Source organism: Salvia miltiorrhiza, chromosome 2, assembly GCF_028751815.1.
Source record: "Salvia miltiorrhiza cultivar Shanhuang (shh) chromosome 2, IMPLAD_Smil_shh, whole genome shotgun sequence".
NCBI lineage: Eukaryota > Viridiplantae > Streptophyta > Magnoliopsida > Lamiales > Lamiaceae > Salvia > Salvia miltiorrhiza.
The window spans coordinates 40983428-41055516 of NC_080388.1; the positions used below are offsets into that span (position 1 = coordinate 40983428).

The window sequence follows — 72089 nt, forward strand, 5'->3', positions numbered from 1 at the left end:
AGATTGATTTAATAATAATAATAATAATAATAATAATAATAATAATAATAATAATAATAATAATAATAATAATAATAATAATAATAATAAATATTTTTTTCGACATAAAAATAAGAACGGTCAACATTACCGATGGCGGTGGCGCCGCCGATAATTGGCGGCGGTGTTTACCGCCGGTAATTCTCCGCCTTTTAACGGCAACATTACCGACGGCGCCGGTGATTGCCGACGGCGTATGCTCACTGACGGTACGAGAACGTTACCGGGGGCAAGTCGCCGTCAGTAATGCCTCCAGTAATGTCTTTACCGGCTGCCGTGTCCCTATTACCGATGCAAAATGCCGCCGATAATAGGCCTTTTTTTTGCAGTGATTCAATATCCCTCATAGTCATATATAGTAAAATCTTATATATGTTCTTTTTAGTTTGATCATCATTGGTGCGCATGGTGATGCAGTGTACTATATTGTGAATACATATATTAGATGGTGTACGAATGACGGAATTAAAATAAAACCTAAGCGTAATTATCTACTGAAAATTTCAATAAAATCTTATGTTCCTTTACTAAAAATGTGGTTGCATTGATGGTACGCAATATTGCCAAATATATATATACAAATTACAAGAACAAGACCACAAATAACGTGTATAAATCACTACTACACTAGTATAGTATATTTTATAAAGTGCACATCTTTTGACAACACAAAAAAAGAAAAACAAACTGAAAAAGTGGCTGTCACGTAGATACTGCACCTAGCGAAATACATTAAAGTTTAATTAACAAACTAAAATTCTTATACCATGTGCAGCATCTACGAGACCGAGAAGAGGAGAGACGATGATCCAAGATTACAAACACAAAGAAACTATATTAAAAGCTACTAAATCATTGAAGAGACTGATGAAGAAGGATCAAACCAAACAGCAACGTCGTTCGAATTCCATAAAAGGGAAGAAGAACTAATCTGCTCAATCTGGTTCCCAATTTGCCCACTTCCGACCACCACTTGCATTTCTTCGCACGGCATTTGCTGAGCAAAATTCGAAGATCCGAAGCCGATGAAATCGGCGCGATCTTCAATATTTTGGTCGAATCCGTTCCGAAAATAAGGCGAAAACCCTGACTTGGGAGCATGGGTGTGATCGAATCTAGGAGTATCCGAGGAAACCCTAGTTTCGAGAAATGGAAAATTGAGGTGGAGTGGGGGCATATGCATGGTATGAAAGGGGTTGGGGGCGGGGGGCGGCTGGGGGCGCTTGAACTTCTTGGTCTTGCGGTAGCCACCGCCGATGGGGACGTTTCTTAGGGTTCCGCCTCTGGTCCAGTAACGCTTGCAGGCTCGGCAGAAGTGGCGTGGCTGGGATAGACTGTAGTTGTTGTAGTAGCAGAATTTGGTGTTGGAGGAATTGCAGCGAGGGCACGGGAGAGGATCGGCCTCAGATCTTTGCATCACTGAGTTTGCTGACAATGAAGCCATCGAGAGAGAGAAGAGGGGAATTGTGTGTGTTTTAGGGTAGAAGGTTAACACGACAAGACAGGAGATTCCGTGACAAATGCTAGGCAACAAAAAAAACATATGGGGTCATGTTTTTTGTCTAATGAGAGAGAGAGAGGTGTGCAGTGTGGCCATAGATTAGTATATGAGGAAGTGGAAGTCGACATCGTCTCACAGCTTCCAACCATTTTCCAAGTAATTTCAGAGCACCAAAAGAACCAACGAGTGTGCAGACAAAGAGCAGGTGATCATGGCCGTGAAGCATCGGGTACACGCCTTGGACCGCAACCAACACGCCGGATGCAACATAAAAAATATAAAATAAAATCAATGTTTTCTAAATTAATTATACTTCATCCATCCCATTACAAATATCTCATTACTTTTGGACACGAAAATTAAGAAATATGTAATTAATAGATAAAATGAATTTATAAAAATTATTTAAATATTAAATATACAGAGAGAATATGTTGTCAAAAAAATGAAACATTTCTAATGAGACGGAGGGAGAAGTTTTCAAACAATTGGGTGGAGCGATCATATGTTCTGCATAACTAGGAGCGTAACACGTGGCAGATGTCTTTCAAAGTCTTCCATGAAAAAATACATCAGAGGTAAGATATGAATAAAAATTGTGGAAATAAAAAAATGATCTAATTTTTTTTTTCCCACGGACATCGTCAAAATTATGTATATAATTGAACGCAAATATGCATATAGGTAAATACAAATATGTATAACGTTTGATAGAAATATGCATGGAAAGTATGATTCGTCAAGTGCGGCAAGAGCCATCTGACGGTGTCGCATCATACTATGCATGTAGTTAAATACGAATATGCATAAAGATAAACACAAGTATGCATAACGTTACACACAAATATGCATAGCAATATTCGACCCGTCAAGTGACCATCGACGAGAGACACGTGATGGGTTGAACTCGGACCGATCGAGACTGACCCGCCGGGACCGAAGACCCAAAATATTTTAAAAAGTGGATTAATCCGGATCGAAATGTAAGGGAGGACCGATCTTGAACCGGACCAAACTCGATAATCGGGTCCGATTCGATCCGGGTCCGACCCGTCAAAATTTCAAATTTTTACTTTCCCTGTTTTACACTTAATTTCATATACAATAAAAAATCTGATCAGCATATATATATATATATATATAGGGAGAGGTTCAGGAAAGAACCATAAATAAAAAAAGAACGGAGAACCATTTTCAGCCATTCGATCATCAAGATCTACGGTGGATGCATCTTCTTGTTGGATGAATGCAGATCCTGGGTTCGAATCCTGAAGGGAGCAATTTTTTTTATTTTTTTGAGTGCATTAATTTTAACAACGAATGCATTAATTTTTACAGTGAATGCATTAGATTTGATGGTTCTCCCGTTCTCACAAATAATGTAGTTCTCTCTAGAACCACACCCTATATATATATATATATATATATATATATATATATATATATATAAGTTAATTTGATTAATTTATACGTTCAGCAATCCACACACACCAAATAGATTCGACAAGATATTTGCGGTTGAAAATATGTTCCCACGCCATCGAACACATGATATTTCAGTTTAACATGTCTCCATGAGTAAACTAGAAAATGGAATCACCCATATAAATTCATTTGCAATTAATCTTACAAATAATGGGAAGGGTTTGAACACACCAAAATATTCTTATACATGCGAAGCATATATGAACAAAATGAAAGTTTATATGCTTTTTCCATAATCTGATTGGTCAACAAATTGTGTACGTTAGGATAGAATCTTAGATATTAAATAAAATATAATTTATTATTATAAGAATATAAATTAAATAAATATTTTATAATAGATACGCGCGGGTCGATCCAAGTTCAGTGGGTTCGAGCGGGTTCATACCCGAACCGACCCCAAAATTAATCGGTCCCAAAAATCTTACCTGAATCATACCTTATGTGTCTATTAGGTCGGTCCGGTCCGAATCTGTTCTACTGGTCCAGTTTGGATTTGTTCATCCCTAATAACTATGGCGGCGACGAGCAGCAGCGAGAGGCACCAAAGGGATCGCATAATGATATTTTCTCATGCAATTTCTATCCAACGTTATGCATATTTGTGTTCAATTACATGCATAATTTTGATGGCGACCGTGAGAAAACAAAATGAATTTTGGTTAAATAATTTTTTTTTAATTTCTAAAGTTTTTATTCTTATTTTACCCTACGTGTATTTTGCCTTGGAAGTCCTTAGAATGCATTTGCCACATGTCACACTCCCTATTGTGTGGTCCATATTTTGAATATAGTGTATAAGGGGGTGAATCTATATGATTCACTCCCTATATATATATATATATATATATATATATATATATATATATATGGTCAAGTTAAACAAAGAATGACCCTATGTATAGAGAATAAAGAATAAATCATAACCCCACATTTAATGGAGATTAACAGTTTTGATTCATTCCTAATTTCAATTTCTTAAATTCTAACTATTCATTATATATGAGTTTTAATTAATGAAAGGGCAAATCTATAATTTTCCAATCCCCCATATCTACCAAATCCCCCATTTATGTACTATTCAAAATCTCATATCACAATCTCTCTCTCTCTCTCTCACCATAATCGAAAGTTTGCACCTTCTTGTCAAGAAATCTGTTGCGCCATTGCGACTCTGAAAATCCAGCGACGTCGTGTCTTTCTCTGGAATCGACATCCCTCACCAATCATCGTCACACACCGAGGTCTTCGCTTTCAAATGATCGCCTCTGCTTTTAGGATTTTCGGCGAGGCTAGTTGGCGTCGCCGACCGAATTCGGCGTGCAACCGACCAAGAAGTACGACAAGACGATGATTGTTGAGATCTACAAATTGATTGTTGATATTTTTTGTTTTAATTAACTATAATTCATATTTTAATTGATTTGTGATTTTGGTCTGCAGCTTTGCGTCTGCACTGCTATTTTTGTTTTTTGTCAAATTGATTGAGCAATTTTGGAATTTTGGGGATATTCATGCGTCAAGTAAATCTGAATATATCTGTTCATTTAGATATTATATTCTGTTCATTTATAAATTATGCTCTGTTCATTTATGTCTCAATGACCGGCGACCACTGCCCGATTTTGAGAAGGAGGCTGTGTTCAACCATGACTTTGAGAAGATGGAGGGCATGGAACGACGACCAATCGCCGGTCTTCTAGAGGCGGCGATTGGACTGGCTGTGGACGGAGTTCTCGATCGAACTGGCTGTGGACGGAGTTTTCGTCAAATTGAATGATCAATTTTAGAATTTAGGGGATATTCATGCGTACAGTAAATCTGAATATATCTGTTCATTTAGATATTGTGTCCTGTTCATTTATAAATTATTTTATGTTCATTTATGTTCACGGCGAATAGCTTTTATTTCCGTTTCTGCTATGAAATCTGAGTTTTTTTTGTTTTTTTAACATACTAAAACATTTTGAACATGCTTTAAACAATTACGACCATCTAAATAAACTATTTGAATTTCTCTTAATAACATAAAATATTTAACATAAAGCATTTCGAACAAGCGTAAAAAAATTACGAACGCCTAAATAAACTATTTGAATGTTTCTTACTAACATAAAATATTTAACATAAAGTATTTCGAACAGGCGTAAAAAATTTACGAACAACTAAATAAAAATATTAAAAATTTTATGATGCTGGAGACGTTAATGGAGTTTATGTTTCTGGATATTTCAGAGACGTGAATGGAATATACATTTTTCTGGAGTTCTGAAAAATTAATGTGATAAATGAATGAAAAGATATATAATATTGAAAGATATGGAAAAATCAAATCTTACTAAAATAAAGAAAGATAATTAAAGATACACACATCTTAATTAACGCATTATAAGATTAGTGAATGACATGATTATCCTTTTTGGCTATTAATATGGAAAAAGTCTACAAAAATTCGGTACATTAGATTAGTTTAATTGGAGAGTCTAGATTAATTCTCTTTTCTCTAAATACTTATCATTCTCTGTTTAACCTTTCTCTCTCTCTCTCTCTCTCTCTATATATATATATATATATATATATATGTGTGTGTGTGTGTGTGTGTGTGTGTGTGTGTGTGTGTGGTTATGTTCTATTGAGAATTTGATTTTTTGTGAGAAATGAATATAATGCACAAAATCAATTAATTATACAAACAAACCAATATAACTAAAGAACAAACGTATCTCTTTAATATGTTGAAAATCTTACCCCCTTCAGGATTCAAATCCTAGACCAAAATGCTTGTTCATAAAAATAATTGATTTTTTCATCAAAATGAAATGATTTGTTCGTGATTGTTCATAAGAATTCTCAATTCTCACACTACTTGTGCATTCTCAATTGATCAATTCTCTCTCTCTCTCTCTCTATATATATATATATATATATATATATGTGTGTGTGTGTGTGTGTGTGTGTGTGTGTGGAATGGTTCCAATGAGAATGGACAAATGTGGTGAGAAATGGGAATGAATTTGAAACGTTAGAAATTTAAATCTTATGTCTAATATTTACTTGGACGGGGTGAAATTTTAGCTGGGTTCGAATCCCGAAGGGAGCGAATTTTTTTTTAACTAAGTATTGTTATTCAATACTTTATAATGGCTTATTCAACACAATATATTGGCTTATTCATTATTCTCGTTTCTCACAAAAAATAACATTCTCACTAGAACCTAACCCTATATATATATATATATATATATATATATATATATATATATATATATATATATATATACCGCATATTTCTAGTGAGATCTTAGACACGATCTCGTGCGTTTATTTTATCATCCTATGGCTGATATTGTACCTAGAGGGCGAATTTTTTTCTCAGGGTTCAAATCCTGGAGGGAGTGAAATATTTTAAATTTCGTTATTCATCAGTATATATGATCACTATTTTATTAGCGACAAAACTGCAACTAGAATAGTGTAATTGTAGCAACAAATAGCAAGTAGAGTATCGTATCCACGAGGACTGGTATATCAAATCACTCTAAATAATCTTAAGAAAACTCTAGTAATATTCAGGCGAAGCAAACAGATAAAATGTTTTAATAAAAAAATACTCCATCCGTCCTTGAAATAAATTCATCTTTTTTCTTTTTGGGACGTCCCTCAAATAAGTTCCTCTTTCTTTCTTTCCATTTTTGGACAACTACCCCACCACTAATAATACTTTATTTATTCTTACTTTTCACTTTTTCACCACTCCCAATACTAATTATAACACTTTTTCACATTTTCACCACTCTCAATACTAATTATAACATATTTTTCTCCACTATCAATATACTTTACCACTTTTTCTTAAAACCCGTGCCGTCCCCAAAGATGAACTTATTTTGGGGACGGAGGGAGTATAATCTTAAAACACAGCAAATAAAATTCAGGTATAAAAATCAAATGATAAAACGACTGATCCTAGGGAAGTAAATTCATTAACCAAATTCACACAATCATTCTATTAATCATATTTACCAGTTTAATCCATCTATGATGAGAGATCACTCATTTAATCAATTATTCTCGCTAGAGCAGCAATGACAATAGATTAGTAAATTATCTATCTCCGTTAGATTTCAAAAAAATCTACTAACTCCCAAAAGTTCTTAGGAATAGCTCCCTATATGATCCACCTACCTCCGTTAGGTCTCAAAGTTAAAATCATATCATACATTCCTGAATCCGCTAAACAGTTGTCTCCATTAGGTCTCAAACCGAATAGCTACACATGCAAATTATTGATCAAGTAATTCACAAGAATTCAAGCACCAAAAATTATGAATCATAAACTGAAAGGCAAAAAAATATTAACAAATTAATCACATGAATTCAATTTAACTATTTACAAACCCTAGAATCAGATAAAGAACTTAGCCAAACATAGTAAAAGAAAACATAAACATAATTAATAAGAAAGCAATGATAAAAACTGAATTATATAAAACCCGCAACGAATGTTGAATGACAGCTGAAATCTTGCAGGAAAAATAAAGCTAATATATGAAAGCAATGAAAGTTTAAAGCTATGAAACTAAGAAATAAAGTCTAGACCCCTAAATAGGTCAATAATGAGCTCTATTTATAGTCCCAGGGAAAAACTTAGTACAAAAAATAAAAATAACTGATAAAAACGTAAAATACTGAAAAACACAGACGAAACGGCGACCCGATCGGCAACCGCTGATCAGGTCGCCGATTTACACCTTCAAAAACATCAAAATCGGCGACCGCCGAAAATTAGCTTCCAAGCACAAAATTCGTCCAAAGATTTCGGCGGGCACCGTTTTGACTGCCGTTTTTCTTCACCAAAATGCCCAAAATCGGACTATTGTGCGCGACGTTTTTGTTTTGGTCATATCTTCCACGTTCGAACTCTGATTTGCAATTTGTTTGCACTCACGAATTCCTCTTGAGACGAACTACAACTTCTATTTCATAATATTTTTCGAAATTCGATCTCAAGATTCCTGTAAAATCCATCAATTCGATCAAGTATCATATTAAACAGGATAAAACAATATAAGCACAAATCATCAACTATCCAACACTCAAATCCCTATAAAATTGACATCATATGAACACTAAAAACTATGGAAATATGAGTGTTATCAATATACTACATTGTTCATCAGTATATACTACCTTATTCATCAATATATATGTTTTATTCTGTTAGGTCCGGAGGGTCTCGAATAGGTGTATGGGAGGGGGATACACCTATAGGCTATTTTTAAAATCAGAAGGATCTCAAGATAGAGATCAAAGCAAAACTTTACACACAAACTCTGACACCTGTTTATTGAAAAGAGTTTTGACCAAAACAGGGTTGACGACTGATACTGAAAGACTCTTCAGTAATGAGTTATCAGTTAAGTCACAAAAACTTAACTGATGCACGTAAGGCTTCAGTCGAGTTTGTTAAAACAGAGATGCTATAAATCTTCCTGACTATCAGAGGATAGATCAGTCAGACTGATAACATATGCAGCGGAAATACTTTTGTTTCGCAATAGCCTTTGTTGAGCACATTGTTAGTCTTAAGTTTCTCTTTACAATTAATCAGTATTCAGTTTATCAAAGGTAAGAACACAAGTAGGAAAGTAAAACTGAAAGTTGTAAATAATACAAAGATTTTTACGTGATTCGGAAAACACTTCCTACATCCACGGTCGATTGATCAGAACAACAACTTCACTCTGCAAGTGCTTACGGGTGCACTGCAAACCTATCCGTGTGCTTTCCGGGTGCACACAACCGAATCAACTGAAGATGCAATCTTCAGTACCAACACACCTTGTTGGATTTCTCACTCCTAGCACGAACTGGCACTAGGATCTCACGGAGACAGAGTACCTTCCTGAACTCCTTTTCAACTCAAACACTCTATTCTATCGGTCGAAGGGAGGTTTGAAATCTTGCCAACTAAACTTCAAAGAACAAGTTCTTTGGAGTTAGTTTTGACCTAGGCTCTGGGTAAACAGAGGTTTGCCTAAGGTCTAAGAGAATATATGTAATCAGCAGTGACTGATTTTTGGCTTTGGGATTCTCTTCTTCGATTCAAGCTTTGGAGAGGTTAAGCTTTGGCTGAGAAACAATTTTGGCAGAGTTTCAGCTTATGTTGTTGAATCGGTGAAGATTGAAGTGATCCTCGAGCGCTATTTATTGGAGAGGTCTTGAATAGATCCGTTGGCGGAGAAGGTCTTCAAGATTTCTTCCGTTAGAGAGCAATTTGAATTTGGACTGAGGCTTCAATCTTCGAGGTTCCTTATTTGGTGAGAACGACTATGTTGAAGAGCAGGAGATGCGACGTCTCTGATAAAGTAGTCACCAAATAGGAATGACCTCTGCAGAGAAAGGATGATCCTGGAATCTCTACATTTAATGCGGCTGTACTTTTGGAGTACGTGGCTTCCTTTGAACGTTTGGAGGTTCAATCCGAGGAAGAATGTTTAACTGATACTTGACTTTAGTATTAGTCTGCTGATTCCACGTGGCACGCATTAAGTAATTAGTTCAGGACTGATTCTTCAACTGATACTTCAGTTAGCAACTTCAGTCTTCAGTCCTTCGTCTTTCAGTCTTCAGTCTTCAGAACAGCAACTAAACTAGAAAAGAACTCTAACACTTGAGTTCGAACAGTTCTAGTCTATTACAAACAAAGCATATGGATTTTGGTATCATCAAAACAAAGGATTAGGATATTCCATTAAGTTCTCAACATATTCATTACCAATTTTTTAAATTTCATTATTCATCAATATATACTGCCTTGTTCATTAGTATATATGTCTTATTCATTGAAAAATAAGGGTCCCAGTGTCTCACAAAAAATAAGGGTCTCATTGGAACGTACCCCTATATATATATATATATATATATATATATATATATATATAATTGATACAAACTCAATTATCATAATCATAAATATAATAAAAATATAATTTCAACTTAATATATTTGAACTGAATAGACAAAAATAAAAACTAGAACTCACAATAATGAAAATTTGTTATTATGAAAATGCAAAAACATTAGGAAAATAATACTATAAGTTAAAACAAAAAATAAAATAAAAAATAATTAAAAATAAATTTATTCAAAAGAAGATGAGAGAGAAGATAGCTTTGTGAAAAAAAAATTGATCGTGAAATTTTCAATGAAATAAAAAAATTACTTCATTCGTCCCTCAAATATCTTTCTAAGGGAGGGTGACAAAGGTTTTAATAAAAAATAGCTATGTATTTGATGAGTGGAGAATGAGTCCCATAAAAAGTGAATATTGTAGGAATAATAGTTAGTGGAAATGTTTCCAAAAATAAGTTAAGAAGATGTTATTGGAAGGGACCAAAATAGAAAGAAATGAAGATGTTTGAGGGACGAAGGAAGTAATATATAATATTTACAGACTAATTAATTAATTTTTATATAAATTAAAAATAGTTGTCAAGTTAATTTATCCCAAAGAGGAAAGAAAATGAAAACTATTAAGTTCACAATAATAAATATGAAACTTAAATTAATTGTAAATAAATATTGAGTTAGTTAAAAGTGGGTGAAATATATTGTCCATAAAAATGTCAACAAAAACTTGAGTTTGATGGAGGTGTTGTTAGAGGTGAAAATACGAAGAGCAGAATATAAACGATGAAGCGTAATATCTTGGTAAGACGTTTCTCCTCCAACTAATAGGTCGGGAGTTCGAGTCACCTAGAAGACTAGAGTGTGAGTATGTTTTTCTGTTATTTGAGTGTAACAATTTTTTATTTAAAAAAAAAAAAAACAGAAGAAGAGGAGAATATAATGTTGTGTTATGGAGATGGAAAGGTATCACTGGACATGCTCTTATACTCCCTCAGTTGTGAAAAAATAGTCTTAACTTTCATTTTCTAAGCGTCCCATATTTTCATTTATGGACACTACCCCATAGTATATAGGGGTGTAATCGAATCGAGCCGAACCGAATAGTGATGTGCTCAAGTTTGGTTTGTTTAGTATCGAATCGAATCTCAAACTTTACGTACCGAATACTTTGAGGCTCACGAGCCTAATCGAACCTATACGAACTTTCTAAATTTATATTTTTATTCAAAATATTGATTATTTTATTTTAAAAATAAATTATTTTATTCAAAATAATAAATATATTAATTATTTTCTTATAACAAATAAAATTAATTAGAGATTTAATACAATTATTATTAATTTTAGTGGATAAATAAAATTTGTATCTACTAATAATTTATATTTTTCAAGCTGAATCACTTGACAAACATGTTCACAAGCTAACGAGCCGAATACTACTAAGCTCAAGCTTGGTTTGTTTATTTATCGAGCTTCTCTAAACGAACTTGAACAAACTTTTTTCGAGCCGAGCTCCGAATGGTTTGCGAACGGCTTGGTTTGTTTACAGCCCTAATAGTATATGAATTATGATCATCAATATATCAACTTATTTATTTATTTTATCATATAGTGGTCAATGGATCATTTTTTCACGTATAATATAATTAATTATCATTACTAATACTACTCTTAATGTGAAATCATTTCTTCACTCACAATATACTCAATTATTTTCATTAAAATTTGTGTTATTTTATCCTAAAATTAATCTTTCAAGACGGAGGGAGTGTTAAAAGAAATCTCACCTCAGTTTACTGACAAACATTAAAAGTGTCAAATCATCGGCCAAGCCAACTCGAAAATCGATCAGGATCAATATTTGGACCTTAACCGCGTAGCATGCATATATATTTTTTGTCATCAGTGGGCCCACATGCCCCACATAATTGGCCTGGGCCGTCTATATTTTTTGGTCCTATAAAATCATGCCCCAGTTCTACCAAAAATCAAACTGGGTAGCATGTTTAATATTTGTAAGGCACATTTATTTTGCATGATTTAGTATTTTTATCTTTATGAGTAAAATTTATTTAATCTCATCTGTTTTTTTTTTTTAAAAAAAACTTTTGCCCTTTAAATGATATATAAATCAAGTAAAATTATTTCAAATAATTGAAATAATTAAGGGTCTTGAAATATATTCCAAAATTCCTATTCATCTATGTAAATAAGGAATTAATCTTACTATATTTAATTATCAAGGCTATTTTTCCAACATAATAAATGGCTCTAAAAATCTCTTATTATTTCTAGAATAGGCGGGGAACATTGACTCTGTGTGTATTAGCCCAGGCAATTTTTATTCCCAATAACATGACATGTACGTCTAAAGCCCATGTATAAAAAGCAAGAAGAATTTAAGTGATCTATGGGCCCAGATTTTGAAGACCAGTCCCAAGTTGAGAAAAGCCCACAACCAAATTAGAAAGTTGAATTGAATTAGTTATTCCAATTCAAATTTAGTTATTTCATAAAATTTTGAATATTATTTTTTGGTTTGGTTTGTTATGGATCAAAGTTTAACTGTGGTGGGAGCAAACATGAGCTAAATCTAATTATAACCCTTTTTCCTTTATTTTCCTTTATATATATATATGGGGTGCGGTTCTAGAGAGAACTATATTATTTGTGAGAACGTGAGAACCATAAAATCTAATGCATGCACGGTAAAAACTAATGCATTCGCTGTTAAAATTAATGCACTCAAAAAAATAAAAAAATAAAAATTGCTCCCTTCAAGATTTGAACCCAGGATCTGCATTCATCCAACAAGATGATGCATCCACCGTAAATCTTGATGATCGAATGGATGAAAATGGTTCTCCGTTCTTTTATTTAGTGATTCGTTATTAAACCTCACCCTATATATATATATAGGGTTACGCTAAAATAAAAACTAATCTTATCCTATATATATATATATATATATATATATATATATATATATATAGGGTTGCGCTAAAATAAAACTCAAGCTTGGCCTATAAAATAAGACTAAATATAGACGCTTGATTTGTTTGTAATGGACGACCAGATTTTATTGAGATGTAATATATGCCATAATTGTGGATTTGGAGTAGAGGATAAGAAAGTAATTACCATTTTTCTTTAACTATCATCTCCATAAATAAAGGGATCACGTTTCCATCATTATCTCATTCCATAATCTATGAAAATGGAATCATCTCTATATGTATAATTTTCTTGTTTTGATGATTTCGAATTTAGCACACCATGATATATACAGTTCATGAACCAAATGGAATCAGAAAAAGTAATTCCATAATTCATACAAAATAATTCGTCCAGAAAAAAGATTCCATAATTCAAACAAAATAATTCATACATAAACTATTAATAATTCATGCAATTAGATTATCCCAAAACGTAAAATTTTCATAAATAAACCAAAAATAATTCATGTAACAGGAAAAAAATTCATGCATAAACTAAAAATAATTCATGCAACAGACACTGAATGATTCACACACGATTGCATCATATTCATGTCGAGTTATAAAGATTATACATGGAGCTTTTTCTATAATTAAATTCATGCTCAAACAACGAATGATTCACACAAGATTGCATTATATTCATGTCGAGCTATAAAGATTATACATGGAGCTTTTTCAAATTTCATATCGGGATGAATTATATTTACTTAATTTTGATTTTGTCCATTTACTCCAGTCACGAAATCGAGATGCAATCATTACAAATCTATAAATCCCTATTTAATTGGGACTAGTAATCGGAAGGTATAGGAAAAGATATGGAAGGTCAACCTGTTATGTCCAAACTACCCTTTCGAAAATAAGCAGAATGAATATTATGCTAAAATTAATGAATTATGAAATCTATCCAAAATATAATCATATCCGTTGATTAGGCTTTAATCAACGTTCAAAATATAGTCTTATATTATAGTCTAAGGGCAGTTTATTGAATAGCGCTACCCTATATATATATATATATATATATATATATATATATATATATATATATCAAGTTTAGCTTAGTTAAACTTGTTCGGAGAACTCTTTAGGCAAACATCAGTAATCTAATGTAATTTTAAACATATCTTTTATGACATTTTTAAGAGGAAATTTATAAAAAAATACCACCTTTTAAAAGTGATATGTTTTTTAGGCCCTCTTTAAAAACAACTCTTTTATATACCAAAATAAATTAAAAGACTAAAATACCCTTTACGGTTCCCACCACTTTAATTTTCGCGCAACATTACACGTGCCCACGATCATGATCACGATGGTGGACACGATCGTGCCCACGATCATGATCACGATCGTGCCCACGATCATGATGATGGACACGATGGTAGACATGATCGTGTCCACGATCATGATCATGATGGTGAACACGATCGTGCCCACGATCGTGTCCACGATGGGCACGATTGTGTCCACAATCGTTGTTCATCGTGTCCACGATCGTGGACACGATCATACCCATCATGATGGTGGACACGATCGTGCCCATCGTGTCCACGATCGTGGGCACGTGTCATGTTGCGCGGAAATTAAAGTGGTGGGGACCGTAAATGGTATTTTAGTCTTTTAATTCATTTTGGTATACAAAATAGTTGTTTTTAAAGAGGGGCTAAAAAACATATAATTTTTAAAATGTGGTATTTAAAATCTTGAACCCCCATTTTTAATTTACGATGTTCTTAATTGAGGAAACTTATAAAAAAAATACCACATTTTAAAAGTGATATGTTTTTTAGCCCCTCTTTAAAAACAACTCTTTTGTATACCAAAATTAATTAAAAGACTAAAATACCTGTTACGGTCCCCACCACTTTAATTTTCGCACAACATTACACGTGCCCACGATCATGATCACGATCGTGCCCACGATCTTGATGATGGACACGATGGTGGACACGATCGTGGGCACGATGGTGTTCATCGTGTCCACATCGTGTCCACGATGGTGCCCATCGTGCCCACGATGGTGTACACGATCGTGCCCATCGTGTCCACGATCGTGGGCACGTGTCATGTTGCGCAGACTCATATTCAATGAGGCTGATCACTCATAATTTTTTTATGTGTGGTGTGTGCATTGCATGAGTCTGGCTCGAGTCAGCTTGGCCGATGAGTCGACTGATGCAGCATACGAGTGACTTATCTCAACTAATTCATATGAGTCAATATGATGAGCCAACTCAATGCAGCATTTGACTCATGAAAATGCCCACTTTTATAAATCTATTGTGTTTATGCCCAAATTGACTAAATTACCCTAAATATCTCAATCAATATACTTGCAAAACAAATATAGTTTGTTTCGGAAAAGTAGGTTGTGGTACGGGCAGCAACCTACTTAGTTTTTTTTTTTTTTGATAAGGAAAATTTTTTATTAAAAGGAATGGTACAAGGAGTACCGAGCACGGGCCAGCCCGCAAGAAACAAAAAGAGCGAGGATTACAATAGCCGAGGACATCAAAAGAGCCACTAAACCAAGACTAACCATGAAGGTTAACAGCTGCATTCCATCTGCGAAAATCTGAGTTGGGCAGATTCAGATTGAAAGCCAAGCTCCAACCCCATATCCTAGTCTTGATTTCAGCAACCATTCTCTCCTTAGTCCAAGAACCTTGATTGAAGATGCATTCGTTTTTCTTCTTCCAGGTACACCAAACAACGCAACACCAAACAGCGGTAAGGAACTTGACGTCTTCCTTTTTCCCAAGGTTAACAAAGGCGTTAAAGTGAGGCTTCGCCTTAAGATGGAAAACGGCTTGCTTACCCATCCAAAGGATCAACTCCTTCCAGACTTCTGAATTGCCACCTACTTAGTGAGGTTGTCGTTTGTGTAGAAACCTACTTTTCCTACTGACAAACTACTTTTTCGATTGAAAATTTTAATTTACTACAAGAAAAAGTAGTTTGCTAGTTGAAAAAGTAGGTTGCTGTCCGAACGGCAACCTTCCGACATAATTTATTTTTTTCTTATACAATTGTACTTGTGTTAGAAAAGTGTCAACGCTTTACACAAAAAATGGTGTAAAGCCATCAATATCCCAAAAAAATGACTTTTTGTTTTAATTTGAACATAAAATCAATTTTTTTATAAAAATAAATATTTTTAATTAAAAAATATAAAGATAGGCATTTTAACCTATTAACACTATAAAATTCCTCATGCGGATAAAAACATGAGCTTGTGATGAGTAATGTGGCTTTGGAGATGACTATAATCTTTAAGGATGCAACACATCAATTTGAAGCTTATCTTCTTTTTTTTTTTTTTTTTTTGTTTTTTGAGAAGAAGCTTATCTTATTTTTAGGAAGGCGGTATCGGAAACCCCTAGAATACAACATCCATAGATTGGATATTGATGTAGCTTTTCATTCCGCGACATGGCATTACCAAACTAGGATAACTGAACGAAATACATTTTTCCAATACACACACATCTTATTACATATATTGATTAAAACAAGGAAGAATACGTAGGCAAAAATGATCCGACTCTCCTTAACTTGCACCATCTAACTTGGTACTACTACTACTACGTATATATCGATATTAATGAAATTGAGTGTTAAAATAAGTGCACTTCTTAAGATATAAAATAAAAATTATTTCGATTCTTAGATTATCAAGATCTACTGTTGATTAGTAACCCTATTGGATGAATATATGGTCCTAAGTTCAAATTTTAAAGATAGCAAAAATTTATTTTTCACAATTCACACATTTATATAGCGAATTTATACGTGTTCTACATAAAATTCATACATTCAAAATTATTCTTATTCTTATTTTAAGATGTGTTCTCACGGTAGCTCACCCCTTAATGAAATACTATAAGATACATCCTTATTATTTTTCAAAAAGTTCCGTTGTAATATTATGTGTCGTGAATTTCTAAATAGTAAATGTTTACTTATTTTGAACACCAATTTTTTTTTTCATTACTCGTTGCATTACATCACATATTTAATTAGTGACAGACGTTTTAAATAACCAGATGCAAAAATAAAAAATATTCCCTCCGTCCCACTCCAAATGTTTCATTTTCTATTTTGGGTTGTCCCACTCTAAATGTTTCATTTCCTTTTTTGGCAATACACTCTCTCTTTATATTTAATACTCCCTCTGTCCCGCTATTCATGTCTCGTATTCCTTTTTGGGTTGTCCCACCGATAATGTCCCGTTTCCTAAAAAGAAAATAATAAGGGGATGCTTAACATTAAATGAGATCACTAATTATCACACTAATTAACCCCTAATTTTCTTTCTCTCTCCACATTCTCTTTCCTCTCTCTTTTCTTCACCAATCCGCCGCCCTCCCACCTCCCACCTCCACCATCTTGCCACCTCCACCGCCCTCCCACCTCCACCATTGCGCCACCCCCTGCCGCCTCCACCCACGCCGCCTCTTCTTTTCCCTCCTACCTTGCTTTTCTCTTACCCCAATTTCTAGGGTTCCCTGCTTCTCTTCGAATTTTCGCCCCTTTGGTGAGTCCCGCCACCACCGTTGCCGTCGCACCGCCGCCTTCTGTCTCAGGTAACCCCATTCTCTCTCTCTATCGAGATCTCTTTCTCCCTGCTCTCTCTCTTAAGGGGAAGTGTGAATTTGATGGTGTGGATGGAATTAGGCCCGATGAAGAAGAATCTAACGGATTTCTCTCTAGATGCTTGGAGGGGAAAAAGGCAACTGATGTGAGACTTGCTTCCATAGCTGTTGGGACTGCAAGTCGTGGAGGTCTGGGAAAGCTTTCCATCCAAGGAAGTGCTTCTACTCGTGGGCTGACAGATCTTGGTCTCAAGGCCATATCCCGTGGTTCCCCCTCTTTAAGAACTGTTTTGCTTTGGAACCTATCTTCAATTTCTGATGTGTTCAAATAGAATGGATTGGTGAAATGGGTTGAAGCTTGAAGTTGCAGATTTCTGGAAATGTTTATTAAAGCTTGAAGTTGGAGATTTTGAATTGCAAATTTTGAATTCTGTATTTTTGAATCTAGAATTGTAGATTTTGGATTCAAAATTACTTTTGAAGAACACATTGATTTTGCAAATTGAAGAACACATTGATTTTGAAGAACACATTGATTTTGAATTGTAGATTTTGTATTTTTGAAATGCACATTGATTGAAGTATTTTTCGTAAATGCAGATTTTTTTAGCTTTTTTGGAAATTGCAGATTTTGGTATATTTCGAATTTTAAGGAATAATTAATTTAATTATAGGTTATTAAAAATTAAATTAATAAGAAAAAAATTAAGACTTTTTGATATTAATAAAATAAAATAGAAATAATTAGTTATTCCCTAATCACAATACTTAAATATGTGGACCACACTCCTTATTCACCTAATTTGCTTCTTCTTAATCTCCGTGCCGAAAAGTAACGAGACTTAAATAGCGGGACGGAGGGAGTATTTAAACAATTTCCACCAACCCACTTTATATACTTTATACACATTTCTTAATTTCCGTGCCCCCAAAAAAAGGAGACATTTGAAGCGGTACGGAGGGAGTACTAGTATAAGATAATTCAGGCACCCTTTACAAAAAAAATCCTTCAAAATAATGTGCAAATTTTATTCTGAAAATTTAATTTGAATTTTGGATTGTGGTATGAAAAATTTTGCACACCCTAAACTTAAAGTCCTACTAAAAAGTAAAAATCTAATTATAAAAAAAAATAAAAACTTTTGCATTACAAATTTTGTCTTAAAATTGGCGATAACATGTTTTAATTGACGAAGAAAAAAAAAGAGACGTAACACGGATAGACCAATCATGTGAAAATGGGCTGGTCTCTTGCAACCTTTACTAAAATTGTAAGGAACCGGACAGGATCGAACCGGAGGCGAAGAACCCCAATTCTCACAGGTAGAACAGAATGCTCCTCATATACATAAACTGATGCATTCTATTTCTACAAAGAAGAACGAATCTACACTCAAAATTGTGTCCTTCTCTTCATTGACTTCGCCGCCGCCGCCGAGCTCCGCCGTCACCTCGGCGACCTAATGCCAGCGCAGAAACGGCCGCGCGACAGCAGCACTCCTCCGCCGTCGCCGTCGCCTTCGCCGCCTCCCGATGCAGAGAAAGGCGACGATTCGCAGCAAGGCAGCGAGAATCACAATCACGAACAACCTGAAGACGCCTCAGGTGCGCGCTTGGTCGTGTCTCTGTGTGTTCACGACAACGGACATGCATTATATTCGATACGCTGAATTCGAGTTTTATTCAGCATTTTCTGTTTCCGATTTCCTTGTTGTTTGTTGTTTGGTAGCTTATTTCGGTGTCTTGTGTTTGGTTCTCAGATTCCGACAGCAGCTCCTACTCCAGCGGCGGAGAGAAAGACGAGTAATGTATCTGTATCTCTTTATGCGTGTGACTTTTATACATGTGCGCGCACAATCACGCATGAGCGCTGAGGCATACATGTCTGTGTGACATTACGATTTTTCCGTGTGGATTTCGAGAGATGTGTTTGGTGTGTTAGATGTGCGGTTGTAGCTTGAGATCTACCTGCTTTGGATTGTGTCCTAACGTAGGTCTTGTTGAAGAGGATCTTTGGGGTTCTTCTTCTAGTTTCCTCGTTTTTCATTATTTTCGATGTTTGTTGAGCCTTGATTTTGGTTTTGGCTACTGCGATGTGATTTTTCTTTTGCTTGATTGAACATGGCACGTGAAATCATGCATGATCTGCTTGGAGGTAATGCGAGTTTAGGATATTTATGTAGTGGTTGAGTTCCGAGGATGTTTAAATCGGAAAGGGTAATTGTGCCTTGGTGTTCCAGCAGCATGATCTTTGTCCATTTAAGCTAATTTCTAGGGGATTGCTATCGTCTATAGCTTGCTGCTTTCATGTTAGTGCTTATGTTTATGGAAATTGTGTGGAGATGATTAGTGTTTTCCTTTTACTATAGTGAATTTTTGTGTATGGTTCCCAACATTATGTGGCTGGTTAATGTCGGCCTCCGTGCGCTTCTTATTGTTTTGCTATTCACCTTGAATTTTAGCTACATAGTAACAGTTGACTTTCTAAATGGCCATGTTATGACTATAATTCTTATTTTGAGATTGCACGCAGTCTTGGTGCAAAGATCCAGCACTTGTGGTATGTGATATATTATTGTCAAAGAATCTCTCTAAATGTTATGCTGTTGAACCTCAGATTTATAGTCGTGAAACTAGCTGAAGTACGGAAGGAAGTCCAGTGTCCAATATGCTTAGGTATGTGATCTCAATTTTAATGTCTCAGATTTAAGTGAGAAACATTGTTCTGCAACAGAAAGTTGCAGTTTTCTCTGCTTTATTGAGGTTCTGTCCAGTTGTGATGCCTGAAATGTTCGAAGTTAGTGAAATCTTCGAGTTTAATTTGGTTCAAATATACAACTGTATTTGAGTGCTCATAGGTAATTACAGCAGCGACATGTGATTATTTGGAATATTTTTCTCCAAGTTATGCACGCAGTTTACTAGCACCAAACTCCTCTCCATGTGTGAGGTCAAAACATTTCTATTACCTATAAGGTTTCTTTATTACGCGAGTATAAGTACCTACACACATCATTGTATATGGCATCACAGTTGTTATGCATTCTTTTAATATTACCTTCAGCCAGGTCAGTTCTTGCAAAACAATCTCTCAGTTGCATGTAATTATTTTACGTAAGGTTCGTGTCAACTTCAACTATGTCGTTGTAGATGTGTAGTATGCTTCATTTAAGTTTATGTAAAGAAGAGTATGATAATTAATCCAAAACAAAAAGAGGAGAAAAAGATTTAAAGAAAAATCTCATGCATAGTTTTTTGCTATTTATTGATTTGATGGAATGCTTATTGGAGTTGACAGTAATTTTCAAGAGCATCTCATGAGCTGTTGTATGCTGGAAACTGACCTTATACTTAAGTTTTAAGTGAGACTTCGATTTTTTTTTTTTCGTTTTTGTAAGCTTTTCAACAGAACTACACATTGCTAGTTATCCAACCTATCTGATAGAGCTTCAGGAATACACAAAATGGTTAAGAACAAGCATGCAGATTTTCAACTTCTTATTGATCATTAGTTATTGTGCATAATGCCTCTTTTTTCGTTACTAGTGAGCTTAGTAGAGATAATCTAAGATCTGTTCGTTACAACTTGTCCATGGTGTAGTTTGTTTAAAACTTTTCATTGACAGGCATCATTAGGAAGACAAGAACAGTCATGGAATGCTTACATCGCTTTTGCAGAGAGTGCATTGACAAATCCATGCGACTTGGGTACTTTTTTGTGCTTCTTTTCATCTGATACCATGAAAGAGTTCTTGCAATTTTGTATAATGTTGATCTCTCTGCAGTAACAACGAATGTCCTGCTTGCCGCACTCATTGTGCTAGTCGACGTTCTCTAAGAGATGATCCAAATTATGATGCCCTGATTGCTGCTCTTTATCCAGACATTGATAAGTACGAGGAAGAGGTAATGGAAGAAAAATTTATACTCTTCTTGTGGAACATGTAAAATTTGCTTTTGCTTTATCACCAACTGTTTCAATTCACAGCAGGAATTGGCTTTCCATGAAGAGGAGAGAGTTCGCAATAAGCAGGTGAACAGATCAAGGTTTTAGTCTCAGACTTCAAGCATTCATGGATGAAGGCGTTTAGCTCATTTATGTTACAAATACATCATTAATTCAATGGGCTGTGAGGTCCAATGTGGAATAATCTGTGGCTTGTCTTTTTTATGAAGTGATCAATGGAAAAGTGAATAAACCTTCTATAGTGGTCGTCTGCATCATGTGGATGCCTCATGATGTTGCCTTACAATGCATTTTTTACTCTGAATTGCTTGGAGCAAAATTGAAATTTGCTTAAACTTTCTCCTTTGTAACAGATCCAAGCTTCAATTGCCCAGACTTTCCGTCGTCAAGCTGAAGCTCTGGGAAAGAAACGAACAACAAGAGCTACATCGGCAACATTTGTCAGGAGGCAGGGCAATTATCGAAATTTGAGGGGTAGGAGAAACCGTGGTGCTGAACGCCACGGATCTGACGAAGAGGAAGGTATTAATGGGCATGATGAGAGCAAAGACTCGTCATCAACTGACGAGCACTCTGAAGCCAAAACAAAAAGATACAAGAGATGGGGAGGAGCTCGGACATCACAGCCATCTCCAGGAGCTAGTGCAGATGATGCTAATGATTCAGAAGCAACCAGGGGAATACTTGGTGCATCTTCTACACCTCTTGGCAGTACAGAACTTCTTGCCTGGGGAAGAGGTGGCATTCGCAGTAATACCCGACATGGTGGCCTGAATTGGACCAATGGTAGAGTTACTAGGGGTAACCGGTTGTCAAAGCTGACCAATCGTCTCAAATCTTTACATGAAAGCGATGAAGTGGTAATAGATACTACATGCTTTATCTCATTGATCTTGGAAATTAAATCTTCAAATTTTGAACTTTTTTTTTGGTGGAGCTTGCATATTCGCTTCTAGTGTCTTAATCAGAGGAACTTATGACTTCTTCTTAACTACTTTTCAGTTGAAAATTAGTCTCATGATTGTCTCATTGCACGAGGAGAAGATACCCAGCTTGAAGCGACCTTACCTTTGCTGCAGCCCCACATCATCAGTCAGACACTTATGCCAGGTTTGGACTCATTGACTCATTCTTTATCTTTTATTTCGGATCTAAACACAGATTCTGAATAGTTTCAAAACTGCATCTCCTGCAGTATGTTGCTATGCAGACATCCTTGGAAGCTAGTGAAATTGAGATGCTAATAATAAAAGATTTTCATCCTGTAAACAATTCGGCTATTCTCCCAAAACCAAAAGAATCCGGTGCCTTAGATCCTAGCCAGAATGAGTTGCATTTGTTGGATGAGCAGCAAACCCTGGAGGAAATTAATGCCAGGTTTACTCAGCACCATCTGGTAAGACACATCCTCGTCTCATGCAGAAAGCTTTACAATTATCCAATTCCCCGATAGAACAGTCTATGAATTGTCTTTCTTGCTATCTCTGTTTTACTCTTTTGTCTTGCTTTTCGCCTTGGTGTTACACTGTTACTGGGAATCAAGTTTCCGAGTAGAAGATAGCTTTGCCATTTAGTGAGCAAATTGGTAATTGTTCTAGTGACTGTATTGATTTGCATACAACATACACTGCAAATAGGATTTGGAAACTATCAAAATACCTAAAATTCCAATCTAATAAGTCAATTCTGAGTGACATGCTTCGTAAAAACTTTGACTTCTATATGTACAGGTTTTTGCATACCGGCCAAAGGTGAAACATGAAGGAAACTGATGATAATTTAAACTGGTCTTCTTGTGCCAGTGTAAAGCAGGAAGTAAGTTTCCTGCAGTTTTTCTTAATATAATAGTAGATTTACCTGTATATTGCTGTTCAACTCAAGCGGTTTCACAAGTAAAGAGTTACCATATAGAAGCCAACTAGATACTAGAGATGATGGTGAAATAGTCGCGCATATATATAATGTCTGTCCAGTTAAGTTAAATTTATGTATGGTCTTTTGTATGCTAAGCATCTGTTTTTACTGCTGCTCCTCTCACAACACTCTAATGAAACTTTAGGTGTTTGTATCGTATCTATATCTTTGTTTCACCCTCTTCACTTCGTAAATTTGGTATCGTATTGCTTGTAATGAAATGGAACTTCCCTGGCATGCGTATCAGTTTGCTGAACACAGTGTTTGTTGAAGTTATGAGACATTACTGGAATTTGATCAAGGATTAGATGAGAGCTTAGATCCATTTTTTTTTTCTGATTCATCATAAGAATGATATGTAAATTGATAATCTTGAACTTCATGCTTTACTATAATCGAGTCACAAAACTCAGTTGGTTTAGTTGAGTTCTTAAACATCGTGTTGTATTATACTTCCTCCGTTCCATTTAACATGAACCGTTTGCCATTTTGGGCTGTTCCATTACAAATGGTCATTTCCAAAAAAGGAAATCTCTTTATCTAACAAAAAGTTGTGGGGTTTTATTTTTTACTATGATTTTTCTCCTTTAATCACTCTTCTTCTTAATAACCGTGCTAAAGTAAGGAGTCATACTTAGGGGGAGTAATCTTTAGTGACTGTATGTGGTCGAGCTTAATTAATGTCAACTAAAAAAAAGTGAGAGATTTGAAGAACCCGTTACCAGTCTTGAAAGTTAAACCATAAATCAGCCTAGTTTTGTGATCAAGGAACCAATTGCATGAGCTACACAAGTCTTTTGTTTCTTTTAAGCCACAGCAATATTATTGTATCATATAAGTTGCGTGAATTCGTACAATATACAAGTAAGAAACTAAAATGAATATTAAAGAATAGAGTCGTTTTAAGCTTTTTTGAAAAAAAGAAAAAAGAAAAGTAAAGGTAATAAAGTGTGAAGGAACCAATTACCAATCTGATGGGATGACAATCCGTTTGAGTAAATTTTATTTTCGGAAATTGATGATTCATCTAGCCTGCCCAACACCGTCTCCGGTGAAGTTGATACGAACTATATCGTTCGATTTTATTTTATTTTTGAAACAAAATTGATGTGATGAGAGATATTTCAAAGAGCATAAATATCATTCGAATGCTCATGTTATACTATGTCGTCTCAAAAATTTCGTCAATTATTGATAATATTAATCAAATTCCTAAACTATTTAAATTGTAATTAAAATGTCATAAACTATTATGATATCAACAAATGGCTCAAACCCTCAAACTTTTGAGGCTGTAATAAAAATGTCATGGATAAATATTTTTCTCAATCAAACACTATGTCGTCTTTTAAACAAAAAAATCAGAAAAATTATAATCTAGGAATCAGCGAAGAACCTTAAACAATAACTAATGAATCTAAAAAAAATTGACAAAATCCCCACAAATCTAGCCATCCACTACCCTAGACGAATCACAATGTTTATGAATGAAGAAGATGGGAGCAGAAAATAAAGAAGAAAACGCGTGTTACAAAAGGAAAAGTGCATCCAACAAATAAAACAGCCACGTGGCCAATGTTAGTTACGATTAGCTCAATTAGTTAGCTGATTACGTAGATGATAAACAAACTATAAAATCCAGCTAAAGGGGGAATATTGTATCTTTTTGCAATCTGACTTTTGCTACGGCAGTTATCTTAATTCACCATTAGCTTTTCATCCTTTTCGTTTCTTCATTTCACATGCACACTTGCACCAGAGTCTTTGGAATCTCTCTTCAGGTCCAGTGTAATTGAGTCGCGTGAGCTAAGGCATGGCATCGATCAAGAGATGCGAGCAGACTCGTGTTAATTGGTATTCAGAGCTTAACGATCCTACCCACACATGCGTATGCTGCGAAACAACACGAGGGGAACGATTCAGATGGAGAAGCGAATCGAAAGCTTGGAAGCTCAATTGGGGCAATTGAAGCAACATCAAGTGGAGATGAATCAATCAATGATGGTGGTGTTCCGAAAACAATTTGAGGAACTAAGAAAGGAACTCAGAGTGGAAGGGAAGAGAGTACAAGCAGAGGGTAGAGAAGAAAGAGGATCTGCATCAACAAACTCACGAGCAGAGCAGATGCAAGGTAATCCTAATTACTCTCACTCTAGAGCCTAAACTCGATTTTCCTAAATTTAGCGGGGAGAACCCTAGGCAATGGGTAAGAAAGTGTGAGGAGTATTTTCTTTTCAACCCTGCTAATGATCATGACAAAATCTTAACCGCGGCAATGCATATGGAAGGAATAGCCGATTTATAGTACTTGGAATATATAGAAGTGAATAAGGGAATGGATTGGAATGGGTTTGTGGAACTAATAATGGAGAGATTTGCTAACATAGAAGGAAAAAACTTAATCGCTCAGTTCAATAAACTAAGACATGAGGGGGATGTGGGGAGCTACACCCTGCAATATAAGGAGTTGAAGGCATTCATGGTGAATAACAATAGAAATTTGACAGAAGAATACTTCAGCCAAAGTTACATGAGCGGACTTAGAGAAGAAATTGCATGTATGGTTGAGATGTTAACCCAAAAACGTTAAGTGTTGCGATACAACTGGCAAATAAACAAGAGTTGTTGATCAACTCATTGGGGAAAAGACCTAAAAGCTTTAACAAGAGAAACTATAATCAGGTCGATCCTCAATGGAAAGAACATGAGAGGATAAGGGGCAGAAGAAAGAAAACTCTAGCAATCAGAATCAGCCACCCACATGTAAGAAACTTACCCTGGAAGAAATTGAAGTGAGAATGAAGAAGAATCTTTATTTTAAATGCGATGAAGCTTATCAGCCAGGGCATAGATGTAAAAAGCTATTTGTCATAGTGTGTGAACAAGATAGAGAAGAAGAAGATGAATTGATATTAGAAGAGTTGAGTTCAGAAGGTAAAGAAGTGCACATTTTAGTACATGCGTTGGTAGGCCACTCAACATCAGACACCATTAAAATAGTGGGGAAAGTGGGAAAACATGTGATGTCAGTGTTGATTGATACAGGGAGCACCCATAGCTTTCTTGATGCTATGACTGCGAGGAAGTTGGATTGCGAGCTAGAGGTTACTAATCCTCTACAAGTGACGATAACAAATGGGGGAAAGTTTGAGTACAACACTAGGTGTCCAAAGTTAGAATGGGATATGAGAAGCTGCAAATTTAGTTCATCCATGAGAATATTGAACTTGGGAGGGTGTGACATGGTGATAGGGGCTGATTTATTAAAGCAATTGGGACCAGTGACTTTCAATTTTGACAACCAGCATCCAATTCAAGAAGGGGGGAAAGGAAATAGTGTTGCAGGGTATCACACAAGAAGTGACATTAAAAATGATAAGTGGGAAGCAGTTTAAAATAGCATATAGAAAATGAAAGGGAGCTATATTTGGGTGTTTATGTATGCTCTCTGCAGAAACAGTAGTGGAGGAGAGTAAAGCAGCCCCAACACTTCATCCCCTTATATCCAAATACTTACACATCTTTGAAAAACCCACCCAATTACCTCCACACCACTCTCATGATCACAATATCACTCTTAAACCTGAAACCCAACCTTTTAAACAAACACCATACAAATATCCATATCTACAGAGGGTGGAGTTAGAGAAATTAGTCCAGGAGATGTTGGACTCGGGCATTATTCAACCCAACAATAGCCCCTTTTTCATCACCAGTGTTGCTAGTAAAAAAGAAAGATGGAACATGGTGCTTCCGTATAGATTACAAAAAACTAAATTCTATGACTGTGAAAGACAGCTTCCCTATACCATTGATAGATGACTTGTTGGATGAATTAAGAGGAGCAACAGTGTTTTCTAAGGTGGATCTGAGGGCAGGGTATCAACAGATTAAGATGAACCCAACTGATATGCAAAAGACAACATTTGTGACTACAAGTGGTCTCTATGAATTTAAGGTAATGCCTTTTGGCCTCACTAATGCACCTACCACATTTCAATCATTGATGAACTCGATGTTTAGGCCATATTTGGGGAAATATGTGTTGGTGCCCTTCGATATTTTGATCTATAGCCCTACCATGACGGAGCACGATAAACATCTAGATACGGTATTCCAGTTGCTATCTGAATATCAGTTGCTCGCTAAAGCATCGAAATGCTCGTTTGGTACAAATCAAGTAGAGTATTTGGGACATGTAATAAGTGATAAAGGAGTCTCTGCTGATCCCAAAAAAATTCAAGCTATGACAGAGTGGTCGAAACCAAAGTTAAGGCATTGAGAGGTTTCTCGGGGTTAACAGGGTATTACCGGAAGTTTGTCAGACATTATGGGCTTATAGCCAAGCCTTTTATAGAAATGACTAAGAAGGGGCAATTTCAATGGACTCCACAGTCAGAAGAAGCCTTCCAACCGCTAAAAAATGCCATGGTCACTGCACCTGTGCTACAGTTACCCAACTTCAGCAAACTTTTTACATTAGAAACTGATGCTTGCTATGAGGGATTGGGAGCAGTTCTGATGCAGGATTCTCATCCCCTAGCATATCTCACTAAAGTTTTAGCCCCGAAGAATTTGGGTCTATTAATCTATGAGAAGGAATTCTTGGTTATTATCCATGCCACGGAGAAATGGAGAGCTTACTTGTTGCACAATCAGTTCGTAATAAGAATAGATCATCAAAGCCTTAAGTATTTTTGGAGCAGAAGATCTCAACCCCAGTGCAACAAAAGTACTTAACCAAGTTGTTAGGCTTCGATTACAGAATTGAATACAAAAAGGGGTGGAAAATAAAGTGGCAGATGCACTCTCATGACGAGATCAACATGAAGCAGAATGTAGAGCCATCAACATGCTTAAACCTGTGTGGATGGAGGAGATACATAGAAGTTATGAGTTAGATAATGTGGCGCAAGAGGCTATTTCTGAATGTGTCACTACACATTATAATATATCTTTATTTTCATACTCTGATGGCTTGCTAAGATTCAAAGACAATTTGTATTTGAGGCAGCAAGGCGACATACGAGATAAGGTGTTGCAGTACTTTCATGCTTCTAATTATGGAGGACATTCGGGTATTAACACCACTTATCAACGATTATACTCAACATTTTATTGGCCGGGAATGAGGGAACAGATACAAGTGTACATAGCTCACTGCCTGCCTTTTTTTTTTTTTTTTGAGAACAAGCTCATTGCCTGCCTTGTCAAATCAGCAAGCACGAGAATACTCGCACTCCTAGCTTGTTACAACCAATACCTGTCCTAGCGCAAGCGTGGCAACAAATTACAGTGGATTTTGTAGAAGGTTTACCTCTTTCCCTAGTCATAATTCCATTTGGGTACTCGTAGATAGGTTCACAAAATATGCTCACTTTATTCATCTTCATCACCTGTACATTGCTTCACACATTGCACATATCTTTCTTGATACAGTTTACAAATTACATGGTTTGTCGTCGAGTATAATTTTAGATCGAGACAAAAAATTTACTAGTTTTTTTTTGGAAAGAGTTAATTTCTATCTTAGGAGTCAGACACCACTTGAGCATAGCTTATCACCCTCAAACCGACGGTCAAACAGAGAGAGTAAATCAGTGTCTAGAGTCATATTTACGTTGTATGTGTAGTCAGTCACCAAAGAAGTGGTCTCAGTGGTTATCAATTAGCAGAATTTTGGTATAATACCGCATACCATACATCCTTGAATCTAATCCCTTTTGATGCTTTGTATGGATATAAGCCAACACCATTGGCTTTATATACATACACTCAGCCGAGTGTGATTGGTGTAGAAGCATCAGTACAGGAAAAAAAAGACATCTAGATGCAACTACAGAGGTTGTTACAACAGGCGCAAGGAAGAATGAAGACCTGCGCAGATCGCCAGCGAAGTGAAAGAGTTTTTCAGATCATCAACCGAGTGGGTGCAGTTGCTTATGAGCTCGTGTTACCACCGACGGCCAAATTACATCCAGTCTTTCATGTGAGTTTCTTGAAGAAGTGAGTTGCACCATCAAATAGAGTTAGTCCCACATTATTGGCATTCGATGACGAGGGTAAGACTTTGTTGCAGCCAGTTCAAGTGCTAGCCCGCCGTCTGGTTAAGCGAAACAACAGTCCTAGCACCTAGGTGCTAGTGCAGTGGGCACATCTCCCGGAGGAGAAGGCGACTTGGGAAGACTTTCAAGAGATTCAAGCACGGTATCCTCACTTACTAGCTTGAGGTCAAGCTATGTTCTGAGGGGGAGGTAGTTGTTATAAATGAAGAAGATGTGAGCAGAGAATAAAGAAGAAAACGCGTGTTACAAAAGGAAAAGCACAAACTATAAAATCCAGCTAAATGGGGGAATATTGTATCTTCTTGCAATCTGACTTTTGCTATGGCAGTTATCATAATTCACCATTAGCTTTTCATTCCTTTCGTTTCTTCATTTCACATGCACACTTGCACCAGAGTCTATGGAATCTCTCTGCAGGTCCAGTGTAATTGAGTCGCGTGAGCTAGGGCATGGTATTGGGGATCATTGGTCAGGAGATGCGAGCGGACTCTATCACACAACATCTATTTGAATAAAATCGGCGACAAAGTTTGTAAAATCAAAATAAATAGCAACAAACTTTATTAGAGTTATTTTTGTAAAATGATTATTTTTATATAAAATTATGAAAAATAAATTGGGATTGAAGATTTTTTTTTATTATTTATCTATTTATGAGTTGTTGTAGCTTATTTTTACAACTTATAAACTGCTTAGAAGTTTATTTTACTAAATATTTTTTAAAAACTTGTAAGCTCCTATATAATTTATAAACTGTTTTGAATAGCTTATAAGGTCAGCCAAACATCCATCCATTCATAATAAGAGAATGTTTGGCTGAGCTTATAAATTGTTTAGGAGCTTATAAGCTCCTTTAAAATGTTTGCAAAATAAGTTATTAAACAACTTATAAGCTCCAATAATTTATAAGCCCCTAACCTTTTATGCAATAATCATTTTACAAATATTATTCAACCATTTTCATTATATACCGTTTTAAGTTTATATATTTTCAATTTTCTCTCTAACAAATATTTTTTCTCTTTAACTCAAAATTCTCTCACTAGCTTATAAACTCAATTATTCAAACATTTTTATAACTTATAAACTCTTAAAAAATTAAATCTTATAAAATTTTAAAATGTTTTTATAAATTGTTAGCGCTCATAAGCTCTTAAGTGCAGGTATATTCAACCCTAGCCTTGGAGTTAGGGTTGCGCATCGATCGGTTCGGTCGACTGACCGACCTAAAATTCAAAAACTAACTAACTGACGGTTAGGAGTTTTACTGGGCCGAACCAGCCGAATTTTGGCAGACAAACCGATGGAAAAATGAACCGACGATGTAGTCAGTTTTTCGGTCGGTTGATCGGCGCGGAGAAGAGAGGGAGAAAACCGGCGAGGACTTCAGCCACTGCTTTAAAGTGGCGTGAACTGTGGGGGATAAGAAGTTGATGGGGGAGAGGAGAGAAGAGTAGAGGAGGACGGAGGGAGGGAGATGAGAGCAGCGCCAGAGGTCTCGTGTAGGGGAGAACTGTGGCATGGCTGCGGTCACAGCGCGGGCACGGAGGAAGGTCTGGCGTGGCACGGCTGCACGGCGGGGGTTCTGGCGCGGCATGGCTGCCGGCAAGGGTTGGCCGAAGGCCCTGGTCCATCTGGGTTGAGATTGGGGGGAGGGAAGGGAACCATTGAAAAATTGAAATTGCATTGAGGGGGAAGAGGGACGCTGCATACAGATGGGGGGGGGTTGGGAAAATCTGAAAATGTGAAAGATGTTTTTAGATTTAGGGTTAGGGTTAGTAAATAAAAAAAATATATAAATATATATTTTCAGTCGATTCGGTTTTCGACAGATCAAATTCGGGAAAATCGAATCGGCCGATAAAACCAAAATTTCTATAGAAAATGGGCCGAACCGGCGACCACTATAAAAAAATCACCGAAAATTGATCGGTTCGATCATTTTTCGGTTGATTTTTTTCGACCGGTTCGATTTCTGCTCATCCCTACTTGGAGTCTACTGTTTTAAGCCCTGGACATATGCAAAGTTGACAAAATGGTGATATTTGATAGTAGTATAAAATAATTTAGAGATTCATAATAACAATATAAATTAGAGTGCCACACATTAGTCCTTACTTACATAATTGTACGTATAATTGACGACTAGTCGAAATGAGTAGGTCATATAATTAGGGATCTTGGGCCGACACATTCGGTTTTGGGCCAATTTATTTAATTTTAGGTCATTTTCAGTTCGGACTAATCGATTTTTTTTATTTTTCGAGCTAAAATATTTCGACTCTAACCCTAACTCATATGATTTCGAGCCAGTCCATCAGATTCACAAGTTTACGATTTTTTTACATGTGTGATTTTTTATTGATAATCATATTCTTGTAAGAAAAAATAGATCGTGTTTTTTACACTTTGCCTCGTTTTAATTTTTTTTAAGTGTTATTTCAAAGTAAATTTACATAATAGTTAATATGTAACTTCATTAATGATAAGAATTGGATATACATTTAACATAAGTGATTATCTTTCTTTGATTTTTATGTTATAAATGTTTGTTATTAACCGTTGGAAAAAACTAAAACACATTGCACAAGTATTAAAATCTTATTATCGAATTAAAAAGTAAGGTAATAAAATTTGAAAATCAATTACTAAGCAAAAATTGGATTAATTGGATCAATCCATTTAATTTTCGGGTCTATAGGACTCGGTCTATTTTTAATTCGGATCAATCCATTTAAGCAAAAAACTGAAAAAAATTTTGGATTAAATTTTTTTGGCACTAACTTTTTTCTTCGTCGATCTATTTGAATTCACCCGTTGATTTCGAGCTTATTGACATCCCTACCTATAAACAAACTTACATTTTCCACCTGTTACGTACCAATCTAAACATTACTAAATAGCGTGCGTATTGGACTATCATGATTAATAATGGAAAAGTCACCATTAACTCTGATATACTACTACATTTTACCATATGGAGTGTGGACCATTTATAACCTTATCTTCTTGTCTGCCGTCAGTACGCTTTCTCTATCATCGTCCATCTTTATGTTAATTAATTCACCATTATATTATTATTTGCAGAATATATTATATTTTATTAACAAAGTATCATATATAGCCAAGGTAATGGTATTCATTATTCAATAACTTGGACATGGACTCGCAAGTGGCAACCTGGAACTTAATAATTAGAAAAATTAATAAGTATAATATGAATTTGGGTTCGAAGATCGTTTAAAAAATACCACTAGTGTTGATCGGATAGAATTGTAGTAGCCATATCACACCAATTATTATGATGTATGGGGCCATCACTTGATTCCTTTTTAGCAAATGAAAATTATTATACTATCTTTTGTAACGTTATGAATCCATCTTTGACTAATTTGGGCATCGAACTGTTCCAAACAAATCTTGATCGTTAACTTAATTTGATAGTGTAGAAGGTTCAATTTTTCTCATCATATAATTATATGCAAAATTCGCAGATTAATATTTGTGTAATGTCTTAATTCAAGATATTATCCGATGATGTTAAAATAAAAAACACTATGTGACACAGAGATTGAGAAAATCCAGATCTTACTTAGTTTCTTCATCATTTTACACTAGGGTCATATCAAAAGCAGCTGCTACTGTCTTGATTTGCATTAAGCACATCACAAACTCAACAGAAACGAAATTAAACCCCTCATATACATAACACATACTTAATATATATATGCAGAGGTTCCGCCACTCATGAAAACACGTAGACTTGAACACTATATACATGCAACCGCCGCCGTCTGCCGCCCCTTACACTTTCTCGTGGTGCTTGCTCCTCGTCTCCCCACTGTAAAGCCTGCAAAATCCAAGATTGATCACTTAATTAACACAAAAATACCAAAACCTCTTGAAAAACATTAAACTAGCTCTCAAGAGAGTAGAGATCGTCACCCCCACAATCATCATCATCATCATCATATATATAGGTTAGAGAAAGTCTCTCAAAGTAAAGAAAAATTGTGGTTACCAGTCGTAAACAGTGGGGGAGTTGGGCTCGGGGCGGTCGAAGTAGTTGGCTCCGATGGTCTTGGTGGCGAGGTTGCTGCCGGGGTGGAAGACGCTCCGCCACACGTTGTCCTTCCTCAGGGCGGTGGGCGACGGCGTCCCCGGCGTTGCCGGACTCGACGGCATCGACACAGATCTCGGGTACTTGCTGCTTCCCTCCACTCCAATATCTACAAAACCAATTAAACCAAATTAATTAATTAATTAACACGGACGGAGACTGAGTATATATATATATATACCTTTGATGTTCAAGGGCTTGGCCGTGTAAAGCTTCTTGAGGTGTTTGAGGCCGCGCTGATCGGGCTGCGGCCCCGCCACCACATCATCCCAGAGATGATCGAGGAGCACCATTTTTCATTGATTTACTTTTTCTTCTTCTATAAGATGATTATATATAGAGAGTGACTAGTAAAGGTGGTATACATGTATAAATAAATACAAGGATTCGAGGCAAAATATCTTCCCATTTCTATCTTCCACCTTCTTATCCCTTTCTCCACACCCTCACTCATAAATTAAAGGGTAAATGTGCAGATTAGCCCCCGGAGTAGTAGCTCCTATAACGCATAATCCCTCTTACTCACTGTGTGTGCAATTAAACCCCTGAACTCCGAGAAAAGAGTGCAAATTCCCCCCTCCGACCTAACGCCATTAAGTGTTCGTTAACGTTTGGGTTTAATTGCACCCTCTACTTCAGGGGTGGATCTGCACCTTAATTTCTTTTTTATTTTTTTATAATTTCAGCAACCCACCTCCGGCATCAACTTAACCGCCCCCATACTCATCGATTCTGACTTGCACCTTGTTAGTTCGCACGCGCCCAATCTCTTGGTTGTCGACTGTCCACCGCTTACATGCAGCAACGCCACCAGCTTCTTCACCGCCCCGCACAACAGCATCGATCCTCCAACACCTTAACATTTTAGGCTTATCTTATGATATTAATTGTGTATATATTTATCTATATAATATATATTTAAATTTTATTTATTTATTTTTGAATAATTATTAAAACTCTAGATAATAATTATGATTTTATTTTTGGTTAATTTAATATTTGTAAATTTATTTTAAAAGAGAAAAAAGAATGGATCCGGGTCAAGACTCGAGACCCTGTGAATCTAATGGATCTGGACATAAATCTCATTTTTTTGGACCTAATGGATTTGGACCGGATCCTGACCTAAGTAAAAAAATACGAATATGGATTTGGACCAAGCAGGATTCGATTCAGGTCCACATCTGGAGTTGGTGATGCTGCTGCATGTCGGCGGTAAGCAGTCGACGATCAAGAGATTGAGCGCATGCGAGCTGACAAAGTGTAAGTTGGAGCCGATGAGTACGGGGGGCGGTTAAGTTGATGCCGGAGGTGGGTTGCTGAAATTATAAAAAATAAAAATAAAAATAAAATAAGAAAATTAATGTGCAGATCCACCCCTGAAGTAGATGGTGTAATTAAATCCAAACATTAACGGACATTTAACGGCGTTAGGTCAGAGGGGGGAATTTGCACCCTTTTCTCGGAGTTCAGGGGTTTAGTTGCACACACATTGAGTAAGAGGGGTTATACGCTATAGGGGCTACTACTTCGGGGGCCAATCTGCACCTTTTCCCTAAATTAAAAACTGAGGCTACTGGCTACATTTCCATTTTTATGTACAAATAATAAATTAATTAGCTACCAATATTCATGAAATTAAATTATACTATAATATATTTACTACTTTATAGGGTTTATTTTATTGAAATTATATGTGTGTTAAATTTGACTTTTATGAAATTCGTATGCATCATTTACACCATTTTCAATTGCATGTTTTATAATTACATTTATCTAAAAAATAATTATATAATCTTTAAAAGGATAAGTATAATTTGTGTACCGCGCTTTAGCCTTTTTTTTTTAGTAGAAAATTTCTTTAACTTTACGTTTATATATTAAAATTCTTGAGTTTGGCAAAAAGAAATTATTACTTCCTCTGTCTTAATTCAATAGATCATAAAGTTTGGACACGAATATTAAGAAACAAATAGTTTATTATAAAATGGGAGAGAGAAAGTAGATTTTTTTTTAAGGGTAAAGTTGTGAAAAAAGTAGAATAGAGAAATTAAGATATTATTTTTTAAGTGAAACAAGAGATAATTTTGTGGAGAGTGAAAATTTAAAATGTCATATTCCTTAAGTTATATGTGAAAAATATCATCTTTTATAAACATAAGCATTCTATGCTCTATTCTTTAAATACTCTTTGATTTGATGGGTCTGCTTGGTTTTTTGTGAAAATTTTACATATTTGATCGATTTGACAGCTATCAGTCATAAAAGTCAACTATGTGACAGTTATTAGTTAAGAACTCATCTGATCGGTGGGTGGATAGATCATCTGACCGCGGTCAGATGATTTTACCGGACGGTCATAGGATCTGGGTGGTCGGATCATCTGACCTCCCGGGCGGTCAGATGATCTACCCACCCATCGGTCAGATGAGTTTTTGACTGATAGCTGTCAAATCGTTGACTTTTATGACTGATAGATGTCAAATCGATCAAATGTGTAAGACTTTCACAAAAAACCAAGCAAACTCATCAACATCAAATGGTAAAATAAGTAATTCACATAATTTGAGCATAAAATGCTTAAGTTTATAAAGTAGGATATTTTTCATATACAATACAAGAAATATGGCATTCTTGCGTATTAACTTGTTCGCTATTATTTTCACCACGCCGCAAGTATACGGTGTAGTTGCAATAAGTGGAAGCAAAGTCGTATCCCACAAGGATTGGTGAATTCAAACTTCTAAATACTATTAATAAGTTGTTTTCAATCTATTTAGACAATCAAAGATGAAGAGATATTAAAGGTTAAATCAAAGTTAAATAAAGCAAGCAAACTAAATAACAATAATATAAACTTAGTTAATAAATTGGGGAATGACTCGAAGGAAAGTTATCCTAGGGACTAGATTTCGATGGATAGTAATGAACTTCAATCTAAATCAATATAAATCTTGATATGGCCTACTTATCTAGGGCGATCTCCCCACTAGTTTTAGCCCCCTCCCGGACGACTAAAACAGTAGATTACGGGTCATAATTGTCGTCCCCGGTCAATTTCTAATCTATAACTCTCAATAGCACAAAAGATCGATAAGCCATCACCCACCTCTCAACCTCCCGGTTTATTGAGATGATATGTATCAAACTCCTAATCTATTGTAATTATCCTCTCCCGATTCAAATAACAAATTAGAAATGCACAAAAGGTGGCCAACCAATCATACAAGAGATAAATCTAGGGCTTGAAAAGATAACAATAAGCACAATCAAGATATATATTAAACAAAGAAATCAATCCATTACAAATCCATCTAATCTAATCCCTAAAATAAGGGATTTTAGCCAAGCATATTCATAATAAAAATAAATCCCAAGTCATAAGAAAACATAAATAAAGATATAGAGAGATAGAGATTCATAGACAAATCCTATAATCTTGATCTTCAATCATGTAGTCTTGATGAGCTCCTTTCCAAGTCTTCCCCTTCTTTCTTTGATTTTGGTGTTGTTCTTGTGTGTGGAAGAGAGAAAATGGTAGAAATGGAGGCTAGGGTTTGGAATTGAAGTGTTGGGAAGATAAAATGTGTGGGAATGGTGAATGGTATGAGAAAAGAGGGGGGAAAAGGAGTTTTGGGGCTAAAAATCCCGTCTGGGCCCACAAAAACGCACAATTCCGCCTTTTGACCGCGGTCACGGCCGTGATCGCGGTACATGACCGTGGGAGAGCTTTTGGAGGGGGCCCGCAGCCGCGGCCCGGATTTGGTCGCCGTTTGCGCTCACGGATTCCTCTCGAGATGTACTTCAATCTCATATCTTCAAAATTCTCCAATTAATCCTTGAATTTTCCTGAAATCACTCCAAAACTACACCAAGGAATCAAATCTTCACAAAACTCAAAATTGGGATACAAATACATATTAGCAATCAATTCAAGGGGAAAAAAGACAACAATTCATGCGATATTGAGGTACGAAAACCATGTTTGTCAATTAACACTTTTGGGTGGGGACCACAATGACATTTGGTATAATTGTGTAAATAATGAGTTGTGTGTAAATGTTTGTTATGTACTCTCTCTGTCTCATTATAAATGTCCACTTTTTATAATGGTATGTCACATTCCTTTTTTGGTAATATGTTCTCTCTCTATACCTAATATTTAAATAATTTCCACCAACTTACTTTATCTAGTTTCTACATATTTCTTAATCTCCGTGCCCAAAGGTGATGAGACATTTTTAATGGAACGGAGAGAGTATAATTTTTTATTTTAGGAAATAGCCTATTAAATTGAGACGTCCAAATAAAAAAAATATGACCTATTAAATTGTGATGGAGAGAGTATAATTTTGGTTCGAGATAGAATCACTAATAATGAGTTAAAATTCAACATTAACCCATTATTTATTTCACATTTTTTTTCGTCGTTAATTTTCTTCTTTAATTAATACTTCTTCCATTCTAGAACAAGTGTCTATATTTTTTTTGTTTGTCCCATAAGAAGCGTCTATTTTTTAAAGGAAGAAGTGGGCTCCATCACTTTTTTATCTTTTTATCCTTTAATTATATTCATTTAAATTCTTCTCACTTTTAAACTTTTTATCTTTTTACCCTTTAGTTATATTCACTTAAATTCTTCTCTCATTTCTAAAATGAAAAAAAAAATATCTTCTCTCACAAAATAAAAATGAATTTTACCACTTTTTATCTTTTAACTCGTTAATCATTTCTACTTAAATTCTTGTGTCGAAAAGCAAGTAAACAATTTTTATGAGATGAATAGAATAGTTTTTTATAGTGAATTATATTCAATAATAAAATGATAACCATTTCATTGAACTCTCGCATGAATTTATGCATGTTTACTTTTCCACGCAAGCGCTAGAACGTCTAAAATTTATGACCAATAATGATCTTTTTTATATATATAAAAAATCTTTAACTTCCATTTAATTTTTAAATGCCAAACTTTTATACGAAAATAAAATTATTGTCCAAGATCTTATGTGGATATAATGATACAAATACATTATTCAAATACAAATTATTAACTAAAATAAATGATAAAAAAAATAATTATATAACTTCATTTGAATGGAATAAACTTTAATTAATAATAAACTTAAACTAAAATATATAAAATTGAAATTAAGGAGAAAAGTGGGGGGAAAAAATGTACGTTGGTCGTTGGATATCATGTAAATCTCCCGTAAGATAATTCATGTAGAGATTTGAAATTTTGAAGGAAGCAGTGCATGGGAGTGGCGTGGTGATAGTAAAAGTTGAGTGGAAGAAAAGGAAATCTTGCAAAGAGGATAAGGATGAAGACTAAGTGAAGTGGGCCCCGCCCGAGGACGTAGATATACCATGTGTCACCTTATCTACCGACTTGTCCTTTACTCTGCCTACACAGGGCAGGGCTCTCCTTGTAATTTTACTGCTGATATTTTGTGCCAGTCTTAAATTAATACTTCCTCCCCCAATTTTTTTGAACACAAAATTAAACAGAAGATGTAAATTCAATAATAGTGATATGATCCATAATTTTTAAAGAGTTAATACTTTTTTATACAAATGGGTCAATTTTAATGAAATATTTCAAAATAAAAAATGAGCCAATTTTAATAAAACGAATAGAGTAATATCTAAGTTTGAATTCATCTATTAATATGTAGTCTCTTAATTACCTTTATATATATATAGTCTTAATTGAGTTGGAAGGGAGGGTGGGTTGAATTCGACTTATTTGATGCTCTATTCGTCCCTCATAAATATGCATAGTTGATTATAATATATATTTTAATAAAAAATTATTTGAAGTATTGATAGTGGAAAAAATATTTCATATTAGGGTGTTGTTAAGTAGATCGTGGATAAATAGTGTAAGTTATACATATTAAATTATAAAAATTATGTATTAAATAGTGTTCAAAAATAAAGTGTGCATAATTGAAGGAACATACCCAAAAAAAATTATGCATAAATATGAAGGACGAGGGAGCATATGATAGTTACAATATATTCCCTACGTTCCATCTATCTTGAGACTATTTCCATTTTGAACGTCTCACCTATCTTGAGATCTTTCCTTATTTGGCAAAAATTTTACCCTTTATTCATATTTTTATTTTTTTATTTTACACACAAAAAACACTTTTCTTAATTTTCATGCCCAAAAAAAGAATCTTATTATAGTTGGAACGGATGGAGTATAACATTTATTTGACTTTTTGAGCTCGACCTTGACAATGGAAATTACTAGTTACAATATTATGTTAATATATTCTTTATCAAGTCTAGAACAAGCGAGTACTTAATTAGTGCTTTAGTTTTGAACATTGAATAATTTGATTTGATTTTCAATACTATTCCATTCAACCTCTGGTTACGTAAATCTAAGTGTAACAATAATTTATATAAATTTAGATTAAGTAATTACTTAATTGACGTTTTCAAATTGAGTGTTGAACAATTTGGTTTGATTTTCAATAGTATTCCATTCTACATTTGTAGCTAAATCTAATTGAATCATTTAAACATCCAAGCATTGCGAACTCCTGTCTGTAAGCAACAAAGTTTAGGGTTCAAACTCCACTGTTCTTTATTCCCTTGAGTAAAAAATAAAAAATAAAAAAAATATGATTGATAAATTACATATTTACATGAGAGAATGTCTCATATGCGACGTTTACACGGTGCTGACCATTCATATATTTTAATAGAACACTTATAAATATAATACTAATGTTCTATTAAAGTATGTGAGGGGTCTACACCATGCAAACGTTCACATATAAAAATTTATGTTTACATAATTATTAGGTAATTATAATATTACTTAATTTGATAGCGCATTAGGAATTTATTTTAGCTTTCAAGTATTCGGTATAATTTGAATCATGATCATTCATATTCATAAGATACGTTTTCATGTTTATTGCATTAATAATAATATTTCCCTTGTCATATAGTACAATGTTGAAGTCTTTGACGTGGATTTGAAGTTGTATCAGTCATTGATGTCATTTCATTTGATGCTAGCTCTTTATAATAGTGTTGAATAATTCAACTTAATTAATGTTTTTTAAGTGGAAAGATCTAGATTTAACTCTCATAAAGGTGAATAATGGTGAATTAGAAGAAGTGCGTACATATGTACAGATCAAGATGTGAGTTTTCACCTAAAAAACCTGCTGCTGTTATTATACTCTCCTCGTCCTAATTATATAGATTTGATTAGAATTTGCACAAGAATTAAAAAAATAACTAGAAAAAAAAATTATACAATTTTTTTTTCTAATATGATTATATTTATTTTTTGATGATAAAATAATATTAAAATCAATTAAAAAGTTAAATGAGGGTATACAAGTAAAAGCATGAAAAAATTATTACCTCAACTCATACATTGTTGGAACACTTATAAAATTTAAAATAAGCTCATATAATTAAGATAAAGGGAGTATAAATTTTTTATATAAATAAGTTTCCATTATATGGATAATCATATTTCTTGTATAGTTTTTTATAGACATGAATATGACAAAGTAAATTATTACTTCAGTGGCCCCAAGTCAACTGAACCACGTAGTTAGTTTTGTGCCTAGCCCACAGATTATTTAGTATTTTCTTTAGGCACAAATTATTTAGTTTAAATAGTTATAAACTCAAATCATATTCATAACTCATTCATATAATATTCATTTTTTCAAATATTTGGTGATCCAAGAAACCTCGAAGAATCGTGAGTGATATGTTGAGTTCGAATATATTCTTGAATGACGTACTTGACGTCGATGGACAAATATGGCAAAAAAAAATGTAATATTTTCTCCGTTCCATTAGAATAGACTAATTTTTCATTTTAAAATGTTTCACTATAATAGGGGTTTTTTTTTTAGTGAAAAAAAATGTAATTAAAATATTTAATTGGTGTAGGTCATATTACTTTTTTCCTTAAAAATAAATTTATTAATCTTTGTGCCCAAAAAAATTGAGTTTATTCTTATTTTAATGAGACGGAGGAAGTAAATCGTAAGAAAATACTGACCGAGAAATGAGCATCTAGGAGTATTCCAATCAACTGCGTGCAAATTTCAATGATTAAAAACAGGATTAACTACGTTTTCTATCACAATTATTTGCACTCTTGGCAAATCTATCTCAATTCTCTTAATAATTTTCATTATTTGAGCTAATTTTATTTAATTCATGTTTCATTCAAATAGTGAAATTAAAATTATCTTAATAAAAATACTCAATTATATATCTTATCAATCATGAAAAGTGAAGGTCTTTTAAAAAATATAAATAATAATACGTCCGTTGATAAAAAAAATAATATTAATTTTATTATCGGAGCGAGCCTTGAACGCTAGGAACATAAAACAAAAAGTGTTCATTGTCTTCTTTGGAGTCGTTTAATTATATTTGAGTAATAAAATATTATTAATATAATAATCCAATTTAATCAAGTATTCGATTGGTTTGCATGATTCAGCTAACCCTATATATATTGTTAGGGCTTGTTTGATATGGGTTTAAAAGCAGGATAAGTTAAATTAATATGGATTTATGTAGTGTTTGATATTATGTGTTACTAATATGGTCAACTCCAGGTTTATCCCAAGACCCTAGCTTATTTTGTGGGATTAACCCACACTAATTATCCCACCTCCCCCATGGGAGTAACCCACACTAATTATTCCACCCCCTCCATAGGCTACTAATTTAGGTATTTGATATGTTAATCCACCCTATTTCAATGGATACCAAACACTTTTTGGGATTAATTACCAATGATATCAAACACTCATCTGAGATTAGAAATCATGACTAATCCACACTAAATTATCAGGATAATTTATATCCTGATTAATCCAATACTGAAAATCAAACGGGCCCTTAGTATATAATTATAACCATATTTGATCATGTACTCCCTTCATCCCGACTAACTTAAATCGTATTCCTTTTCGGGTGATGCCGACTAACTTGAGTTGTTTCCGTACTTCGTAATAATTAGGCATTTTAATCCATAATTTAGATCACTAATTGGATCCTTTATTTTTTTACCAAACATAAAATGAGCCAGAGTAGTTGTAGAAAGAAAGAGAGAGAAGAGGGAGATAGACGGGATCACGGGAATGATGTGGATATTTTAAAAATAAATTGTGATTTTTTTTTTATTTTTTATTTTTTTTTTAAATTTCATAAGTAAAATTATATAGTTTTAATTAGAGTTGTACCACGTCAAAGTCAATATGCCCACATACTCCATGTCAAATTTAATTTGAACATAAATTCGATCAAATTATGGAAAATTTGCTATAATGTTTAAATTTGTGTATTTATTTACACCTTTCGAAATTCATGTGCAAAATCAAGATACACTTAAAACTTAGAGGTATCACCCTAATGTAACCAAAACATTTTAGTCATAGGAAATTCTAGGCATACAAATAAAATATGGAAATAATAACATTTCTGACTAAAATACCCTTTTAGTGTGTAACAATGTAAAATATACTATTACACACTATTTAGAAGCGAAAAACTGTGTAATAGTATAAAATACACTATTACACTCTTTTTCACAATCACACACTTTTACGTTACATAATTTTCGCGATTATTGCACAATTTTTGAAAAAGTGTGTAACAGTGTATTCTACACTGTTACACACTTTTTCGCAATTACACACTTTTGCAAAAAAGTGTGTAACTGTATTAAGGGTATAATTGTACATTTATATTAAAAAGTTAGTTTTTCCATATTTTTATTTGGGTGGACACTTTTTCCTTTTCTTATACAAGAAGGGCTAATTGAGCCCATTAACTCTAAAATTTATGTATTTAGACATCAATAACCCTAATGAAATATGCAAACTATCAACACACAATCTCGTTTATTATAAGGTAAGAATTTCAACTTCTTCTTATTAGTGTTTTTTTTAATAAATAAACTAGAATCGGAAAAATCTAAATTTGAAACTTTTGAATAGTAATTGTGATTATTCAACAAATTTTCCTTCTCAAAAATTAATTTTATGAAATATTAAAACTTTTATTTTATTAATATACTACTCTACTTTTTCGTAGTACTACTATGAATTAATGTTGTACAAAATTAAATATTTTTAAATTTATAATATTTATGATTCATAAAATTTTATAATTTAGTTATATATTTATTTATTTTATTTTTTAACTATAGTTGTTACAGTGCATCGCGCACAACGGCACAGAGGACAATATCAAACTCACGAGTTCATAAGATTTTGTTTGCGAATTGTAGGTAGAATAGGGTGAATTCATGATTAAGAAGTATTTTAATCATGAAATTATAGGCAAAGTAAGGTCAATTCACACTAAGCCCACTGCCCACGTTTGGTTGGGTGTTTCTAGAGGTTGGAAAGAGAATCAAGTAATTGAATCCATTACTTGTTGTTTGGTTTGGGTAATGAGATAATCATTACCCTTATTTGAGGGTAACCCAATCATCCAATTTGTTACCCCTCAAAATAGAGGGAAAACAAAAGAAAGGAAATCTCGTACTAATGATTCTTTTTTATTGTTAAACCAAACACTCAATAAAAGTAATGATTATTGTTACCATTGCACTCCTTTATCTGATTTCATTCCCTTTCCATTTTTCTACTTGAACCCAACGAGCACTAAGAAGCATTTTAGTCGAGAATTATATGTAAAATATGGTCAGCTAATGACTATTTAGTCCTCGGCTAAAAAAAAATGACTGTTTAGTCTTAAATTGCGAATTCTCAACTATAAATTATCTCTAAAATAGAGCAATTAACCACTAAACCTGTAATTGTGAATTGCGGAATAAAATGGTAGAAGTAATTATATATTTATTCAATCATTTTTTATGTTAGTAAGCTAATATCGATTTTTGTGTTCATTGGAAGCTAAACTAATTTTTATCTTTAGTATTTTAAAATGATAATTTTATTAATTTCCTCTTAAAACGCCCACATAAAAAAAGAGAGATACCAATTGTACCTAAATTAAAATTATTTGCTCAGAAATGAATAATTGTCCTAGCCCCATATCATTACAATGCCAAATGACCTACTTTCCGACCGAAAAAAAAAGGTTGGAGCTAGAAATATCATTTCCAAATAAAGTCATGATTAATTTTACCAAAGCATGTCTCGACGCCATTTATATACGAAAATCTAGAATTTTGAACTTACTTTCCGTCAAATTATTCTAGAATTGATGTTAAATAGAGTCCCACTGTTATTATCAAGAGAATATAAATGTTTATCATTTACTCCGTCCGTTCCACTATAAGTGGCTCAAAACCTTTCGACACGAAAATTAAGGAGAAGGTGTAAATTAGTTAAAAGTGATAGGACCTATAATTTTTTAAGGGTTAAAATTTTCTATTTATAGAAACATGACACTTATAATGAGACGATTCAAAATGAAATACAGACCACTTATAGTGTGACAGAGGGAGTATATATTTCTTAATTAATTATGGGTCCACACACTTAGTACTTAGTAATAGGATAAATATAATGGGCCTGACTTGGGCCACGATAATTCTATTCATTTTGGTGGCCCCGGCCCAAAAAAGTATAGCGTATCCGTAACGGCGCCGTTTCGATGAAATCGGTCGTCGCATTTCCGAGAATCTCTCATATCATCTCCTCCACTCAAAAGCCTCTAAATCATTTTTGTCACTTCCTTTTTCCATTTTTATAATCGCGAGAATTAGGGTTAGGGTTTCATTCCCACCCAAATCGAAACTAAAACCCCAAGTCAGTCTCACTCACTCCCACGCTCAAAAACTCAGTCACCATGGCAGCCAAAGCGCCGTCATCGGAAGCTCAGCAGCAGGGCGGCGTCTCGGCCGATAGCAAGCCGGGGCTGCGTAAACCGGTGTTCGTGAAGGTCGATTCTCTGAAGCCGGGGACGAGCGGGCACACACTTGTCGTTAAAGTGCTGGAATCGACCACCGTTCTGAGCAAGAAGCCACGGAACCCGACTTTTCGTGGGGCCCAGAACCAGAATACGAGGATCGCCGAATGCCTTATCGGAGACGAAACGGGCACGATTCTCTTCACGGCTCGTAACGATCAAGGTCTTGAGATAATCTCCTAGCTTGTGCTGTGGTCGTAAATGCTGCGATTTTTTAATTGTTTGTTTGAGGGTTTTGTGAAATTTTATTCATTGTTGATATGCTGATATATACATGTGGATACGTGTATGATTGTGTGTGTGTTTGCGCAGTGGCTGATGCCTCTTAGGAATTTGTGTGGCGTCACTAAAACCTTGTTTGGATTTTTTTATTTGGCTGGGAATTTTGATCGGTTAGGTTTTTTTTTGTCAATTGTTTTGTTGACTGGTGGGTAACTAGAAACTGAAAGGAATTATGATCATGGTCTTGAGCCTGTGATAACACCTTTTTAGTATACAGAAAAATTTAAATATGTTGCTGCAGATACTGCTACTCCCGTTTTTATCTTTAAATGTCTAATTAGATTAATAGGTTGTCTCAGGTTATTGTATGGTCTCAATTATTCTATGGAAATGCAGTACTTCAGAATTTTCGTTCTCTGTTGAATATTTTGGGACATTTTTGTTGAATAACAGTGTGCAAGTCAAAATTTTGTTTCCATTTTCATGTTTGTTATTTTGGAGGGAATGATTGATTTGTTTCCGTGATCACATTTTGTTGGGTTTTAGTCCGTACCTAATTCTTAAGCCGTCTTTCCAAGCTTAAAATCAAATAGTATTTGATTATTCTGGTATATATTCTATAAATCAGAATTTAGTGATTTCGAGGAAAGTTTGTGTTTAGTGTTACAGTCTTACAGATGCAGCCTGTCTGGTATGTTCCGGATGGTGAATAAATAAACCCTTCATTAATGCAGAATGAAATCTTTCTGAATGCCACTAATAATTTGCTGCATTCTATGCAACTCCCTGATTTTTCGTTTGTGACTTTGATGTAAGGAACTTAAAAAACAGCTCTGGTTCTCAATCTGGGTTTTTTGCTGGTGGGGTGACATAATCTTGGATTGGATTCAACTTTGAACTTATGTCTTACCTATCAAACTTCTTGTTTTGTTTCAATTTTTTACAATGATTTTTGTGCCTTCTATTTTTAAATATCATTGAGATTGATCATTTTCTTTTATTGTGGTTGGTTGCAACTTGTTCTGTTAGTTTTTGCGATATACAACTAAAGATAAGGTGGCCAGTATACCATTATACTATATCAAGATAGCATTTATTTTTGTGTTGACTAACTTGCTACAGTATACCTACCTGTTATATGGCAATGCCCTTTACTTCTTTGATGATACAGTATGTGTTGATGATTGCTCATAATATGGATGTCCATCTCTGTTGGACTATCTCACCACTACTTTGGACATATTTGTTGATGAGATGAGCTTTAATTATGATGCAGTTGAGATGATGAAGCCTGGTAACACAGTGATACTTCGCAATGCAAAGATCGACATGTTTAAGGGGTCGATGAGGCTTGCTGTTGATAAGTGGGGCCGTGTTGAGGTTACTGAACCAGCAGATTTTGTGGTCAAAGAGGAAAACAATCTCTCCCTTGTCGAGTATGAGCTGGTTAACGTTGAAGAATCTTGAAAAGTTTGAATTCCACCTTGTGGATATTGGACTGCAATTCACTTTGTCACTATTGGGTCTTCGGTATACAAGTTTTCCTGGTTACTTTGTCTTTTTTGCCACTGAGTTGATTAACAACATGCTATAGGTCTGATTTAATTGTGGCATTAATTTGTTGGTGTGTAAACAATATGGTCCCTTGATTCTGCCATATATTATCTCTCGTTCTTAAATGTGGAAAAAAGTAAATTTTCAATATTCGCAAGTATATTTCTGGGTTGTTTTCTCGTTTTTTATCTTTATTTTAGCACAGATATTTCTTTGAATAGCCTGTGTCGAGACAGAATATTAGTGAATTATTTCACAATAACTCAAATGCATCTCCACAATGCTGTTTCTCCACATAGCATTATGCCATTCCAATCTTTTTCTTCGCCGTTGTTACATGATCTAGTCGAATTCGGCAACAATTTTTTAGTCATAAAACCTTGCAATTATTATGGTACCGGGCTCAATTGTAGTTGATCAAAGAAATTACTACTTCCATCTTATAAAAATCAGATTATATGTTTGTGTGTGCGAGTGAATCATATATCAAATATACAAATCAGATTATATGTTTGTGTGCGCGAGTGAATCATATATCAAATATACGTGAATATCTTTTAAGAAAGAAAAAGAATGATTTTATTTGGAGAAATCAAGATGAGTCCAAACATGATGCAAGTAGATGAATTATTTATGGTGTACATTTGAGTTCTCCTGTGATAGCAAGTAGCATCTTGCAACTCAGAAAGGGATAACTCCCAACAAATGATCACACAACTTGCCTTATTAGGAACTAAAACTAAGGAGAAAAATGCTAGAACCTTTGAAAAATCAATTGCAAATCATATTCAAAGTTTAACATTAATTAGTCGTTCTCATGGACAAGTGATTAGGGGTTATCAATTATTTTTCAAATGGAAAATTCAATACACTCCTGCACTAATCCAGACCTCTGACTCGGATCTATATAACTTGGCACTTTCCTAAATAGGTAAAAATTTAGCTCGAGGCATTTTGCAAATTTTTTATCTGTAAAATACCAAGCAGAAGCAGCAATTGTAGGAAAACATGAATATCCCCAGCGATATAGTTTTAGATGTAGCTGAGTTCAAATTCCCGACATAAATCTATATAACAAATCCAAACAAAAGCAAGCATACTTTATTACTTGGAAACGAACGTGTATTACTACTTTGTATTCACAAAAAAGAATGATTTTTATAGATTGAGAAAGCTCAAAAGTCTGACTTTATTTTACACATGATCGGGAAAAAGAAAGACCATTTTGGCCCATAATAAGAATTCCAATAATACTAATTAGCTCAAAAACAATTTATAAAACTATTTTTTCCCGTGAGAGTCCATTCCCTACCAATATCCACACAATACCACTTTTTTCCTAAAAAGAGAGGAAAAAGAAACATGATTTAATATATCTTCTGGCATTTAAAGGTTAAAAAAGTACAAACCCAGAAGTTTCCTGATGCAAGTAATTTCTAGCTCGATTGGGGAAGACGACTACCAGGGTTATAAGAGTAGCTTTAATGACGATGCAGGATAATGTCTCTTGAAGTAGTATTACATGTCCATTGACACCAATCACGAAACGCAGCGCATCTCAACTCATTCTAACAATCATCCATCTACAATACAGGAAAAGAAATATTTCTTATGGAAGGCTCTGGAAATTAAAAAAGAAAAAAACTAGTTTAGCCATTTGCTGCTAGAAAACAAGCAAAAAAACCAATGCAGAGATTAAGACTGTGACTTAAAGTGCCAGTTATCATCCGAGGCTTATACATATTCAACTTAAACAAAAACGAGAGAATCAGAAAACCTTCAAGCCTCAAATCAGCCAATGAGCAGTAATCATAACCCTGAACGAAAAGAAAAAGGAAAGGTCGAGTCAAAAGGTTATGCTAGCATTTATTTTTTTTCTATTCTTTTTTATCAAGGTCATGACAAGGCAAGTCTTGAAGCAATACAAAAATAGAAGACAATAAGTATTTTACATAAAGAATCGAGGATCTACCATACTTGCAGATTTCACCTTATTACAAAATTCACTACAAAACAGCCTCAGGTGAACTTCTTGAGGATTCACATGTTAAAGCAAAGTTACAAACATCGAGAATTTTGATTCAACAAAGAAATTAACTAAAAAGTTTACTTTCTAAAATATGATGAGCTCATTGTATACCAAAGATCACGAAATATTAAGAACTCTCTGCATGAGACTCTACCTATCAGACAATCTCCTAGAGGTCATGAAACTAAAACTTCGCTCGAACAATCCAACAGTCATCATACATCATCGTTGGAATCTGATGAACACAATGTATTAGGATGATTGTACAAGACTAAATATCGACAACAGTTTGTGAAAACAATTAGAAGCGCTATAATCTATCCATAGAAACAAGCTCTTGGATATGATCAAAAAATTTAAATTGACCATGGAAAAGACATGGCCAAGTACTAGTCTGTGTCTTTACAAACAAATGCATCTTATTCCTCTTGACATTTATTTAAGAATTATTAATTCAGAAAGGATCATTGATAACCTAATGGATCATGACTACAACATAATTTGAGTTTCATTGAAGTTAATAGCAAAATATCATAGTTTCTTTTGAGATGTCTCGATTTCCCTCAAATCATTTACTCACGGAAAATGATAGGATCAAGATGCCATTAATTCTAATTCCATAACTGTTACAGAATTCAGAGCATTAAAGCTACGAAAGCGTAGTAGAGCTCACCTTCAATGCTCCAACCGTGACCGCGAGGCGCGACGGATAGCATGGAAGTGAGCACGGCGGAGGCGGTTGCAGAGTGGTACGGCAACATAGACATTAAGCTAACACAGCTCATCTCTACGGGAGACCTAAATTTAAACAATAATTAATCAGCAATTCACAAAATAAGAATTGAAAAGGGAATGGGTGAAAGCCCTAATGCGGCAGTGGAACCTGAAAATGCGAGCGGAGAGCGGACTTTGAGATGAGATGCGAAATGGAGAGGGAGCAGCCCTAGGCTTGAGGCCGGGGGATATTCTGGCGGTGGCGCTACGGGCGGCGGAGCGAAGGGCTGATCTGGCGGCGAAGGCGGCCATGGTGTGCTTATTGACTATAGAAAGTCTGTGAAGATTGAATTTTGAGAGTAAGAGAGAGAGAGGGGTTAGGGCTTTGGCATGGGTTTAGGTAGGGCTGTCGATCGGTTCGGGTTCGGTTACCCGAACTCGAAATTGCCAAATTTCAATAACCGTTCCCGAACCGTTTTAGGAGTTCGGTTACCCAATACCCGCTTCGGTTAACCAATTGGGTTATTTGGGTATCCGAAATACCCATTTAAAAAATAAAATTCAAGCTCAAAAATTCGAGTAGATTTAGAGCATAAAACAACTTTGATAAAACCAGCTTCAAACAATCAACACGAAATGCAGAATCAGCTCGAAATGCAGAATTATATGATGCATAAGTGGGTGAGTTAGCTTATTTCACTTGTATGGAATTCCTATTTCTATATTTCTCGTGGAATGTCAAATTATTTCCTATGTTCTTGAACATCAGATTGTTCTTCTTTTCATTAGCCAAATGACCACGGGATTATTCCATTATGTTACATTATTACTCTGAAGCTCATTCCAAACTCGTTCCACGACCATCCCGTATTAAGAAAAGTAAAAGTTGGTATATACATTAAGCAACATTGGTAGCAGATGCTGCTAGTAAACAGCCCACCTGAGAAATTGAAAGTTTCTTTTTTGATATGTAGAGGAGAAAAGAAAAACTCTTTTTGATACGATTTTACCGTGTGCACTGAGCAATGGGCGGCGGACGGAGTCTGCCGGGAGCGGGGCGGCGGAGCCTGGCGAGAGCGGAGCGACAGAGCTGTGGCGAAGCGGCGGAGCCTGGCTGGAGCGGGGCGGCAGAGTCGTGGCGAAACGGGCGACGTCACTCGCAAGAGGGCAGCCGCACGGGGGACTTGCAGCGGCGGACGGAGGGCGGCGGTTGACGGCGTCGCCGGGTGACGATATAGAGAAGAGAGGGTGCGGCTGGGTTGTGCAGCAGCGAGGAGGGCTGGTAGGGTAGGGAAAGAGAATCACAAATTTCACGTTTCACATTAAAAATTAGGGCAACTGTTTTAATTTTTAAATAATTATTATAATTAAAATATATATATATATATTAAATTATTAAGTAAATAATTTATCGGTTATTCGGTTAACCCGACATACCCGAAATTTCCAAAAAAATGATAACCGAAACCGACCCGTTAACCAAAATTTTCGGTTATTGAATACCCAAATCCGAGAATTTCGGTTCGGTTAATTGGATACCCAAAACCCGTTAACCATTTAGACAGCCCTAGGTTTAGGCATAGCCAAATACCAAAACTTTTCGTTCCACACCAACTTCTCCCGATTTTCCCTATTTGCCCTCCACACTATTGGTTGGCTATGGTTTGGACACAGATTATAAAATTGGTTCGATTTTTTCAACCCCAAGCCCATTAATCACATCAGAATTCGTGTAAGGCAAAAGGTAAATAAAGATTCTTGTAATCCTACATCAATTTTGAAAGATAATCCTAAAAACTCACCGACTATTCTTTCGGTCGACGATGGCGCTGAAGCTTGGCGGGCGAGCAGCGGTCGACGGTGGCGTTGGCGGCGGCGCGGCAGCGGCGATTTAGATTGCTAGGAGAAGCGAAGAAGAAAGAAACATACGCTCCAACGCATACATCAATTTCAATTAGGGTTTTTTTGTTATTTTTAGACTTTAATTATATTTTATGACTTTTTTAATATATAATTTAAATAATAATTAATTTATTTCGGGCGGACCAACAAGCCCGAAAATCTCGGGCCTTTTAGCCAGAAAGCCCGATCAGCCGACGGGACGAGCTTTTTAGGCTCGATTTTTTCCATATCTCATTTTTTAAAGCCCAACCAACCCAACCCTAAAGTCGGGTTGATCGAGCCTTCCCGATGGGTCGGGTCGATTTTGACAGTTCTAATTATAAGGTCCTACCAAAAGCTTTTTCTTTATGTTTTTGTCCACAATAATATCGAATCTCAATATTTGATAATTAATCATAAATTAAACTAATCATTTATAATTTAATACTGCTATGATTAGACTAAATCAGTCCTCTTATACACAGAAATTAACTCTCATAAATTATAAAATGTATAATTGTCATGTTGATATTTTTTTAGATATAATATTTATACATAGATATTTAATATATGTAGTGATATTTTAATGAGGTGATTTTGGGTACAATCAGATATACCCTACAATCGGGTTGCACCCTCACTTACAGTGGCGGATCAAGGGGGGCTGAAGCCCCCTCCTTATTTTTTTTATTATATATATATATATAGGGTTGGGTTCCGGTAGTATCCAAGCTTATAATAGATCCGTAGATCCAAATCTAGACCACGCATTTATGACATGTGGCGCATCAAGATGGTAACAAGCGGCAAGAAGCTTCCAAGCATTTCAAGGCAAAATCTGGAGAGGGTAAAATTGGAATGTAATTTTCGGATTTAATAATTAAAAAAAATTTAGATTTTCTCAAAATAGATATATTTTAGATGCATAAAGTTTAATACGAAAATGCATGAAGGTTCATATAAAAATGCATAAAGTTCCATATAAAAATGCATAAGATTTCACCCCACCCCACCCCACCCCCCACCCCACCCACCCCCCCAATTTTTTTTTTCAAAAACTGATTTTCTGATCAGTTTTTGAAAAAAAAAATTGGGGGGGATGGGTGGGGGTGGGTCATCAATCAGAAAATCAGTTTTTGAAAAAAAAAAAATTGGGGGGGGGGGGTGGGTGGGGTGGGGGTGGGGCAGGGGTGGGGTGACGAAACTACCAGATTTATTAAAATGAAATGCATTTTTTGTATAATTTAATGCATTTTTATGTGAAAACTTTATGCATTTTTGTTTGATTTTATATGCATGTGAAACATGCCTATTTTTGGGGGGTGGTAATGGGGAGGGTTGAGGGGTGGTGTGGGGTGGTATGGGGTGGGAGTGGTGACAATACCAAAACTGTAAAAATAAAATGCATTTTTCTGTTCAAAGTCATGCATTTCATATGAAAACTTTATGCATCTTCGTGTGAGACTTTATGCATCTAAAATATATCTATTTTGAGAAAATTTAAAAATTTTATATTTTTTTAATTTTTAATTCTGAAAATTACATTCCAATTTTACCCCTCCAGATTTTGCCTTGGAATGCTTGAAAGTTCCTTGCCACGTGTCACCATCTTGATGCGCCACATGTCATAAATGTGTGGTCAAGATTTGGACCTACGGATCTATTATAAGCATTGGATACTATATGATCTCATTCCTATATATATATATATATATATATATATATATATATATAATTTTATTTTATTTTATATCTATATATTTATATATATATATATATATATATATATATGTGTGTGTGTGTGTGTGTGTGTGTGTATAAATAAGAAATACAACTAGGGATGGCAATGGATCCTGGACCCGATCCAGATTCGCGAATCTGGAACTTGTAAAAAATGCACCCTATTGATCTGGACCGGATCTGGAATACTTCTAAAATTTGTAGATCTTGATCTGGAGCAAAAGTTTGAAGACCCAGATCCGGCCCGCGGATCCAGTGGTATATAAAAAATAGGGGTAATTGCCTGCAAATTCCTAACGTTTACATGGAATTTGCACCTATTTTTATTTTTCTTCTTTTAAATACCTAACCTTTCGTTTTTGTCTCAAATTTGTCCGATCACCGGTTTTTTCTTACGCCGGCGCCGAAAATGCCACTGTGGCAGCCGGAATCGACGAGGTGGCAGCTATAATCGACACCTAAGTATATATTTGACATGTGGAATAAAATTAAACAAAAAAAAAGAAAAAAATTCACATGTGGAATAACCCCTCTCTCCCCCCCCTCTCGTCTTCTTCCCCATCTCCTTCGTTCCCCCACCCGCCGCCCTCCCTCCTCTCCTTCCCCCACCATCTGCCACCGGGCGCGCCGATCTCTGCAAATCGGCCATGCCACCACCGTCTCCCCTTCCCCTATCCTCCGTCGACCCCTCCCCCCCGTCTTCTTCCCCCTCTCCCTCGTTCCCCCACCCGCCGCCCTCCATCCTCTCCTTCCCCCACCATCTGCCACCGGACGCCGATCTCTGTAAATCGGCTACGCCACCACTGTCTCCCCTTCCCCCATCCTCCGTCGACCCCTCCCCCCCGTCTTCTTTCCCCTCTCCCTCATTCCCCCACCCGCCGCCCTCCATCCTCTCCTTCCCCCACCATCTGCCACCGGACGCCGATCTCTGTAAATCGGCCACGCCACCACCGTCTCCCCTTCTCCCATCCTCCGTCGACCCCCTCCCCTTCCCCCACCCTCGTAGCTATCACCTCCCCCAACGCACAGAACATGACGACGGCGATAGATGTGGAGCCCAGATCCGCCCAGATTTGAAGCTTTGTCTGAATTTCCTCCTTTTTTTTTTCTTCTTATTTTCTGTTGGGGAAGGAGAGTGTTGTGTAGAGCAGGGTAGGGGTTGGCGGCCGCAGAGGGGGAGGCGGCGGAAGGGGAGGGGATTAGGGTTTGTTGGATTGATTTGATGGTGGCTTCTTCTACTTTGAAATCCATCTCTTCCATGGCGGAATTATACGAACGGTGGTGGTGGTGGTAGGGGGGAGGCGGCGGCGGGTTGGAGGAGGGGGATAAGGGTTTTAGGAAATCGCCGGTGGCGCGCTAATCGTCGGTGGTGTGTGGCTGGGGGCGGTGGTGGCGGCAGCAGCGGCAGAGGGTGGCAGAGCCGGGTGGGGGAAGGGGAAGACGATGGGTGGGGTGGGGAAGATGATGACATAGATTTTTTTTTTATTTTATTTTATTGTTTTTAATTCCACATGTCATGAATAGGCTATGTGTCAATTTTTGGATGCCAAATCAGCGATTCCGGCTGCCACAGTGGAATTTTCGGCGCCGGTGTAAGAAAAAATCGGTGATCGGACAAATTTGAGACAAAAACGAAAGGTTAGGTATTTAAAAGAAGAAAAATAAAAATAGGTGCAAAAACCAATTCCGTGTAAACGTTAGGAATTTACAGGCAATTACCCCTAAAAAATATATAATTTTATTGTGATGCCCCTCTCTTTTAAATACATATTAGATTAAATATGTGCATTAGTTATAAAATTCTTTTAATTATTTATTGTGACTATGTTATTCAGATAATATTATTTCAGCAAAAGTCTGTATAAGAGATACATAGCTGCGATTTAATATTCAATCATGAATCAAACCAATAATTAAATTATTGGTTTAGCTATACGTTTGAGACCTTGCATTATCAGTTGATTGATTTAATCAGTAGTATTAGAAATTTTAGATTTATAACCGATTTCATAAATCGTGTTATTTAAATCAAATTGCTAGAATTATAATTTGAGATCATATGCATAATAATTTTATTATTTCGCGTTATATGTGTTAAGGTATTAAGTCGCGAATTAATTCCGACTTTCACGTATTAAATCTCAAGATTGAGGATTTAATTTATATAAATACGACGAGTATTTATTAAACGAGAATTGGAGAATTATTACAGGAACTAGGAGAAACTAGATCACGGCACTACACGTATTTCTCGATTTTTCATCCAACACATCAATTCCTACACTATTCCTACACTATTCCACCTTCCTCTCAACGCATCATTACTGCAGAAAATTTTCAAAGCTGCAATATCTTCCATGCAATCCAAAAAAACAAAGCCCCAATTTCAGGAGCAGATGATCACGCCGAGGCAAAGTTTTCAAAGGCGGCAGAAGAAAATCACGCCAATATCCACAATTTTCAAAAGCTGCAGATTTCCATCGTCTGCAATCCAAAATCTTCAAAGATTCTACAGTAATCTTCTCCTACTCCCTTCAAAAAATTTCAACCATCTTAAATTCCGTTGTCTGCGGAAGCTCCTCTATATAAACTCACAATTGTCAGTTCAATACTCATCACTTTCACTCCCGCAAAAGCAATATTCCATTGTATTGAAAACTCTTAATTTCTTCATTGCAAGAGCTCAAGTGAGCTCCCTTCGCCGGGCCGTTTATTCGCCGACCGGCCACTAGGCTCTGAACCAAGAACGTGTACTCGTTCCTCCATCTTCAGGCTACCAAATCCAACAATCGAAAGGCCGAAGCCTTCTCTGTTTTTCCCTGATCAAAGACCGCAATATCCTTCGGCGGCCAACGTCGAATTCCCGACTTAGCCACCGGCCAACTTACGGCTTTCGTTTCTCACTATCCTTACGACGAAAAAGGATCGAGAAACCACCGTTGTGTAGCCTGATCTACCTCGCACGAGGAAGACTAAGTCGTAGACCTTCGCGGCTAAACACCATAGCGGAACGACGACCAGAAAACCCCCGACGAACAACTTCCATTAGTGCTCACTTGGACAAGGGTAAGTTGACGCCCTTATTTCGATGCATTCTCGTTTCTATTATATTATGGGAAATTTCTGGGGTATAGATGGGAGTGTGGTGAATATTTGTACAAAGTTTCATGTTATTTGAACTTCGTTTACTACCCTTTTAAAATTTGAGAAGTCTACTGCCAGTATCTGCTGAAACTGTCGTGAGGCAGATGATTAGGTTAATTATTTCAGTAACCATATGTTGATATTTAGCTCTCAAATGTTTATTGTATGAAGATATATGTGTTAGCTATCTGCATATACAATTTGAGGTTATTCCGGTAACGTTTGCTATTTTTTCAAAAATCTGGACTTTCAGTTGGCAGAAACTGCCGAATCTGGTAGGCGATGGGAAAATCGCTATATCTCTTAAACTACTTGGAGTTTTTCAACATATTGTTTTTTTCAATTAAACTAGACTCAAAGAGGTTTCTATTGATATGAAATTCGACTCCATACGAGTTCGGAGTAAAAACAGTTTATTAGTTGAAGTTGAATCTATACAGTTTTGTTGAGATGGAAATGATTCAAAATAATTCCTATTAAGAATTTTAAAGTTTTATTGTTGATAAAATATCACTTTTAGTTTATAAATGAGCTATTGATGTGTGTGTATATATATATATATATATTGGTGATTGACATTATTAAATGGGGAAAAGGAAAACGTTTTATGTTTATAGAATTATTCTTTATTTATAATAGATAAATAAATGAATAATATAAAATGGAATTTCCTACATCCTCAAAGGTACATGAAGTATTTTGATAAAGGAAGAACGATTGTATATGAGTTAGATATAGTCGTTTAAGGAAATATGGGTAGTTAGAGAAATGAGTGAATAGTGATTCACTGCATTTGTTGTTATCTTTTCTATTATTCACTCGAACACATGTTTTCGTGTTATTAAAGGTTCAAATAAACAAAAGCGTCTGAGTAACCTATCGCGCTAAGGAAAGAGAATCATTGTCTTAAGTAGCAAAACACTGCAATCAGGTGGGCATTACTTTTACTATACGTATATAGAGATCCCCTGCGTGTCGTAGGCCTCTTATACGAATGAATGCATGAGATGATCTAACTGTTAATTTCAGTTTCATATATATATCAAATGAGTTTAAATGTTACGTTCAAGCAAGTTATTTCATGACAAAATCTTTGAGTTAAAGTTATTTCAAGTATTGTCTTGCCATAAAATGTTTAAATTTTAGTATGATATCTATCTGCTTTGGCTTTGCCAATGATGCAATCGAATTCGGGTCTTGAGCAGTTGATAGCTATCCTGCCAGGGCTAGTGTACACCAGTGACCGTGAGTCATCTAGCGGGTTGGCCGGTCAAGTGACCGTGAGAGGTGGCCACCTCTCCGGCACACAGTTCCAGATATGATAGATTACAAGAGAACTTAGACTGCAGTCGAACTTTAAGAATCACAACTGAATTTAGTAAGCTTGGGCCTTTTTAGCGAAAAACCCCTTGCTGTACTGCTTATGATGGCATGACAATTTAAATCTTTACGAAGCATGTTATATTTCATAGTAGGCATATGTGCCCACTGAGTATTTTTATACTTAGCCCTGCATGTATTTCTAAATGTGCAGGTTGAGCAGCTGATGGAATGGAATGATGTTGAGCGGGTGTTCCTTTGACATTTCAAGAAATGTAACCTTGAGTATACATCTTCATATGTATATCTCACACGTTTTCCGCTGCAAAACACTTTAATTAGAATAATTCTATGTTATGAAGTTGTGACACGTGTTATTGGGTAACCCACCTTAATCAGTTCTCCTTTATGTGTATGTTTTATAAGTATCCAAATGATCATATATGATCCTAGCATTTTATCTATGAGTGACATTTCCATATACTTTAATGTTAAGTAATTGTCCATATCCGTTCCCACTCATTAATTCTCATCCCAAGTCATAATCCCGGCTAAATTTGTCATTATGGGTTGCGGGCTGTGACAGAATGGTATCAGAGCGGTTCGTTCGCTCTGGCCCTAGAAACCTTATTCTAAAAGAGTCGAGTCTAGTTTGATTCTTTAGACTTACATGGGTTTATATGGCACCGCTCAACACTCCATTGCATCGTGCTCAATCAAGGAAAGAAGGTAACTGTAGTTCAACGTGTTAAAGATGTTATTGTTCTAAGATGTTTTATGAATATGTTTATGTAAAGAGCATGCTATGATGAAATGTTGAATGTTTTGTCTTTCATGGCATATTTTCGCAATCTATGATGTTATGATCAGACGAATAATAGAAAATTTACATATGTTTTCCCAGAGAACATAGATTGCTATAAGTTGCATGATCACAATTTCAAAAAAAGAACATAGACTACTAGGTTAGTAGGATATCTCTACAATCTAGATTCTTAAGGTGATGATGTAGAAGAATGAAAGAGAACTTAGAGCATTTCAGCTCCCTCAAGAAAACAATGATTCTTTTGAACTACAAAGAGGAATGAAAAGATATGTACGAGGTAAAGGAAAAGCACAGAATGACGATACGCGACGAATTCAAGGTAAACGTTGCATCAAAGGTTGAACCATAGTCTCTATGTTCGAATGTTCAAGTGCGATGGAACATCGAATCGACTTTTGCTACACGATAGATTTTAAGAATAGTGTGTTTTGCCTGTGTACGTATGTCTGTGTGTATATATCTTAAGAAAGGTTTGGGGTCAATAGGATAGGGAACCTTAAGATAAGTTTAGTTGTCATGATGAGCTTATGTTATGTTATGTATAGTATGTTCATGGCTCTCCAAGTTCGGGACGATGTTTCCCGTGTGACTAGGAGGTGATGATGTTGGACCTGGCCAGTCCACATGATCCAAATCTCAGTAGACGTCTTTTGGGTTGAAAACCCATGTGTTGCAAACTTCGGTTAAAAAGCCAGATGGGTTCTTACTCGAGATCATTTCGTTCGACCTAGTAGTTAATCATTTCATACCCTATGGTCATTCTTTTGATTCTCTTGAACAATTTCTACAACACCTTGCTTTGATGCTGTGTTGAGTTTGAGCCTTGCAACTCGTGAGTTGTCATAATAAGATCCCCTTGTTTGATAAGACCAAGAAGTGTTAGTCTACCGATATAGTATACTACCCAAACTATGGCTTCATATAATTGTGTCTCATTGTGATTAATTTCCTTAGCTTTACTTGAAGTGGACGTGTGGTATGAAGGTGAAGGGAAGGGAATTAGTGTATAGGTTTAGGGGGGGACAAGTATTAAATGGTGAATAGTATTTGGTCCCCAATCATCCTTCCTAAGCAAGACAAATTCACTTCATTTTCCTCATTTTCTTCACCATTCGGCCACTCTCAATTTCTCTCCCTCTCTTCCGATTTTGCTCCAAAAGATCACCATAGATGAATCACCAAAGCTTCCAAGTTCACCTCAAGATCAAATCCTCCACCAAATCAACATAAACACCTTTCAATTCTTGAAGATTTCAAGAGGACCGTGGGGTTTGGTTTGAAGAGTGAGAAAGGAAAACTTTGATCTTTGTTTAATCTTGGGTAAGTGATTCTTATTTTTATAGATCTAGATTGTATGATGTTATATGTATATGCCTTGAGAAGTGAAAGTTCGATGGAGTTTAGTTTACCCAAAATTGGGAACTTTTGAGTCAATGGTTAAGATGATTAATAGATGATGAAGATGAGTCCATGAGATGTATATGATGATGATTGATGGAGTAAATTGAGTATATGATGTCAATTGATGATTTTGATATGAGTTAGTTTAATAAAATTAGGGATATGTGTATCTATGCTCTAATTTGTAAATTGATGGGTTATATGTGAGATTAATTGGCTAAGATTGATAGATCTATGAATGGATTAAGGTATCATGTGTGTTTATTAAATTTCAAAGAGTTTACTTTAATAAAAATTAGGACTTTTTGCCTATGTGTTATTTAAGTGATTTTGGCTTAAGATATATGTATTTGAGCATGATATTAGTGTATAATTATGTTTGAGTAAGTCTTTTGTTGGCTAAGAAATTTTTTGACTTAGTTTAGTTTGTATGAGTTTTTGAGTTTTCATATTTTGAGAAGTCGATGATTGATAAAATGAGGTCTAATTGCTTTATGACCATTATGTGAAAGTTTGTCATGTTTTATTAAGAGTTTTATGATGATACATGAAGTTTCATTAGAGTTTAGTTTACATGATAAAAGGGAATCTATATGTGTATAATGATTTATATGATGAATGAGATCATGTTTGAGTATTTGAGTAATTTTGAGCACGAAAATGAGAAGAGAATTTTAATGATGCGTTCGTTGAAATGTTTTACTTGAGATTTGAGGTTATGATGTAAGAAGAGAGTCAAGATTGAGTATGATGAGTATTATAATGTGCTTGAATGTTTTCAAGTGCTATATGTGTTTAAAATGAGCTTTGATTGGTTTTCTTTGAAGGGATGTTGAGTTGAGCATTTAAGAGTTTGAGATGAGATTTTGGTGAATTTCGTAGGCCTACTGACCTACTGTGATCGACGGTTTTTAGATGTCTAATAGCTTTGAAAATTTTATAGAAAATCCCTACATGAGTCTTAAGCACACCGGTAAAATTTCAAGTCATTTGGACTTCGTTTACTATTTTTATAAAATACAAAACCTAAACTGCACATTACTACCGAGAATTTCAGAGAACAGGAGAAAGAGTCATTCATTTCAGTAGCTTCCTGTGTGATCTAGATTTCAAAATTTTTATGGTATTAACCTTATAGTGTTAGCTAGATATCCACCAAAGTTGAGCCCAGTTTGACAACGTTTACTATTTTTTTTAAAAAATCCAAGTTTTCGATTGCTCAAAATTGCCGAATATGGTAGACTGTAGTAAAACAGTCATATCTCCTACAATACTTGGAGTTTTTGACTCTACTTTTTTTTATATGAAACTAGACTCGAAGACCTTTCTTTTGGTATGAGTCTCGAGTCCAGGAGGTGTCGGAGTCAGAACAGGTTATATTTTGAAGTTGAGTCAGTATAAAAACAGAGCATGTTTTGATAATGTTTGATTGTGTTTTCTTATGGGCCTTAAGTGATTGTGTTGTCTATGTGTTTGAATGAGATTAGAAGAGCCTTATATGAGAGACAAATCGAGACTTAGAACCATGATTTTCTTGAAACCTATCCTTGAACTTAAGGATTTGAGATGAGTGGAGAGTTTATATAGAGTTGAGTAAGGAGATAGAATATGAGATAGAGCATAAGTTTCCTTTCATGTCTCTAATAATCATAAGTTTTTGATGTCGAGTCTAGAATAGTATCTCTAGACTTCTAAGAATGTCAGTAACCCTCAGCTCGCCGTCACACTGCCGCAACAAAGGTACGATAATAGTTTCAAAAATATACATATATGTATTTCAGATGTTATGAAAGTTTTTCAAGAAAATGTGCGCCTTATGTTTACGATGCTATGTGAATGCTTTTTGTCGTGTTTGGGACTACCCGAACCCATAACGACTCAATGAATGTATTTCGTGTTTGGGACAACCCGAGCCCTTAACGAATCAATGTATGTATGTATGTATGGTCGAGTTAGATTCCTTGAATCTTTCCGGCATAAGCAAAGTTTTCATGAAAGGGACATTAAATGTCCATATATGTTAAGGTTTCAAAAGAAACAGAAGTATGTATGTATGAAAGAATGAGAAAGCTTTATGTTGTCGTTTTAGGCTAGCTGCCTATACGATTAGAATGATGGGTCCTCTTACAAACCGTTTGAGTACCACCCAAGAATGCTTTGAGAATGTTAATCGTGATAGCACCGCTTGATCGATTTAAGTAAAGACTGGTAAGATAGAAATGTTTAACATAGAGATGTTACAACATAGAGGCAATGCCTTAAGACTAAGGATTCATTTGAACTATTTCAATAGCGGTGAGATTAAATTTTTTTTACATAAGAACTTATGTTGCTTGTGATTATGATGTTAGTCGTGATAGCTTGGCTAGAACAACATAGAATGGACTTTCATGGTATCAATAACTTATGATGAAATACTTATTAGTAAGTGCTTTAAGTTAGAAGTTGACTTAGAGCTTTATAAGAGATAAGAAGTTGACATGATTGGGGGCGAAGCTCCCATTTGACTGAGTGATTCATTGTGCTGGGTCTGGCCAGCCCATATAACTAAGATCTCGGTGATTGTCAATTAGGATTTTGACCTTGAGTAGGGCGTCATTCCAATGTATAGACTCACACTATGTAGTTGTCACAATAAGATCTTATTAAAGCACAGTAATGACTAGAATGACTTGGTTTGCTGTCAGTTCTCGAAGTACTAGAAGGTGATATTCTCACAAATAGAAAGATACACTAAGCATCAACCTATCTTTTGATCGACAGTCGGTAGAAACAAAGCAACTTCTGGAATCCCAAGTGGAGAACCAGGGCAGATAACTAGTATGATAGAGTTTTCAACAAAATGTCAGGACGTGCTCCAAATGTGGTGGACACTTATGAGAAACGCGTGAAGGAGTTCGCAAACGAATGGCGTCATGAGATATTCAATTCCCCTACCAAGCCAAAGAAATATTACGTAGGAGCAACCAACGAGCAAGACTCTCACCATCGAATCACTGCTACCAAGGGAGAATGGGAAGACTCCGACACAATCTGGATATACACCACCTCAAGATGTGGTGAAGGAAAGAAAATGGAATGAAGAAAACAACAGAAAATTCGAGAATAGAAAAAGAACTTTAGAATAAGACTTAAGATCTAACCCAGCCTCAGAGCCAACAACCTCACACTAGAAGGGTGATTGTTTCGGCTATAGTATCAAAAGCTCCATCAAAAGGAATGTTCAAAGGAAGCAAGTATTTGTTTTAAACTTCAGAGAACTTGAGCACTATGTCTCATTAGCCCCAAAGTTGAATTACTTGACTTATGACTTAGAACTCGTTGTGGTTGTGCACGTGTTGGAAATTTGGAGATACTATCTCTACGGAGTTAAGTGTGAGGTCCTTATAGCTGACAAGAATTTGAAGTGCTTTTTCGAGCAAAGAGATTTCAATGTAAGACAACAGAGACGATTCGAATTAGTGAAGAATTATGATGGTACCATCAATTGGAAATTAAGATAAGATGTTTCACCACTAAATATGAAGTACTGATTGGTGATTGCCTTATTCGGTTTAGTAATTGTTCACCATCCGGAGACAATATCAAGCTGTGTAGTTGCATCAAGAGTTAAGTGTGAATTGCAAGAAAGGATTATGAAAGCACGAAATGAAAATGGATATTGGTGAGAAAATGTGTCTCGCCTCAAGAATAAGAAAAACGAAAGGATTCACGAAAGTCAGGAATAGTGCACTAATGGTTAGTGGAGGATTGTGGATGTATACACTGAATATTACGTCTCGCAGTTAAGAAAAGTATGTGATTAAGAAAGATGAGATAGTCCAAGCTCAGGGCTTAAGTTATGAAGAGAAATCAGTTTAGTGACTAGATTGCAAGGTTCAAGTGTTACGAGGCAATAATATTGTTCTCGTCATGTAGTGGAACCATCACAGGATGGAAAAGGCTACAAAAGAGATGAATGAAACGAATGACTAGTATCACAAGCTAAAATACCAGGTATGCAAATTTCAGGACGAAATTTATTTTAAGGGGGGTAGTATGTGATGCCCCGCTCTTTTAAATACATATTAGATTAAATATGTGCATTAGTTATAAAATTCTTTTAATTATTTATTGTGACTATGTTATTCAGATAATATTATTTCAGCAAAAGTCTGTATAAGAGATACAGAGCTGCGATTTAATATTCAATCATGAATCAAACCAATAATTAAATTATTGGTTTAGCTACACGTTTGAGACCTTGCATTATCAGTTGATTGATTTAATCAGTAGTATTAGAAATTTTAGATTTATAACCGATTTCATAAATCGTGTTATTTAAATCAAATTGCTAGAATTATAATTTGAGATCATATGCATAATAATTTTATTATTTCGCGTTATATGTGTTAAGGTATTAAGTCGCGAATTAATTCCGACTTTCACGTATTAAATCTCAAGATTGAGGATTTAATTTATATAAATACGACGAGTATTTATTAAACGAGAATTGGAGAATTATTACAGGAACTAGGAGAAACTAGATCACGGCACTACACGTATTTCTCGATTTTTCATCCAACACATCAATTCCTACACTATTCCTACACTATTCCACCTTCCTCTCAACGCATCATTACTGCAGAAAATTTTCAAAGCTGCAATATCTTCCATGCAATCCAAAAAAAAAAAAGCCCCAATTTCAGGAGCAGATGATCACGCCGAGGCAAAGTTTTCAAAGGCGGCAGAAGAAAATCACGCCAATATCCACAATTTTCAAAAGCTGCAGATTTCCATCGTCTGCAATCCAAAATCTTCAAAGATTCTACAGTAATCTTCTCCTACTCCCTTCAAAAAATTTCAACCATCTTAAATTCCGTTGTCTGCGGAAGCTCCTCTATATAAACTCACAATTGTCAGTTCAATACTCATCACTTTCACTCCCGCAAAAGCAATACTCCATTGTATTGAAAACTCTTAATTTCTTCATTGCAAGAGCTCAAGTGAGCTCCCTTCGCCGGGCCGTTTATTCGCCGACCGGCCACTAGGCTCTGAACCAAGAACGTGTACTCGTTCCTCCATCTTCAGGCTACCAAATCCAACAATCGAAAGGCCGAAGCCTTCTCTGTTTTTCCCTGATCAAAGACCGCAATATCCTTCGGCGGCCAACGTCGAATTCCCGACTTAGCCTCCGGCCAACTTACGGCTTTCGTTTCTCACTATCCTTACGACGAAAAAGGATCGAGAAACCACCGTTGTGTAGCCTGATCTACCTCGCACGAGGAAGACTAAGTCGTAGACCTTCGCGGCTAAACACCATAGCGGAACGACGACCAGAAAACCCCCGACGAACAACTTCCATTAGTGCTCACTTGGACAAGGGTAAGTTGACGCCCTTATTTCGATGCATTCTCGTTTCTATTATATTATGGGAAATTTATGGGGTATAGATGGGAGTGTGGTGAATATTTGTACAAAGTTTCATGTTATTTGAACTTCGTTTACTACCCTTTTAAAATTTGAGAAGTCTACTGCCAGTATCTGCTGAAACTGTCGTGAGGCAGATGATTAGGTTAATTATTTCAGTAACCATATGTTGATATTTAGCTCTCAAATGTTTATTGTATGAAGATATATGTGTTAGCTATCTGCATATACAATTTGAGGTTATTCCGGTAACGTTTGCTATTTTTTCAAAAATCTGGACTTTCAGTTGGCAGAAACTGCCGAATCTGGTAGGCGATGGGAAAATCGCTATATCTCTTAAACTACTTGGAGTTTTTCAACATATTGTTTTTTTCAATTAAACTAGACTCAAAGAGGTTTCTATTGATATGAAATTCGACTCCATACGAGTTCGGAGTAAAAACAGTTTATTAGTTGAAGTTGAATCTATACAGTTTTGTTGAGATGGAAATGATTCAAAATAATTCCTATTAAGAATTTTAAAGTTTTATTGTTGATAAAATATCACTTTTAGTTTATAAATGAGCTATTGATGTGTGTGTGTATATATATATATATATATATATATATATATATATATATTGGTGATTGACATTATTAAATGGGGAAAAGGAAAACGTTTTATGTTTATAGAATTATTCTTTATTTATAATAGATAAATAAATGAATAATATAAAATGGAATTTCCTACATCCTCAAAGGTACATGAAGTATTTTGATAAAGGAAGAACGATTGTATATGAGTTAGATATAGTCGTTTAAGGAAATATGGGTAGTTAGAGAAATGAGTGAATAGTGATTCACTGCATTTGTTGTTATCTTTTCTATTATTCACTCGAACACATGTTTTCGTGTTATTAAAGGTTCAAATAAACAAAAGCGTCTGAGTAACCTATCGCGCTAAGGAAAGAGAATCATTGTCTTAAGTAGCAAAACACTGCAATCAGGTGGGCATTACTTTTACTATACGTATATAGAGATCCCCTGCGTGTCGTAGGCCTCTTATACGAATGAATGCATGAGATGATCTAACTGTTAATTTCAGTTTCATATATATATCAAATGAGTTTAAATGTTACGTTCAAGCAAGTTATTTCATGACAAAATCTTTGAGTTAAAGTTATTTCAAGTATTGTCTTGCCATAAAATGTTTAAATTTTAGTATGATATCTATCTGCTTTGGCTTTGCCAATGATGCAATCGAATTCGGGTCTTGAGCAGTTGATAGCTATCCTGCCAGGGCTAGTGTACACCAGTGACCGTGAGTCATCTAGCGGGTTGGCCGGTCAAGTGACCGTGAGAGGTGGCCACCTCTCCGGCACACAGTTCCAGATATGATAGATTACAAGAGAACTTAGACTGCAGTCGAACTTTAAGAATCACAACTGAATTTAGTAAGCTTGGGCCTTTTTAGCGAAAAACCCCTTGCTGTACTGCTTATGATGGCATGACAATTTAAATCTTTACGAAGCATGTTATATTGCATAGTAGGCATATGTGCCCACTGAGTATTTTTATACTTAGCCCTGCATGTATTTCTAAATGTGCAGGTTGAGCAGCTGATGGAATGGAATGATGTTGAGCGGGTGTTCCTTTGACATTTCAAGAAATGTAACCTTGAGTATACATCTTCATATGTATATCTCACACGTTTTCCGCTGCAAAACACTTTAATTAGAATAACTCTATGTTATGAAGTTGTGACACGTGTTATTGGGTAACCCACCTTAATCAGTTCTCCTTTATGTGTATGTTTTATAAGTATCCAAATGATCATATATGATCCTAGCATTTTATCTATGAGTGACATTTCCATATACTTTAATGTTAAGTAATTGTCCATATCCGTTCCCACTCATTAATTCTCATCCCAAGTCATAATCCCGGCTAAATTTGTCATTATGGGTTGCGGGCTGTGACATTTATTTTATTGTTATTGAACTCCAAACCTAAAATATATTACTAATTTATACATCTCTTTTCATAAATAATATATAATTCTATTAAAGATAATATTTTACTTATATCTTCATTTAAATTTTAGTTATTATTATTATTATTATTATTATTATTATTATTATTATTATTATTATTATTATTATTATTATTATTATTATTATTATTATTATTATTATTATTATTTTCTCTTTTCAATGTCAAAATAGAAGACAAGACACATTGTTCCACTGTTACTAAATATTGTGCTGAAGATAGAGATAAAATTGATTTTAATGATGTTATAATTAATTTTCATCATTTTATACATATACAGTTACAATAAGTTTATATCTCATTATAATACTAATATATTATCTAATACTTGATTATTACTCCCTCCGTCCCATTAGTAGTGTCCCACTTTTTTTTTTGGGCCGTCTCATTAGTAGTGTCTCATTCCCTTTATGACACTATTATCTCTCTATACCTAATATTTAAATAATTTGAGGTTATAGCCAAAAAATACACGAACTTTGATAAAAGTTGTAATTTTCACCTGAACTTTCAAATTGGCCAAAATATACCTGAACTTATATTTTTTGTTGTAAATTTCACCTCGATGGAGTTCAATCATTGCAAGTTCAGGTGAAATTTACAACAAAAAATATAAGTTCAGGTATATTTTGGCTAATTTGAAAGTTCAGGTGAAAATTGCAACTTTGATCAAAGTTCGTGTATTTTTTGGCTATAATCCCAAATAATTTTCACCAACCCACTTTATCTACTTTCTACACACTTCTTAATCTCTATGCCCAAAAGAAATGGGACACTACTAATGAGACGGAGGGAGTATATTCTTACTTATTATGAATTTTTATAGTAATTTTTTTTATATAGATTATGATTTAGTTATTTATTTTTTAATAATTGTTGAAAGTCTAGATCAAATTCGATTTTAATTTGAGTTTATTTAAAATTTATAAATGTTTTAAAAAGAAAAGAAAAATATGGATCTGAGTCTGGACCCGAGACCCTGTGGATCTTATGGATCTTATTTTTTAGATCCAACGGATCTGAACCGGATCTGGACTAAGTAGGATCCAGATTCGGCCCACTGTCATCCCTAAATACAACAAAAAATATAATACATTGTTTATAGTATCCAACTATTCATATTATTTGCTTAACATTGTAAATTGATTTGTTACATTTAAGTTATTTTTATCCTATTTTTCTATCTTAGTTAATTTTTAATGGAGTATTACATTTAAGTCAATTCTCAAGTTTAAAGTTAAATTACGAATAATTAATAATGAAAATTAGTTTATTTATTTAGAAGTTAAAACATTTTGTTTAAATGCATAAAAGTATGTCTTTATATGTTTTCAATCTACTCGATATTGAATTAATTGAATTGCAAATAATTATCTATTATATTTAGTGATTGTTAAAAAAATACATGAAAATGAAGTGTACGGAATGCTAAAAAAATTTGCTTCGGGGACTCTCGCCCCCGAACCCCCGTTCAAATATTTTTGAATGCCACAGTTCAACAAATTCAGCCCCCCAATGTTAAATCCTGAATCCACCCCTGCTCACTTAGACCCTGACCCCGCACTTTAACCCAAATCCGTATCATGACCCAAACTGTATAAATAATACTCCCTTCGTCCCATTATTGTTGGCCTATTTCTTTTGGCGACGAGTATTTAGGAGAATAAGATTGTAGTGTAAAATTATTATCAAAAATGGAAACAAGTCGATATTAATGGGACATCCCAAAAACAAAACACAAGTCAATAATAATGGGACGGAGGGAGTACTATTTTGGGTGCGGCCTATTGTACCCAAATTTTTATATATGTGCTAATGGGGTTATTGCCGAAAAATACATGTAGTTTGTAGATTTTCTGGTTTATAACATGACTTTATAATTTGACCAGAAAATACATCAATTTTCAATTTAATCGCAATTATAACATGACTTTATAGTCTGACAAGAAAATTCACAAAGTTTCAATTTATTCTCAATTATAACATGACCTTATTTAGATTATTTTTCATCATAGATGTATTAATATTTATTGTATTTATATTAAATTGTTATGTATAAAATATTGTTAATTAATTGATTAATTTTTATAAAAATTAAGTTAGATGATTAATTATTTCATATATATATATATATTGATGGTTTAAAAATACATATATATATATATATGTATATATATATATATATATATACATTTTCAACACACAAATGCGCGCGCGCACACACACACACACATATATATATATATATATATATATATATTTGATTTTAATATTCTATTAATATATTACATATATAATAATTATTTATTTATTTAAATTATGAAATTATAAAATATTAGGACCAATAAATAATTTAGGTACATATATAATAGAAACTATGTTAAAAAGTAAATAATATTATATATTATTTATATATAGATGTATATTTATCAAATATATATATGTGTATATATATATATATAGTATATTGTGTGATGAAAAGAAAATTAAAAATATTTAATATATTAAACTTTGATATTATTATACTAAATTAATTACAAGGTCATGTTATAATTGTGAATAAATTGAAACTTGGTGTATTTTCTTGTCAGAATATAAAATCATGTTATAATTGCGATTAAATTGAAAATTGATGTATTTTCTGGTCAAATTTAAAGTCATGTTATAAACCAGAAAATTGACAAACTACATGTATTTTTCGGCAATAACCCTTATGTTAATTATCAAACAACATAATTTATAGGATGTGATAGATAAGATTGATATAATTGATAGGATTGAAGGGATGATTAAATAATTCACCCAACTTTGGGGTGATAAACAATCATTCATTTGGGTGATTAGATGCGGGCCAAATTATCAATTACGAGTTCAATCATACAAACCAAACACTTGATTAAGATGAATTATTTTATCAATCATGCCTTATCACTCAAGCCAAACGCCTTCATAATAGATAAAAATGAACCGGATGGATTTTTGTTTAATATGGTTGGAATTTCACAAATCATGGATGGACTTCTCGTATATATGGGTGGATGGACTTCTCATATATTATTTTTCAAATATATATACATATGTTTTTAATTTTTTCTAAATTTACTAATTTCTAAATTTTTGGCAACAAAGATACTTTTAATTGAATACTCATTCAATTTATTATACTAATACATTTATTAATTCAATAATGAGGACTGAAGTTGAATAACACAATAGTTTCTCCATATTCATGTTATAAATTGTTTTTTTATGCTCTCTTTTCTCGCAAAGTTACCCGTTATTTTTTCTGCCTTTCCGTTCCACCCTAAGTTAATATTGTCATTTTGTGCTTAATTGCACACTAAACGATGTGGCTTTACTCATTCTTTATCAAATCTTGGTTAAAACATCCACAATAGAGAGCTAAGGTGGGCTCTTAAATGTGATCCCTATCATTTAAGAGCACATCATCCATTATGGGAGAGTCAATACCCCAACTCATAAAATTTTATTTTTATTTTGTATTTAATTTTAATGTTATTTTTAATTAAAACTAACATTAAATTTAACATCTTAAATTTCATTAAAATAAAAATCAAACATTACATTAATAAAAAAAATGAGAAAATAAACATTACAATAATTTTGAGAAAATTAAATCTACGACTTATGGCTCGACGGAACCAAAGCGTGCCCATATATGCTTGACTAAATCGTCGCGGAGGCAAGCTTGCAACAATTGTCCTTGAGGTTTGAGCTTCGGGCCATATAGGCGGCGAATTCCGATGGTGCTCCGGTATTGAACTCTGTTTAAGGACCGCTGTTTGATTCCTCCCCGCCAGCCTCGACTGCGCCCGCCACTTCATCCCCGATTATCATGTTATGCAAAATGATGCACGTAAACATGATACTGCTCATATTCTCTTTCTTCCATAAACGAGATATTCACAACGATATTCGTTGCAGCAATCAACGTTAGTACCGTACACCAGTTGTCGAATCGTCGTTGTGCACTTCTGGATCGGTGAGAATCCAACGCGGCCACAAGTGTCGGCGCGTTGTTGGAAGAATGGACTTCTAGTGCATTGACAATGCATAGAAATAACTCATGGCTCATGCGAAAAACTGAGGGCCATATTGGGAGTAAAATAATCCCGATAAAAGCGATTGCCACCGCCTTCATGATCACGGCGAATAACTCGACGCTTCCTCTTTAGTTGAGGCGGAGGATCAAATTTAAAAGTACTCGCACTTGTAAGAAATTGGAAGCAAGATGCATGAAAAATA

General features: G+C 35.0%; 6 protein-coding genes across 15 annotated transcripts; 3 read left to right on the forward strand and 3 right to left on the reverse strand.

Annotated features, from left to right (window-relative positions):
* Positions 1 to 562: 562 nt before the first annotated feature.
* LOC131013447 (dof zinc finger protein DOF1.8-like) lies at positions 563 to 1713 on the reverse strand. The gene has a single exon (XM_057941529.1). It carries the CDS (start codon positions 1580 to 1582, stop codon positions 887 to 889), a length of 696 nt encoding a protein of 231 aa, XP_057797512.1. The 5' UTR covers positions 1583 to 1713; the 3' UTR covers positions 563 to 886.
* A 17038-nt stretch (positions 1714 to 18751) lies between these two features.
* LOC131013448 (putative E3 ubiquitin-protein ligase RING1a) lies at positions 18752 to 23578 on the forward strand. 4 transcript variants are annotated; one of them, XM_057941532.1, is made up of 10 exons: positions 18752 to 19139; positions 19295 to 19337; positions 20152 to 20210; positions 21161 to 21242; positions 21320 to 21440; positions 21523 to 21567; positions 21855 to 22361; positions 22504 to 22611; positions 22697 to 22897; positions 23232 to 23578. In XM_057941532.1, exons 1-10 carry the CDS (start codon positions 18998 to 19000, stop codon positions 23271 to 23273), a joined length of 1350 nt encoding a protein of 449 aa, XP_057797515.1. In that variant the 5' UTR covers positions 18752 to 18997; the 3' UTR covers positions 23274 to 23578. The 4 variants fall into 4 exon arrangements, with proteins under 4 accessions (XP_057797515.1, XP_057797516.1, XP_057797513.1 ...); XM_057941533.1 differs by having other exon boundaries at positions 18802 to 19139; positions 21526 to 21567; XM_057941530.1 differs by having other exon boundaries at positions 18802 to 19139; positions 22697 to 23578.
* A 1116-nt stretch (positions 23579 to 24694) lies between these two features.
* Positions 24695 to 29835, forward strand: LOC131013449 (uncharacterized). Its single transcript, XM_057941535.1, has 2 exons — positions 24695 to 25546; positions 29162 to 29835. Exons 1-2 carry the CDS (start codon positions 25300 to 25302, stop codon positions 29314 to 29316), a joined length of 402 nt encoding a protein of 133 aa, XP_057797518.1. The 5' UTR covers positions 24695 to 25299; the 3' UTR covers positions 29317 to 29835.
* A 3211-nt stretch (positions 29836 to 33046) lies between these two features.
* On the reverse strand, positions 33047 to 34028 carry LOC131013450 (auxin-repressed 12.5 kDa protein-like). Its single transcript, XM_057941536.1, has 3 exons — positions 33782 to 34028; positions 33502 to 33709; positions 33047 to 33330 (listed from the first exon to the last, which is right to left on the reverse strand). The coding sequence occupies exons 1-3, from the start codon at positions 33891 to 33893 to the stop codon at positions 33285 to 33287; spliced, it is 366 nt and encodes a 121-aa protein (XP_057797519.1). The 5' UTR covers positions 33894 to 34028; the 3' UTR covers positions 33047 to 33284.
* An 11134-nt stretch (positions 34029 to 45162) lies between these two features.
* Positions 45163 to 47478, forward strand: LOC131013451 (uncharacterized protein At4g28440-like). The gene is made up of 2 exons (XM_057941537.1): positions 45163 to 45715; positions 47051 to 47478. The coding sequence occupies exons 1-2, from the start codon at positions 45433 to 45435 to the stop codon at positions 47239 to 47241; spliced, it is 474 nt and encodes a 157-aa protein (XP_057797520.1). The 5' UTR covers positions 45163 to 45432; the 3' UTR covers positions 47242 to 47478.
* Positions 47479 to 48457: 979 nt separating this feature from the next.
* Positions 48458 to 52031, reverse strand: LOC131013453 (protein NUCLEAR FUSION DEFECTIVE 6, mitochondrial-like). Of its 7 annotated transcripts, none has more exons than XM_057941541.1 (5): positions 51874 to 52029; positions 51082 to 51350; positions 50241 to 50408; positions 50031 to 50155; positions 48957 to 49145 (listed from the first exon to the last, which is right to left on the reverse strand). In XM_057941541.1, exons 3-5 carry the CDS (start codon positions 50381 to 50383, stop codon positions 49138 to 49140), a joined length of 276 nt encoding a protein of 91 aa, XP_057797524.1. In that variant the 5' UTR covers positions 50384 to 50408; positions 51082 to 51350; positions 51874 to 52029; the 3' UTR covers positions 48957 to 49137. The 7 variants fall into 7 exon arrangements, with proteins under 7 accessions (XP_057797526.1, XP_057797527.1, XP_057797524.1 ...); XM_057941538.1 differs by lacking the exon at positions 48957 to 49145 and adding an exon at positions 49242 to 49592 and having other exon boundaries at positions 51874 to 52030; XM_057941543.1 differs by lacking the exon at positions 48957 to 49145 and adding an exon at positions 48458 to 48911 and having other exon boundaries at positions 50241 to 51350; positions 51874 to 52030.
* Between the last annotated feature and the right edge of the window lie 20058 nt (positions 52032 to 72089).

Excerpts from the sequence above, each read along its gene's own strand:
- LOC131013449 (XM_057941535.1), top strand. The coding sequence starts at position 25,300 with ATGCGTATGCTGCGAAACAACACGAGGGGAACGATTCAGATGGAGAAG. Across the intron at positions 25,547-29,161 it reads ACGAGCAGAGCAGATGCAAG|CCAACACCATTGGCTTTATA; the intron begins GTAATCCTAATT and ends TATGGATATAAG.
- LOC131013447 (XM_057941529.1), bottom strand. The coding sequence starts at position 1,582 with ATGTTTTTTTTGTTGCCTAGCATTTGTCACGGAATCTCCTGTCTTGTC.
- LOC131013453 (XM_057941539.1), bottom strand. The coding sequence starts at position 50,383 with ATGGCCGCCTTCGCCGCCAGATCAGCCCTTCGCTCCGCCGCCCGTAGC. Across the intron at positions 50,156-50,240 it reads CTCTCCGCTCGCATTTTCAG|GTCTCCCGTAGAGATGAGCT; the intron begins GTTCCACTGCCG and ends GTTTAAATTTAG. Across the intron at positions 49,593-50,030 it reads TCACGGTTGGAGCATTGAAG|ATTCCAACGATGATGTATGA; the intron begins GTGAGCTCTACT and ends TGTGTTCATCAG.
- LOC131013448 (XM_057941530.1), top strand. The coding sequence starts at position 18,998 with ATGCCAGCGCAGAAACGGCCGCGCGACAGCAGCACTCCTCCGCCGTCG. Across the intron at positions 21,441-21,522 it reads TTGATAAGTACGAGGAAGAG|CAGGAATTGGCTTTCCATGA; the intron begins GTAATGGAAGAA and ends TTCAATTCACAG. Across the intron at positions 22,362-22,503 it reads TACATGAAAGCGATGAAGTG|TTGAAAATTAGTCTCATGAT; the intron begins GTAATAGATACT and ends ACTACTTTTCAG.
- LOC131013451 (XM_057941537.1), top strand. The coding sequence starts at position 45,433 with ATGGCAGCCAAAGCGCCGTCATCGGAAGCTCAGCAGCAGGGCGGCGTC. Across the intron at positions 45,716-47,050 it reads CACGGCTCGTAACGATCAAG|TTGAGATGATGAAGCCTGGT; the intron begins GTCTTGAGATAA and ends ATTATGATGCAG.
- LOC131013450 (XM_057941536.1), bottom strand. The coding sequence starts at position 33,893 with ATGGTGCTCCTCGATCATCTCTGGGATGATGTGGTGGCGGGGCCGCAG. Across the intron at positions 33,710-33,781 it reads CAAGCCCTTGAACATCAAAG|ATATTGGAGTGGAGGGAAGC; the intron begins GTATATATATAT and ends TTGGTTTTGTAG. Across the intron at positions 33,331-33,501 it reads TCCCCCACTGTTTACGACTG|GCTTTACAGTGGGGAGACGA; the intron begins GTAACCACAATT and ends TGGATTTTGCAG.